Source organism: Hippocampus comes, unplaced genomic scaffold, assembly GCF_001891065.2.
Source record: "Hippocampus comes isolate QL1 unplaced genomic scaffold, H_comes_QL1_v1.1 scaffold147, whole genome shotgun sequence".
Taxonomy (NCBI): Eukaryota; Metazoa; Chordata; class Actinopteri; order Syngnathiformes; family Syngnathidae; genus Hippocampus; species Hippocampus comes.
The window spans coordinates 1,682,160-1,753,300 of NW_017805009.1; the positions used below are offsets into that span (position 1 = coordinate 1,682,160).

Sequence of the window (71,141 nt, forward strand, 5' to 3'; positions counted from 1 at the left end):
CATGGGAGATTAGTACAATGTCACAATTTTAGTAGATTAACATGCCCACGAACAGCATGCACAAGATGTTAATGACTATGAAATTTAGCACTCCCAATTTAGGAGCTCAGTAAATCGGCCCTTTATGTTCTCTATAGTCATACCGGTTCTTCATTTGGACATTTGGTCGCATGCTTCAACATGGTGGAAAACATTTTGGGGAACACTCATTTCGGTTCTAGACGGACTGCAATCCTGTGCAAAAAAGCCACTTTAGGCATAGTTTATATAGAGTGGGGCAGAAAAGAACCCAAACCTCAACTACATCAAGCGCCCTTGGGTTGAACTGAAAAAAAAGCTTGGTTAAATTATTTTCAAAAGGGTGGAAGCTGTTATACAAATGCTACCAACACTGTTGTTCATTCAATATATGAGCTTTGGAAAAGTCAATCAATTATTCTTACAGCAAACACGTTAAATGTATCATTCTGGCATCACCAAACAACTTCGATGTCAGCACCACTATCACAAACCCATGAACTCTTCAATCAGTGTTGTCCAATGATGGAATGAACAGACCTAATTAACTCCAGAAACATCAATTATGAATGTCTTCGGATCCCCAGAGGTGACCTCTGGCACAGTCAGCAACCAGTCTGCCCTGAACGTCAGACTGCCTGCAGACATGACACCTGGCACGTTATCAATTTGCACCAAAATTAAGCATCATTTGAGCAAAACAAACATTCACTGAGTGTAAACAAGTGTGCGTTTTTCTGTCGTGTTTAAAGGGTGGATGCTAAGGGTGCTTGCATGAAGAAACATGTACAATCACACTGAATGTTTAGATGATGCGTAAAAGCCTTGCTTGCATTGTCACGCATGGGAGAGTCCAACAGTCTGCCCAAGTGACAGGGCTGCTAACGATGATAATGCACTTTCACTCTGCTGTCACGGAGCCTTACAGAAGGCATCTCCAGAGCCGTTTCCCAGTGAAGATAGTGTTATGTAACATTGCGCGGCAACCCTGCTGCTCATATCACTAAAGCCTCACACTGTGGGTCACGTGCCTTACTGAGACCACATTCTGGCGCCAGCAGCAGCAGTGTTCCAGCTGTTACTATGACCAAGCTTCAGTCACTTAAGACTACGCTCAGCCACAACCCATCCACACACATGCACAGCTACAACATTCGCCATGTTCAGCCCTTTCGACAAGGGCTCTCCGATAACAGGAAGACGGTCTTATTGCACAGTTTTACATTGGCTACATATGTACTACATCACAGTAGGGCATTTGGAATGAAACAAAATGAGAATCATGCACAAATGCACAATTCATGTGCAACAACGATGATCCCATTCCATTAAATCCCTCATGAATAATATGTCCTCAACTAAATCAAATGTAACCTTCATTCACAGTAATTTCTCAAGAATAAGACACATTTTTTTTTTTGTTTTTGTTTTTTGCCAAAATAAATCATTTAAAATCAAGGGGGGTATTATTGACGATTACGCACAAGATTACAAAATTATGTTATATTGTACGGACAAAAAAGTGTACTTTTATTTCAAGTTGGTGTTTAAATATCTACGGCAATGTTACAAATGTATCTATAACATAACATAATTTTCACTGCTCACCAAGAACCTTGACCGCTGAGTGGATTTGTCCCAAAATGGGTCCGGGCACGTGACAAGGAAACAGTCATCAATAAAAATTTATAAATATGTCCTACCCGATATCGTGTTTTGTACAAAAGCAGGTTGCCTAGAGGGCAAACATCGTTTCCAAATCAAGCCTTTATTTTTTGCAACATCGCCATGTCACAACACTCTCATGTTGGACACATTCAGTAAACATCGGCGCATATTGGGGACATTGTGCGTTTTCATTTTTGTGATATCAGGTAACACACGAGAGGTCTTCATCTCACAAGAGGAAGCGTTGACAATTCTGACGAAGGCTGGAGTGTTGATAGCCAAAAATGTTAACAAGGTAAGAGAACTTCTCAATCCACAAAAAATATGTCTGAACACAAAAAAAAAATCTCAATCTATCAAATTAGTACCCATGTGTCATGTCGGTCTGAAAGACTTGAGAATTTTCAACCAATGCAATATTCCGGGGGTGGCCCAGTGGTCCAGCGGTTAGCGCGTTGACCTCACAGCGCATAGGTACCGGGTTAAATTCCAGCTCGGGCCTCACTATGTGGAGTTTGCATGTTCTATGTCTATGTGTGCCCTGCGATTGGCTGGCAACCGGTTCGGGGTGTCCCCCGCCTACTGCCCGAAGACGGCTGGGATAGGCTCCAGCACCCCACGCGACCCTTGTGAGGATAAGCGGATCGGAAAATGGATGGACGGACAATATTCCGGTATACCTCTAACGTGGCAACGCCCTGAGACGAAGATTGGTCCACACCAAAGACCGGACACCCCATACTCAGAAAAGAGATCTGGTGCATGGAGTCGAGAGCAGTGAGGAATGCACAGATATATATATTTAGCAAATCCACCAACCACTGTACAGACGCATAGCCCAACACAGATGGGACAAGACTAAGCAGTCTACCTGCACCTCAGAGAGAAGGAGCAATCTTTTGAGGACAAAAATGGACATATTATTCACAGAGAACACAGGTGGTTTGAAAAAGAAGTAAGAGGAGCCACCGACCCCCTACGGTCTGTAAACTTATGAGCACAACTGTACATAAAGGTCAAAAGACCATTTCTAAACATGGTGGGATGGACAGGTAGCCCTACATACAATGCTACCCTTTCATCTATCCTAAAGAGACTCAATTATTTACATCCAACAGACAGTGAAAATGCAGGCCGTCGTGACTCCACTACCTTTTAATAACTGAATGGGATATTATTGAGGGGGTTACCACCCAACGACTTGCTGACAGACACGAGCATCTCTGCATGGCATTTTAACGACTGTCGTTTTGCATTCCAAAAGAATCATCCCATTAGTGGTCGGGGCATGCCTTCAACTTGGAGCATAAATAGTTGGGTTTGCCACACCAACTGAGACTGTTGCGCGCTTAACCATCACCAAGTGATGAAACAAACTCGGATGAGAGGTGAGACGTCAAACAGAGCAGTCCAGCTGCAATCGATTCAATACCCTGTAATAAACACACAGAGAAAACAAACAAACAAACACACTCCAGCTTTATGGATAAAAATGCTTCAGGCAGCTTTATGCATTGCAAATAATTATGATTCCTTCAATTCACTCATTCCATTCACGACTCTTTTTCCACACCAACAGCACCCTATTCAACATGTTTCATAGTGAGAGTTAAAAATATGAACGTCTTTCCTCTTTGTGTAGGGAAGATAAAAGCCACTTGCTGGCAGCTCAGGGATAACCTGCGAGATGATGAATGAGAATGTGTGCTTGTCAAGGTGGGGAGGAGGAGCTACAGTATGAATGGGAGCTTGTTATTTGAAAATGTGATCAAATTGCAGGTGTATGTCCATACTGACACCCCTAAATTGCGTAAACTGTTCTTTATACATGACATTGGGTAGCAGAAGCGCCAAGAGGCACACAAACGATTGCCTTCTCTCATCGTAAGGCACATCTGTGTACTCCTACTACCCAGATTCTCTCGTGGCTGTCATCCACGCTTTTATATGTTGTGGCTAAATGCTGACTAGGCACAAATCTAATGATTACAAAATTCAGAAGCGCACTTCTCTCCAGCGATTCTCAGCAACCTACAGGGTGAAATTATCACACTCAATAACACATTTTTGTGACCCACAAACAACACAGGTACACCTGAGAGGTCTGGATTCAATCATGTTCTTTTGGTCAGCACCATTGATTTTGCACGTTGGAATGTATCTCCTCAATTTATTAATGCAACTTCTCTTTAGACTTAAGAGAGAATGCCTCTTGGCAGGCGAGGCGGTCTCAACTGGCGCTGACGCTAACCCCCTAAATCACGTTAGACCATCCATGGAAATACGGTAAAGACAGCCAAGTATTGTCTTATACCCACTGCATCATAATTTTAATAAGAAGGAACACAAATAGATGAACTGAATTTTTACTGCATACAAATGAAATGCAATGTCCTCTGGCTATATTTCAGCGAGCCTGGATACTCTAGAAAAGGAGGCAAATTGTACTGTTGGACAGCCAACTGACAAGGCAGACAAGTCATTTCAATGATCTTAACCTTTAAGAGTGTGAGAGATCTTTATCCGTCAGCAGCAAATCTCCGATTCTGCAGCACAGCAAGCAAAACACAACCATGGATTGTATTTAAAACACACACACACACACACACACACACACACACACACACACACACACACACACACACACACACACACACAGCTTGACAGCAGATGGTAAACGGTGCCATACCTTAGCAGCAGCACTTAAAGGACCAGTACCGCGGCAGGTGCTTCCCACAGGGCTCCAAGGACAGAGACACAAGCAACAAAATGATGTCTATGGCAGCTCTGTAGCATAAAATGGTTCAGCAGTGCACAGCAGCAAGAAGCACAGCCGGGCGGGCAGTGCACTGGGAAAGAGAGAGAGAGAGAGAGAGAGAGAGAGAGAGAGAGAGAGAGAGAGAGAGAGAGATCCAGCCATCTAGCATCACACTACCACAGCAGCAGAGCGCACACATCAACACGCCCCCTTTCCCTTTCTCCCTCTCGCTCACTTTCTCCATCTCTTACACACATTTAGTCACACAGACTCAAGCAGGGGTGCAGAGGCAGTGCAGTACCCGGCACCACCGAGCATTACTCCATAACCAAGATGCCTTTCATCTTCCTGAATCACACTTGATCCTTCTCAGTCTTAAATTCACAAATCATGCACAATTTTGTCCATTTAACCTTCCATTCAACCTCTATTCTATTTTAACAGACACTCATGGGCAGCCATGATTGGGGCTCACAAGGTCGTTTGAGGATCTTCTACTACCTCTTCAGTCTTTCATTCAGTTTTGTTCAGTTTTTCATTCAGTTTTGGACTGCGCTTGCCTTTGTCAAGGGTTATCATGCCACAGAGGGTGCACCAACGGTCTCTAGATGGTCAGCTTGATAAAATATCATTCAATGAACGGTGGGCCAACCCATTCAGATATCAAAAACAATTGCAAACAACCAATCAAAGATTTGGAAATTAAGTGCAGAAGAGAATTAAGTGGGATTATTTGGAGTATCCATTTTTTTTTCCCACTGTGGGGCAAAAGGAGTGGAGCGGTGCACCATGACTGCCCTCTGTGGCTGACGAGACAACTGCATTTGTTGTGGGAAAAGCAAGGCGGGCGGCCCAAATGAAATATGCTTTCCTTAGAGTGGATGCCTAGCAACCATGAGCTTTCCCTCCCACTCCAGCGGGACCCTCTTAGCAATTCAGTTTATATCGTATAGTGCCTGTTTATCAGTAGATGCACCACAACAGCTTGATGTCAAGTGTCTTCTGCCTTGGGAGTAAACAAAAAGGCGGAGTGGGCTGTGAGGAGCCAGTACAGTAACCTTACCTAGTGTTTCTGGTTGAACCAGGAGTATCTGGAAAAAAAGCCATGGACTCCATAGGCATTATACATTATGGCTGCCTGCCTATGGAGTCCACGAACAAAACCTTAGCTTCACTAAATCTCTGAAAACTCAGAACAATCGGCAGCGAAATTCATATGCATATACCTACTCTCTCCACTTTAACCTAGAAAAATAGAACATTGATCGGACAATATTTTCCATTTTGTGGAGGTAATGATGGCTTTTCCTCTTAGGAGCTCACATTTAATGTCAATAAAATCCAAAATATTGGGCCGATCGCTTTTATATTTTCACAGGTTGTAGTGGAGAGGTGCATCTGAATTTTGATCAATATTGGCCGCCATTTTCAGAGCCGAGGTGACAACAGAACGTAAAATGAAGGGCACTATATATTAGTGTATTTTTGTGTTGACATAATTTTTATTCAGAGACCTATTTTATAAGTGCCAATGTCCATTTAAGTAACTGCTGCATGATTGGAAATTCTTGAGGCTCTCAAAGAAGATGTACCGAAGATATGCTGGTTAAAAATAGTGCGGCACGGTCGGCAACTGGTTAGCACATCTGCCTCGTTGTAGAAGTGCAGAGGTTCGATTTCAGGCCCAGGCCTTCCTGTATGGAGTTTGCATGTTCTCCCCGTGCATGAGATACACTGCGATGAACTACTGACTGCATAACACCATTCCAAATACACATGCACATATTTTCACATAATGTAGAGCATTTCATTTTCGATCATGAAAACGAGTCAAAACACAAGTTTCCAGTGTTGTTCTTGTTGTTTATTTTTTTGGTTTGTTTGTTTTTTGGGCAGAGGGGGTCTTTTTATTTTTTTCCAGAGATGTATGCTTTGCTGCACAGCACACTTGCAGACATGCAAGGATAGATGCTGGAGGGGATGTTGATGTTTGGCTCAAGGGCACTTCAACAATGGTCAGGAAACAAACAAAAATCTCCCTAACAAGACATGCATTTCATTGTGGAAATCGTGCATATTGCTCTAAGAGATAAATAACAATCAATGTTAGCCTTTGTTTGTTCTCCATCACTGGACCTCGGTTTATTATAGTTTGTCTTACTAATCTATTTCCAGGTGAATGAGCAAACATTTTACACAATTAAACAGAACCCTAATCATAAACCAGCAATAGGGTGGAGAGAACAGGGATGAACTCCTTCCCCAGTAAATGTCAAGCAGAACAGTAAATATTGTGGGATTTTATCGACAAAAACATCAAGCATCCTTCCTAAGGGCAACCCACCCGTCTCAACTTATTCATGTCAAATTGTACAGTGTCATTCCGTTGCTAAAAATGGGCAACCTCCACCTACTTATATCCACAGTGGGGAGTCATTTCAATCAAAAGCCTCCCTGTTTTTTACTACCCATGGGAGAGGTTTCATCAGAGGTCAAAGCAAGAAGAACCACAGCAATAAACATTTTTATGCAGCAGTAGCAGCAGTAATAGCACGTACACTACAGTCACATGCAAAGACGAAACAAACACACACACACACACACACACACACACACGCCAGAATACTATGACAGACTGGCTGCACATGGACATTAACAAGGCACTGAGGCAATATACAAGCCCAGCTGCAATTTAGAAATCTTCACAATACTGCTATTTATCTATTATTAGACCTTGTCTTGTTTCGGAGTATTTGTAATCAGAGTAGTTCATTTTATATCAAGCAATTACAAAATCATGTCATTTTAGGAGAATGAATACGAAAATCCACATACAGTACAAGGTTTCAATTAGTTAGAGCTACGGAGTGCAGCATGAGATCAGATTGTGGCTGCGGGCATCAACCAGTGCAGCTTGTGTCCAGACCAGACGTGGCTGAATTAAAAGCTCGCTCACTTTACGCTTGATAGTAGACTCGGCTCACCTTGTCTGTGCCTTTCATCTGACTGCTCCTTTTTGCTGGAGGTAACCTTTGTCCCGGGCTCACAACGCACTCCTTCTGACAATGTTTCAGGAGTTTCTCCAGCCTGCAAGTCTTCTCACACCCCATTGACCCCTGGCGTGAAAGGGAAGGGGTGATGAAAAAAAATGAAGCCCGGTAGGAATCATTCTTGCGGATTGACTACAAGTAACAACCTACCATGGCAGGCCAGTTTGCATGCCACCCCAAACGCTTGTCATGGTCAGCTGCGCTGGGTGGCCGGATGATGTCATAACTTCAGATTATAAATATCTGTATCCAGCAGGGTTACATAATAAGAGGATGTTGGATTATTGTCGACATACAGAGACAGTGAAGAGTGCACAGCTGGCAAAAGAAATACATTAAAAACAATAGCAAAATTAAATGTTCGGCCTACATACACTCGTGTTATATTTGCTTTCTGACACTGGGTAGCACATTTCTGTTGAGAATATCTTGACAATCTTGAAATGTCATTGTCTACCCCGCACAGATTCAAGACACCGTGTGCCAGATGAAGCAAAGCAGCCCCAGAACAAAACAGAGCCTCATCTTTGTGTCACAGTTGGGACAGTGTTCTTATCTTATGCTTCATTTTTGCTTCTGTGTGAACATAGAGCTGAGGTGCCGAGCTAAAACGCACCAGTTTTGTCTGGTCTGTCCATAGGAAATTCTTGCAGCAGCTTATCAACATGCAGTTAGGCTATTTTAATGACTTATTTTCACCTGGGTGGCCCAGTGATCGACTGGTTAGCGTGTCGACCTTACAGGGCTGTGGTGGAGGGTTCGGTTCCGGCTCCAGCCTTCCTGTGTGGAGTTTGCTTGTTATCCCTGTGTCTGCGTGCGTTTTCTCTGGGTACTCCAGTTTCCTCCCACATTCCAAAAATATGCATGGCAGGTGAATGGAACACTCTAAATTATCCCTAGGTGTGCGTGTGAGCGTGGATGGTTGTTTGCCTACGTGTGCCCTGCGATTGGCTGGCAACCGGTTCAGGGTGTACCCCACCTACTGCCCGAAGGCGGCTGGGATGGGCTGCAGCACACCTTGCGACCCTCGTGAGAATAAGCGGATCAGAAAATGGATGGATGGATGTTTGTTAAACCAAATGTTCCCACAGTTGCAAGAGAGACAATGAAACAAATTATATTAAAAAAATCTACTGGTAATTTAAATGTAATTTTAATCTTATTTGAGATTCAATTTGTCATTGGGGGTGTAGATCAAGAGAAAAATGGCATTTTAGTTTAGTATTTTTTGAAACTATTTTCAAGTATTCTTTGCTCTCATTGTTTTTTTAGATTTGGTCTCAGGGCAAGTCAATGTACTCAGAAACTGCATGCATTCGTATTTTGTATGCGGATTATTTCTAATTTGATGGGTCGGACGTAAAATGTCCTCCAATTCTGGAATGATCCATGTAGGATAGCATGAATGCGCATGTGGTTAGCACATCAGCGTGACAGCTCTGAGGTTACGGGTTTCAGGGTTTGAATCTCGACACCAGCCTTCCTGTGTGGAGTTAATGTGTTCTCCCTGTACTTGTGTAAGCTTATGTTATATGATATACTACAACCTGTGAGGACAAGGGACATATAAAACAATGAGAAGGAAGTATGTGTAATATGTTTAAGAATGCATTTTATTTATATATTATATATTTCACACAACTTTGATATAAAATCTAATTTATCACGTTCAAATAATACAAATGATTATGTTTTACCATCATGAGGAAAATGTGGCCCTAAAACAACATCAAAAACATTTTCACAGGTATAATTTCCAACATCACAGTCACAATGTCAAAAACCTCTTTAACTGCGGATAGAGAAGGCACAATTTAGGCTTTATTGTTGAAGTCAACCATCATGAATACAAATGGTTGTTTTAGCACAGTGGGTAAAATGCTTCCATAAAATTACATCAAAAGAGATTTTCAAAGGCATATTTTCAACATTACGACCACAATGCAATTTTGTTTTATTCGGGATAAAGATGGAACAATTTAGGTTTGGTTGTTGAAGTTAAGTCTAAGTCAACTGTTAAAATACGCTACTTTAGTCAATATGAGAAATGTTCAATCAAGTGGAAAATATGACACCAAACCTACTTTACTTGTGTTCAAAATGTGTTGCAAACAACATCCTGAGATACAGCACTTACATTCCGTTTACATGACTTCAAGTAAATAATTCATATTCAGAAAGATCAAGTGAGCATATGAAACATTTAGCCTACAGAATTGGTTTCCTGTTCGTCTCACAGTGGCAAGAAGTAAGCAGGACATCACATCAGCTAAATAGCAATCTGGCACAAAAATCTCAGTGTTACAAATGTGATTTTTTGTTTTTGTCTTCATGCTACATTAGGTGGGTGTTGGGGTCGAGGCCGTGTTCCACAGATCTAAACTATAATAGCACAAAATAAGAAATGTCTAACATAAGGATTTTAAAATGACTCTCTTATATCACCGTGGTATGTATATCCTTTGTTCCACAATATCTGATAGGCTGTCGGTAGTTATTGTATCACAGAGAGCAACTGTACACTCAACAGCCACCACATTAGGTACATTTGCATGACCTGATCCATTAGAAGAGATGTACAGTATTATGTTGTCTTAAATGAAGACCTGTCGGTCAATGTCAGACAACCATTTTAACCCTTTCAGGGACAGCGGTTACTACAGTGGACAGCTTATCATGTTATCAGGTTACAGTTTGCATGAAAGGGTTCATGTTAAACGACTTTTCCAAGGAAGAATTTTAATACAGTTTTCTATTTGAAACTCACTAGATAGTGCAGTTGTACCTAATGTTGTGGACAGTGATGTGTTTTAAAGACCCATTCCCCATGTACAGTTTTGTGCGTCACGAGGTCTGTTGTCACTGGTGCAAAGAAGAACAGAAGACAACTTAGCATACTTGATTGTGTTTCTCCCTGTAATGCTGTTATGTGGTGAATGAGATGGCGCTGTTGTAAGCTCTATCACTACAGGAACAAGAGATTACTGTGAGGCTGTGACCCGTGTAATCCTTCACCCGAAGGCACCAACTAGTGCAATGAGTAAAATGAGGACACCCGCAACTCCACACACAGCAAGGCACAGCAGCTTCTGTTAAAAAAAGGAAAAGATAGAGATGTCAATGTCAGGACCTAAGGATGGAGGGATGGATGGTTGGTTGGATGGATGGATGGTTGGCAAGGTGCGCGGCAGTTATTACCCTCCTGCTGTTATCAGTCTCAGGCAGGAGGTTTGGTTAGTCCGACAGACAAGCCAACAATCAAAGCAATGACAGCAAGCAGGATCAGGAGAGCAAAGGCGAGGATTATATATTTCTGCCAAGCAAAGAATGTACTGTTAGTTGAAGTTCAAACCTACGGTAAATAGTGACAATAAGATAAGATATACGGTAATACCAATGCCTAATCATGACGCTGAGAGACAACTATAAATATTAACAAAAGGTTTCATTGTAGTTCGCTGATAGTTGTTAGTCAGTGTCACTCAAAACTGAGCAATATTGTCTATGTCAAGGCAGAGTTTCATTGAGTTCTTGTATTGATTTCATTAGAATGTGCCGGGTGTGGCTGACAAGTGTGATTATAAAGTCGCACTTACCCGCCTGGATTTTTTCTGGTATCTTACTGCTTTTTTGGTTTCTTCTTTAGCCCGACAAATGTATTCAGCTGCATTGGAAACATTGTTCTCAATGTTATTGACCATTTCACCCTGTAAGAGAGATTATGAATATTTTAATTTGGGTAAATGTAAATCTAGTGGGTTTTTTACAGCACCATAAATAACATAGTGACATAATATCCATACATTGCGTGTCCAAAAAAGGGTCGCAGAAGAGCCGGAAAACAAAGAGAGAAACTGTAAAGTATACCGCGGGAGAGCCTCAACTGAAATTTTCGACTCTGAGGGACACATGCTAATCATGAGGACAGTGTGCTAACCATGACATTATAGTTAAATTGTATACTGAACTGTATTTTAAAAACAAAAACAAGCGGCAATGTGGGTCAATTGAGAGTTCAATGGTTTAGGGGCCTGCGAAGCACAGTAGCTGCCGGTTTTCATGCCCCCTACTTTTTTGGATGGGGTCATTGTGGTGGTCATGGGGAGGGACTCAGGGGATAGTGTTGTAAACATTCATTTTCGGACATAACATTCATTGTCATTCTGATTGCATTTCTGTATCGGTGGCATACATGTGCATCTGGTGGCACTTTTACTCTTGCGGCGACCACCCAACTTGGGGATGGATGCAGAGCACTAACCGCTCAGCTATAAGTCCGGCCCGCCATTTCGCTTTATAACCGTATTAAAAGATATGTAAAGTGAGTTTTCACAAGCTGGCATCTGTTATTTATAACCAGAAATATGTTCATATTCAGTGGGGTGGACGGACATTTATCAAAGTATATAAATATATGCCCCCTTCTATCTCAGCAGGATGCCCCTTCAGCCTGCGCATCAAACTATTATTGATCCACCGACCATGCATCTAATAGGTGGATGCTCGGGGCCGCCGCCCGTTGGCCCCTCCGTCTGTACGCCCCTGCAGTGGATACCTGAGTTTCAACTAGCATTGCCATGTCCATGAACATCACATGTAGCTCTCTTATGCTGGACTCCAGTCGTATAATGTCCTGATGTCGTGATTCTATTTCATCCAAGGCCTGACGTGTGATCTTGGAGTCCGAGATGATCTAAATTAGAACAGCAAACTAGCCATAAAGATGATACAACAGTACAGTACTTGAAACAAGCAGCAATTTTCTCTGCCACGAGATGACAATTTCACATTGCGTACCAGTCATGTGATGTTAAAAGAACACTTACGTCCGATGTGAAGATGGATGGAATTCCACTCTCTAGCATGTCTTCCAGTTCTTCGTTGGTGGTCACTCTTCCAGCTAAAATGATTATTTTTAGAAATTAAAATATGTTTTGTGACCCCAAAATATGACATTAATTCTAATGTCTGCTTTACTGCTAATGAGGAGGTACTCTGGGATCTGCAGTTGCCTCCCACATTCAAAAAATACATTACTACGGGAGTTGACAGGTGGGAAGATCACTGAAAATTCAAACTGCCCATATATTTGAATGCTAGAATGAATGGTCTGTATGGGTGCAGTTAACGCATGTGTACACTCGCCCAAAAGTCAGCGAGGATAGGTTTCACGCTGTAAAAAACGCTTTGGGAGAGTGTCAAACTATTAAATCAACCGATTACGGCCGTTCAAACGTCGGCCAAAATAATCAGCCAAATGGCCGATGTTTGCCAACTGTTTCGACTGTGATGTATCAAACCATTTACAGTAGCTGGACACGAGCAACACTGTTCTCATTATTTATGACATATAAATCTATAACATAACCTTGCATCTTGAAATACACAATACAACTTGTTGAAAAAGACATTCGATGGACCCGTCATTCAAAACCATGCAAATCTTAATTTTTACAAGCAATGATGAGATGAGCATTGCAAATTGTTGACCTGGATGTCAGTATTTTATTTTATTTTATTTTACACAGCTTAAAGTCACAGTTTGTTTAAAAAAAATAAAAACAATAAAATTAAAACATACTGCAACAAAAATCAAACATAAACGTGTTCAACATGGCACACATTCAACGATTGATAACACAAACACTCATATGACAACGATTATCCCTATAACTTCATTAATTGGCATTACACCACGCAATGCATTCTGAGAACCAAAAAGTAAAGTAATTCTTTTAACAATATATTTAAAGTTGACCCCAACTATTCGCAGGGACCAGGCCGGACTGCGAATGCCAAAAGTCAATGTATAATTGATGGCCATTGAAATGCTTGGAGGGATATTTTATTCATTTCAAATGTGTTAATTATTCAGCCGATTAACCAGTAACCTGTATTTTTTTTTCCTGCCAATAATCGCAATCGGCCACAAAAAAAAAAATATATATATATATATATTTAGGATAAAGAGTACATTAATTGAAAAGCTATGAAAATGCATCCATAAAGTGGGTGAATTTTACTGAACATTTGTGGTTCTGTTCGTATATATCGTATGTATCATCAGTGGGTGAATAAGAAGCCAGTGCTAATTGAGAGCTTTGACTACCTTAAATGTTGAAAAGCCCTATGCAAATAAGATACAATTATATACAACGTACTGTACAGGTAAGTTGACATTATTAATTGATAGTAGTATTACTTCTAAAAGTTGTAATGATAGTGTATTTTATGTCATTTGAATGAGTAATTTAGTTTTGGACAAAAATGAAATTGAGGTCAACTTTCTCAATTTATGTATTAGTATTTAAAGTGCCTGCAAATTGTCACCCTACATTTAATGGGGTGTAACGATTCTATCGTTTGATTTTCATTGTGAAAACCACCTGTGAACCTGAACAGGATAAGCGGTAGAAAATGGATGGATGGACGGATGGTTGATATTGTTTCAAAAGAAGACTAATGTAATAACAAAAACTGAGGTTTAACCCAAAACACACTGCAATCTGTTTAATCCCACAACAGATTATTGTGGTATTGTTGTGAAGATGCTCTGTGTACAGCCCACTGAGTAATGAGACCAACCCACACAAAAACTGCCGAAGCCAACAATAATGCCCCCCTTTCCTCCCAGGGAAGAGTGCTATGAATGATATGAAATATGAAATGCTGCCTTTCCGACACACAGGTGCGGTTTGTACTTATTGTGATTGAATACAGCAAGGCTTTAATACTATTAGACACATCTGAGGGCAAATGTAACGACACCGGCTATATTTTCTTCCTGTTGCAGGACATTATGAGTCCAAAATGTTGAGAGACAAACAAATGAGCTACTGATACAGATGCTGCATGTTTTTAACTTGACACCAGCTCTGGGCCTAGAGTCATTCTATTTGTGGATGCAGGTTGCACAAAAATAGAAGCAATTAGAAGTGACTCAGGCACCTATAGACATCGGCACCTCTCATAGAGAAACAACTGCCGACACTATACAAACAGAAAGCTTTTTTTTTTCCTGCAAGCCATCCCTGTTGTTGCTTAACCACTCCCTCCCTGGAGAGGAAAGTGCTTACTGGATGTCGCACTCCCTTTTGAATAGACTTTTATTCAGAGAGACTCGACATCACACGGCAAAACACTCCCCATTCACATCTCATTAAAATGCAATCCATCACTAGAATGCAAAAAATGTCACTCCGTGTGATGTCAGTCATCGTTAAGACTCCTTGACAACACTGTGTGTCAGAGACAGGTGAAGTAGTGTTACACAAGCCGCCCTGCCCTCTTCCCGTTGTCTCGGCAACAATGACACAGTGAACAGCACAGTCTCCGGTATCAGGCTTACCAGCTACAGCGCAAAGCTTCTCGTTAATGTTGGCCGGAGGGCCTGAGGGAGAAGACTTATTTCTCACTATTGTCGGGTCTTAATGGGGAAAACACCAAACCCTGAATACACACTTGCTACGGTCATTTGAAAGTGGGCCAAACAGGGCTTCTTGGAAAAAAAACATGGGGGAAATGGGCTTATTTATGTTTACCTAGAAGTTAGAGAAAAACATTTGAGGCAATAGAAGCGCATGAGCATTCTCATCCAATCGAGAAGAAAACTATTTATTTCCATGAGGCAGAATTAATTAGACAGATGCAAAAAGAAGCTTTGGCAGATTGAATAAGCCTGTAAAGGTCGACACCCCCAATGTCTGTTTAACAACAAGTTAGAGAAAAGGAGGAAACCGGTGGCGTCTGTTTCCTGGATCCTGCCTCACAGGGATTTTTTTTTTTTTGCCACTCTATTATCTCTGGACTTGATTGTCTCACATTCACAAATGTTTCTCGGACAACTCTATTCCTGCGGCGGGCAACCTTGAAAAACATATGCGTTGACATGAACACTATCTCTAAGAAGTATCAATACTCTACATAGAAGCACTCTGACCTCACTGAGGATGAATATGTGTCACTTACTTATCTCCAACTGTCTTTGGATCCGTCCTTTGCTTCGCTCCCTAAAGGAAACTTGTGTCTCATTGTACTGGGTCATTACCTCCACAAACTTCCTGGACAGCACCGTGTGCTAGAGATGAATCGAAGGACAAGGACAGAGGATGAGACAGTTGTTTTTTTTTTCAAACATCCCGATTCCATGTTGATGTATAGTTTAAAAATATGGGATGAAGATAAACACCCCTCTTTCTGTAGTAAAGCATTTAGATTACTCAGCTAAATGATGTACAAGTACTAAATACTGATAACTGACTAAATAGCCACCTGTGTTTTCTGGATCCTGAAGTCAACAGATGATCTGTTAGTCGCGTCATCTTTAGGCATGCTTTGCTCCATGGCTTCAGTGGGGGAGCAGCATGGTAGAACATAACACACGGAAAATATTCAGGATGTGTACAACGTGCGTGACAAGAACATTTGTAGTTCAACTCACATTTTAGTTTTGTTCGCACCACATTGGCATTCCCTTTGATATCATTGGTCAGCGCATTAAGACGATCCTTTGTTTCTAAGCACAAGCAGGAGAAAACAGACATCTGACTTTACTTAACAAGGGATGTCAACATGAAAAATACAGTGAGTTGAAGCAAGTCTCTGCGCAGAGGCCCTGTGGTAACAGCTCGTATTTACATTGTGTCATTGTGTGAGTTTCCTCTATTCACCCTGTTAGGGGAAGAGCAGCCTTTCTTTTCCTCCACGTGTTCGTTAATTTGGGATGATGAGGATGTTGGTTATCCAAATACAGGCTGGAGTCAATGAACAGTTCCTTCAAAGGGTTTCATTTATTTTTCTGCAGTTTAAGAATTGATTCGGGCTCCTAAGGGTTTCAGATTTCAGTCAGGAACCCCAGAAGAAACACGGTCATGAGATTATATAGAGACAATATGATAATGAGAGGCGGGGAGTTGCGCCTCCATGCAAATCCCAGAAACAAAGAAAGTAACATGTCATCTGACCCGGTGTGGCTGGAAGAAGTTGGGAGTGGTGAGGTGAGTCCAGACCACCACTACCCACCATTTGGTGTGATGGGAGGAACACAGATACTTGAGATAACAGTTCCTCTTTGGATGTTAAACATGTCCTATGGAGGGGGGCCCTAAAAGTGGTGGGGGTCGAGGGGCACGAAAGGTGATTGTAAACACAGTGAGCAGGAAATACCTCCGACGACATTCTACATTCTTTGTTTCTTTCAAATCCAACTAACAGAGAGGAATAATACCTTAACAATCCCTCTCTTGATCACAATTAATATTGTGATCACAAAATCAGCTGCGTCAAAATCCCTTTTTCAAAATCTATCTTGTGCAAAGCACAAGCATTGTCAAACAAATTACAACAGGAAATAACAGTCTGAGCGAAGCCTGACGCCAATCCCCACATCAGTCGAGGAATGGGGACCAAAATGACCAGTTGAATCAGAAATATATGTGTTATTAGCTCTGGGCCGCCTGATAACTTTGTCTTGGTTTCACATCCAGTGTCTCTCCGAATGTCACTTTGAAGTTGGAGATGTTTCTCGGGTGAAAAGGTTAACTTGCAGGCATGAGGAGAAGAAGCAGGGTCTGCGCGTTCCCCTGCTGGCATGGGAAAGTTATGCAGCATCTCCAAACATGGGCAGAATACACACTTCAAACCACCCAGTCGGACTCGAAAGAGTCCGACAACCCATCTCGGAGCATTCCGACTCATTCCTCCACTCTCAGGTGTCTTACTTAATGGTGAGAAATTTAGCCACCAGAATAACTAATATTTCATAATAAGATAGCCTATCTAGTTGAGAGACCAGACCAGACCGAACTCATATACTGAACAAGGTCTGGCTTTTTGAAGAACCATCTTCCAAGTTAACAGGAACGAAACGTGTAAGTGAAAGTGTATCAGACAAACACAAAGCACACAGTGTGATGAAACGTACTGTCATCTGGGTGGGGTGCGGACAGAATCATGCTGTGTATCTTCTTCACGTCTTCCACTTGGTCGAATATCCTATCAATGAGTCCTCGAACCTCCTCCACCTGCAAAAGGCAACCTTGTGGATCCGCCCATGGACCAATTCGTGACACTTGTTAGATCACAGCGACTGACCCTCCTGAAGAAGCCCTCCATGAAACCATCTCGCTCCACTGGGACTGCAACATCTTCCTCTGCCGACGCTTTTCTCTGGAAGAGCGGCAAATGAACATCCAAAGAAGGACCGAAACGTTAAATGAAAGCAATAAAAGACACCTACAGCAGTCAGCTCAACCAGCCGATCCTTCATCACAATGGCCAGCGCGTCTGTAGAACAGTTAACTTTATTCTGTTAAAAGAGTCTCCGGATCATCCTGTGCGGCTCCATGCGTGTCAGGTTTTCGCGTTTAGACGCTCGACGAGTGTCCAACAAAATACAAAACGCACCAAAATGAAAGGGAGAAGTCTGTTTAGAATTTGATCTATATCGATGATTCTCTCACCCAGATCCTCGCCAACTCGTACCCGTAAACGCCTTTTTATATCCCTCCCCCTAGTGCTCTCCGGAGATTAAACAAGTCCAACCTCAATCAAAGAGGAAATACAGTACATCCATGATTAAAACCACCACATCATATGTGAATCACTGCATCAAAATTTATTTTCAAGTAAAGCGCAGTGGGACGCAGTGGGTCTGCCATATATAATGATGTGATACAAATACAGTACAAGAGACGCTCACTATGTCAGAATTTAATAGATGCCAGACACAAAGACAAAAGTGGCCACACGGTGTCGCTGTAAGCCAACATATGAAAAACAGTAACAACCAAGAATGTGAAATGTGGTTTTGCGATTTTCCCTCAATGGGAACTTTGTTTATAGATGCCATTGTAAACAAATTTAGAAGCATAAAACTACGCACTATATTATTAGTATTTTATTGCCAGATAACGGCAGTGCCTTGAAACCTCTGTTCTGATAATGACACTGATTGTCTGTCCGTCTAATTTAATGAAACCAAATCTTTTCAAGAAACAGTTTGCTTTTAAGTAAAAATCTGTCGATCCGATTATGCATACAGTATTTGGGTGGTAGTCCATCCTGCCATCCTGTACGCACAAATATAACGTCATCTACTCACAGCTCCAACGCCCCTCCTCACAAGATCCAAAAATTACGTTTTCCCTTCCAACGCTCAGTCCAAGAACTCAGTGAGCTTTCACTCTTCAGCACACTAGAACGACTCCTATATGTATATTGGAACACTCCTTACGGATTCTATTTTTTTATTATTGTTGTTATAATTATTTGACGTTTCTTTTTTCCCCATATAATGAAATAACTATTCCTTCAATTAAACACTATTTTAAATTGAACTCTTTGACATTCTGGACAAGTGGCCTCATCTATCGTTTCTTGGAATAATGGGTGACCTCTGGATTTCTTTCTACTTGTGGATTTAACTTCATTGGTTTTTAATCATACTCTGTGGTCCCTTAAAAACATGGAGCTTTTTTGGGGAATCCATCTATTAACAGCTTTTGTTTCATGTATTAAGGTAAGATATATTTTCAAATGTCAACAGTACTGACATGTGAGCATTCTGCCCTTGTGGTGGCACAACCAGTATAAATAAGGGTTTTATTTTATTTTATTTTTATTTTTTTACAGGTTCATGCCAAAGTGGTGCATCACCTGAAGCATCCAGGTACAGATTTTTTTTTTTTTTTTTTTTTTTTTTTAATAACTTGGCGTCTTTAGAGCATCCCAGTTGACTATGGGCAAGAGGATCATATACTGTAGAGAAACAAACATTCACATTCACATTCATACCTGTGGACAATTAAGTTTTCAGTTACTCGAATATGTATGTCTTTGGAATATGGGACAAAGCAAGAGTACCCAGTGAAAACCTACATTAGTTCAGGAATTAACATGCAAACTCCACACAGGAGGTCCTGAGCAGAGATTCAAAACCAGAAACTCTCAATAATGAAGCAGACTTGCTAAATACAAGTCCACTGTGCAGCCTAAACTAGAAAATGTTAGTCTGTATTGTATCAACAAAGGGATGATGAACATACAGCTGTTTTTAGCATTGCAGTAACTCGCCCTCACAACGCAAATGAGAAGAACCAGGAAAATGTATTTCAAGGGATGGGATGTAACTTAGTTGAGGGTTGGGGGGGACCTTTGGAAATCCTTGTTGACCCCTGAACTGTTCCTCCCAGGCCTGCAGGTGTTGTCCACAGCCTCACATTATTGGCCTCTTGATGCTGTGGATGGGATCCACGGATTATGGGACCAAATTGGAAACAGACCAGGTTATGTTAACGGAAATAATATAAGTATGTCTATCACTGAGCTACCTGTGCATCAGCGAAGTGTCCTTTTCTGTCTGAACTATGTATGATCTCATTTCACTGTTTTTCCAACATCACGCTTTATTAAAATGAGCTGATGTGATTGATCAATGCTCTTAAACTTAGGACTTAAAGAAGCTAGACTTGTGTAATACATTTAATATAATATTCACACCACTCAAAGCAGTAAAACCATGACAGCAGTTCCAAAATATTACATTTATGACTATTGGAATTTTTGTTGTTGTTTCTGAGAAATGTCAATCGCACATTTTAGCCATGTTGCTAGATTTATTCAAAAGATGAAATTGAAGAGGGATCAGGTATAGACTTGAGCACGATGTGTGAAGCCACTCCCACATTGAGAAATTCCTCATTTGAGGAGTGGATCGATCCGAGTCACTCAGCTCAATATCACGCTGTCTCATACCTGCACATCATGTCCCTCTCATTGTCTTTTGTCTTTCACTGTTTCCTCTGCTATGTGTCCATTTAGGTATGAATCACATCACTGTCTCTCCATATGTCTTTGTCCAGCTCTCAGAATCCACAAGCACACTGTGCTCCCTTCCTCCCATAACACTTCCTATGTGTATACCAATGACTCTGCCTACACTAACATTTCTGCAACAGTAGGTGAGGATCTACCCACTGAGACATCCATGTATACTGTATAACACCCATTGCCCTCTGTTTTCCTGTCTGCACACACTTCATCATTTCTCACGGTTCCCTTTGTGCACTCATGTTGCAAGAATTAAACATTGTTCTTTAATCAGACCAAAAGTTGTATTGTTATGTCAAAAAGTAGTTGGGCAGTGGCAGAGTTGAAATTATTTCTGTCTGTGTTTGTTATTTTTACAAATTATTGACCATGCCAAAGTGTTGACAATTCCTTGCTCTCTTTGTCGATGTAATGTCAATGGCTCAACAAACATGACATTTTGGTTACCTGAAACGTGATGGTTTTGAACATGTAATAATTCTGCCCCATGCCAGCGAAATGTATTATATTTTGATTACCTGTACTCGGGTCAATGAATGGGGTGGCATCCCATTCGTTTTTTAGCATTTGGATAATGATTGTCACTTCTTTCACGATATCTGTTAAACACCCCGTTCCATTAGAAGGCATACACAGCCAGACCATTACGCTGCCTCCACCATTTATGCTTTTCTTTTAGCACAAGCTGTTCCTTTTTTTCTCGATAGACCTTTCTTTAGACATCATTCTGGTACAAGTTGACCTCAGATAAATTTGTTGAAATAATGTAGAAAATGGTTACATTAGTCTAAAGTAGTGATTCTCAACTGGTGCGTCAGGACCCCAAAGTGGGTCATAACCTCATTTTGGGTGGGTGGCAGACAGCTCTATGTTATTATAAATAATTACATATTTTCGTATACGTTTTTTTTAACGGTACAGTACAGAGGCATATCAAGTTTCCATATGGCACCTACTGTATTTGTATTCGGAAAGGAGCAAGAAATGTTCCTTGTGCTCGAGGCACTAGTTTACAGTGGAGCTCAGCCTCTGGCTGTTGGACGTAATGCTTGGCAGAAGGTCAAAAACTTTTGAAATATAATTTTGAAATTATAATATGCTGTAACCGGTAAATGTGTTTTCAGAACCTATATTTAAACAAAAATATGAAATATGAATAGTTATTAACTTCGATGAAAGCGGGTTGGGATTTGGCAACAGTATAGGACAATGTGGGTCCAATGTGGGTCAGTTTCTTTGTTCAAGTACGTTTGAGCCCCTGAAAATGGAGGTAAAGAACTCTGCCTTAAATCGTCCTACGAGTATATTTCCTAAATGGTATGTGGAACAAAGTCACCCCACATATTGACACTTTATTTAAACTCCATTGTGTTGGTGAATAAAGCCAAAATTATTCATATATCATTTTCAAAATACTTCGACAGGGTGTAAGCGAGTGGAGAATTGTCATTACTAAGCCTAAATGCTTTTTAAGTCCATTCTTTATTTTTGCCACAGATATTGTTGAAGGAATGGTCAACAATGGCATTTTCCTGAATGGAGACAAGGGTGGTACTTTTCTCCACTTCGGAAGTTACCAGAACTCTTGCATCAGTGACCCGACGCTGTGTGGCCCTGACGGTAGGTACCAATTGGGAAAAAGTATATGGGAGTAAGGCCCATCAAATCAGACAGCAGATTGTCGCATGCTTTATAATTGTATATGGGTCATTTCATTTTTGCAGGAATTACCTTCTCCTTTTTTTGGAAGAACTATGAAGAAGAATCCCGTTTTGCTGTAGCATCCGGAGGTAAAGTCATCTCTAATGGTTTCTCTGTCTACACCAACCCTCTTGGAGGATATGTGGAGTTCTACACTCGAGGCAACAACCACAGATGGAAAGTCAATATCAAAGTTCCAGGTACCACAAACAGGCTGGATTTGTTCCTCCAGTGTTCCTTCATTTTCAACCATAAATATTTTATCTTACTTGTTGACACTGACAGGGACGAAAATTCATGAATACATCATAGGCTACAACTATTACCAATATAGAAACCCTTGCTCAACATGATAATATAGCGAGAAAGGTTACAGTACAGTTTTCCACGAATGTCTATGATTCAGAATTCAGATTCTGTTTTGGCAAAATGGGATAAAACGAGATGGACATTTAGTTTTGAAAAGGTTTGTTCTCACACATATCAGATGTTTTGTTGTATGCACCATTGCGTCCAGAGTTCACTGTTGAAATATGTTTTGGGTTACAGCGACTCGGTGGTCATCTGGTTGTTATCCAGTATGACGTGGACCTTTCAGGGAAGGATGTCTTGTCAAGGGAAAAGGTCTAAGAGCAGATAATAGCCTTCAGGTGTCCTGTGACAGACCTTATTTATACTCAGGTATCGCAGTGTATCAGATATCTTTTATAAGGTGGCGGTTTAAATTGAAATAATGGCTTGGCAGTGACACATGGTTTCAATTGTAACCTCAAAAGATGAGATATGGGGTTTAGTTTGATATTTTCTCAGACAGCTAATGCTCGCCACTGAGACTCTACTGTTGTCAATTCGGCTTGCAGAACCAAGTTTGGATTTACAAAGTGAATCTGTAGTTAGAGATACTGACAGAATATGTACATGAGATACAGATGCAGATGAGAGTGTTGGAGAGGGTAGAAAAATGTCTCTGGTAATTATAATCACTTATTGTCTTTCTTAATCATCCACAAAGCCTCAAGAAACTCAGAGATTTAACGGATGATGCAATAATTTAACTCTTGAGGATGATTCCTAATGACTCGTTTGCCTGGCGTATAATTGTTTCTATTATTCTTGTTGTTTTCCTTAAATTTTTTTAGTATACTGCCGGAATTTAAATGGAAGTAGCATGGTGAGCTTGTTGCTTTCACATCCACATCTCAGAATTCTGAGCCAATCACAGGGCACACATAGACGAACAACCATTCGCACTCACAATCACACCTAGGGACAATTTAGAGCGTTCCATTAACCTACCGAGCATGTTTTTGGAATGTGGGAGGAAACTGGAGTATCTGGAGAAAACACATGCAGGAATGTGGAGAACATGCAAACTCCACAAAGGAAGGCCGGAGCCGGAATGGAAACCTGCACCTCTGCACTGTGAGGTGGATGTCCCAATAATGATTTAATGTTGCCTTGTGAGCTGTCTAATGTAGCAGTCTGACAAATACACCAGCTGAAAGGATGAATATTGGAGAATTCTAGAAGAGCGATGCTTCATGCCATTATGTTTTTGTCTCTCAGGGCCTTATTGGACCCATATTCTCTTCACATGGAAAAAGACAGCAGGTCTGAAGGTGTACATAAATGGCACCTTGACTGCTGTCGACGAAACTGGCAGTGTTTCCGAAAACTATGGTGACCCTTACCCTGACCTCGTCATTGGAACTGGCAATGATAAGGCCTATGGCCACTATGTAACAGGGGCCTTTGATGAGTTTGTCATTTGGGAAAGAGCTCTTCTGCCCAGTGAGATCTCTCTCTACTACAGTGCTGCTATAGGTAAGGACAACACATGTCAATGGAAAACATAATTTTGTTTGTGTACCATCATCAAGATACAATATACAATTTTCCTTTGATTGTTGCATCCCTAAAAAGGAAGCAAGGGCCATTGAGATTCTTCAACTCAACCATGCTAAAACCAATACAGCAGGAAATTATATATATATTTTATGGATTTTTTTTTTTTTTTTTTGCAAACCCTTACTTTCATAACCATAAGACCCCCCCCCCCACACACACACACACACACACACTGAATGCTATTCGCAGCTGTGTCAATTATTATTTGTGTCGCCTTCCCTCAAATGCCCCACAGGCTACACTTAGGACACCTCAGCTCTAACATTGTAACAATCGCAACGATTGCCATCATTTTTAATTGTTGCCTTTGCCAAATCCCAGCAACAAAAGTCAACTGGAATAGGTCGGCGCTTCAGTGTCAAAATTTACAGTCATGAGAGAACTTCTGGAATGTAAATATAGAGGGTTTATGGAAACATTTGAAAACAGGAAATTCAAATTAAACTTGCGAGAAAACATCTTTACAAAAAAGCCTCTCGTGTTCAGGAATCTGATTGTTTGAAACAAACTCAAACATATTTCTGTGAAATCTCTTGAGAAGAACATCAGTCACGCATTGAATGGTTTATCTCAAATACATTGTGTAGAACAGCACAATCCAAAAAAAAACCCCTCAAAATCCCACTTCTCTGCCAGTAGCTGTTGCTGTCATTGTCAAGATAAGTGCCAGAGCGCACATAGTTCTGCCTTATAAGTGTGACTTTCATATGGTGCTTAAGTATGGTGGATTGCATGAGTGAAGGTCATTTCATTTTATTTTCATAACACAGCAGAATGGCTCTTCAACATCATTCCAATGGAATAGAGCAATTTGTAGATACACTTTTGGCATGTATCAGTTTTAAGACCTAATATGTGACTGATGTTTAAAACAATGGATGAATTTGAGGCAAGGCGCTCGACTCTCAATTGGGTCCAATGTGTGAAATGCATCCTTTGATCACAGTATGTTCTAAAAATATTTCACACATCATTACTCGAACAGCCAGAACATTACAGTTACAAAACTATATTTTACTTCCCCTGAGCACACATATAAAATGTTGCATTGAACCAATGGAGAGCATCCAGGAATGGCTCAGACTAATAAGCGCATCCATATTTAGGCATTCTCGAGGAGGTGTTTTTATTAAACAACAAAGACATAAAATGTGTCTCGGGCTTGCAGAGAAGCAGTCAGAATATTTTACTGCTGTTGTGAATATTGTAATCTTTCTTTCGTGATAGAGTGTATGCCAGTTTCTGCTGCTGCCTGCGAGACGAAATCTGTTTACCTTGCAAGTGGTTGTCTGGTCAGGTTAAATACTAACAAATATGATGGTTTTAATTGTTGTGCTGAATTCTCCAGGTCATGCTATAGTGTCTGCCACAACCCCGAGTGCCTTCAAAGAACCACCTTTCACAACGACAACAGTGGTAAGGTCATCATGTTCTACTTTATTGGGTTTGGCATCAACACCACACGCCAGTGCTATTTTGTTACGGGTTAAATTACACCAAACATACAGATTTACTGTGTGAGTCATGAGTTAATTTGTGTACTCTAAAATGTCACGTTTCCCTTAAAAATGAGACCAAGATTTGTTTAAAAAAAAAAAAAGTGGGTCTTGGAGCCATCTCACCTCACAGATTTAGGTCTGGGCTCTGGCTGTAAAATGTTCTCTTCTTTGAAGCCATTCATCTGTTGGACGATTTTGAACTGGAAATAATGCCACTGGTGTGCTGCAAATATTTTGATTGCGGTTTGTTCCAATCATCCATCCATCCATTTTTTTAGTGCTTGTCCTCATTCTGGTCAGGGTTGAGGGGGAAATTTTCCCAGCTGGCCTGAGACTGGGCAAACAACACTTCACACTCACAGTCACACCGAAGGACAATTCATACCCTTCAGTTAATGTAGCAGCATGCATGTAAAGCATGTGAAGTTGGAATACCTTCACAAGAGGCAGATTTATGGGAGAGAGCATGCAAAATCCACACGGGAAGGCAGAAAGGCCAGAGCAAAGATTCGAACCCTGAATCTCAAAACTGTCAGGTGGACATTTTGGAATTATTGCCCAAGAATATCAAACTTGGTTCAAAACCAATGGCCCTAACTACCGATCGGCCGTGGGCCATTTGGTATGGGAGCCACACAGATGGATTGGGGCCTTATGATAGTATCAGTAAATGTGGTGTTGGTTGTTTCCTCAGAGAGCCGTTGAAGTGAGTCCTCCTGTCGTCAGCAGTACGCATGAGGAGGTCCTAAGCTTCCAAGATCCGGAGTCGATGCCAGTTTTGGCCTTTCTGAAGGCTCTGCCCAATAGGACCATTCCTCATAACACAGCCAGCAACCTCACGCAGGTCTCGAAATAGTCCAACGCAACACACAGTTCGTCCGGTCATGAACCAACGATGCAAGTTACTCATTCATTTCACTGCACCCAGGCTTTTCTCAAAAATGTGGAAGAAGTGCTGTCCTCTCCTGGATTACCAGAGGTAAATGAGTTCACACTGTGCAAACATGAAATCACCAAACAAAAGAGCAATGTGATAAATACAAATTCAAGGATATTTTGAAAGATTTATGACTGGCATAATAAGGCTATAATACAGTATACAGACAGTCAAAAATAGCACTTGTTTGTATAAAACACCTCCACGTAGATGTAATGTACCGTAGATGTGTGGCTTCATGTGCTATAATTCCTGGCTCAAAGGTCATTTCACATCCAAACATAATAGTGCCCGAGGAAAGTGTGTGGTTTCAGAACATTGAGTGTTCAAAATAAACGTGCTTGTTTTGGTTTCTGCAAACTGAAACAGATGTTCACACAGGGATCGCAAAAGAGAGTCTTCAATAAATACCTTTACCTTCTCCGGTCTGTCCTATGCACTTTGAGAAACGTCACTGGTAGCTCTTAATGTAAAGATGGCATACAGGGCATTTTCACTGTCTATGTAGATGTGACAAACGAAATCGTGTTCATATTGAGGACTAACAGTACACACAAGGTAGAATTTGTTTGCAAATTTCACTCACACGCTATTATTCTTATACACATGACACATACTGGATATTGGCCACAACAAACACAACTCACCAACTTTTTCCCAGATGCATGAAGGCTGGAATTGCGCTCTCACGTGTCTTTCTCAAGATTTCATTCTGCAAGATAATTAGCATTTGTATATGGTATGTGATTAAATACAAATCGTTGAGGTTGTTAGCATGTATGTGGAAAAAAAAATCGAACAACCAAACAATTGTATTTGAAGACCTCACTTACTGGATGTAAAATGCTAGCCCCCACCAGCCCCAAAACGCACACACACACACACACACACACACACACACACACACACACACACACACACACACACACACACACACACACACACACACATATGGTCATTTGTAGGCTTTGGCCACATTATTCTCATATACCGCATAAAACCCTGAAATAGTTGCATACATTGATTGACATGATCTAATGCTGAACAGTGAGAGGTTGTAAAATGATGCAAATTTATGTGATGCAGCAATTCGGCCCTGTGGTCAGCGGTTTAATCGAAACAGTGGACCGAGTAATGGACCACATGGTGGCTAACTTGGAGCCCAGCCCGAACTCCCTCATCTCCCTGGGAGGAACATCATTCGTTGCAGGTCCGTACCATGTGAACCGTCCCAAAAGTGACTCATTGTTTGTAGTTTGTGTGGTAAGACAGTTAAGACAAAGGGACATGGAGCATCAAGATGACATCATTGGTTTGATTATTCAACAAGCAAAGGCAGGTCAAAAAAATACTGTAGCTCTCCACCTTACTTTCACCAGAGTGGGTCTTATTATCTTGTGGATATAATTTGCCACAAGCATGTTTGCCACTACTTGCTCTCACGGGCCCCTGTTTTGTCATTGCTGATTCACAGATTATTCTTTGATGAAATTTCCCCAGAACTACAATTTGCCACATTACCGCTTCCCCATACAGGGAAAGAACTACATATCTGTACCCGGGGAGGCGTTCACCATGCAGTGTAAGTGATCTTTTATGTGAAAGTCACGGCTTCTTGTGGTTGCGTCGGAATGTGTCACGCACTCAATCCTTCACCGCTGTTATTTGCCTCTAATTTACTCGGTTAAGATTTAAAACTAGTGACATGCTATGGCTTAGAGTGTCAAGGATTGCCATTGTTTGGCTTTACAGTGTACTGTAGAACTCCAGCTCTGACTTCAAGGCTAGTAATTACTCTTGCATTCAAAACGGAAAGAAAAAGAGGCAGCATATTTTCTCCACTTTCCTCTGTCGTTAAAAAGAATGAGAAATTTAGAACAGCCATTACAATGTGCTTCTAAGCATGTTGGATGTTATGCACAGGTCACTTTCCTCTGCCTCCACTTGGCGGTTGCACAAATTGTGTTGACCTGCAAGGACGTTTGGGATGGTTTATGAAATTCACAGTGAAATAAATAATCCTGCAGCAAATATGCTGGATATGGGTTCGATGTGAACCAAAGTTGGTGAGACAGGGTTAAAAGGCTTTGAAAAGAGGAAAAGGAACATTAAGGACTTCCTGCAGTGCCATTGTTTATCTTACAGCTTTAAGGTGGGACCATTGTGGACGATATGTCAGATTAGGGGAGGGTGACTCGACCCCCTGCTCTACTGCTGAAGTCATGTTCAGCTTTCACAAGATTTCCCAACAACTACATGGCTTGCAGACCTCCCCATTTCACCACTGTGCAAATTCAAATGTTCTATTTGGAGGCCAGTGTCAGTATACGGCAGCAAGGCGGTGTTAATTAACTTCTCTTCTTCGTGAGCATTTTAGCAGCACTGCTTTACATTCTCCGCCCTCATTTATTCAACTGTGTCCTATTTTCTTCCCATTAGCTCAAACCACCATCGTTGGCCTTTTTTACCATAACATACACAGCTACTACAAGGAAATCAGCCCTGTCAAGACCAGGTAACATGGCGTGCAAATTTGTTCAAACAACACGAATGTTCCTGTTGATTATTGCAGCCATTCAAGCTGTCAGCTTTGTACTTCCCCTGTGGGGGAAATCAGGTCCACTGACTCCAAGGCGCCGATGTTTCCTGAACAGCTCATGCCTGGAGTCAGTGTCTTATCTGTCCTTTTGCCTATCTTCCATCTCACCACTCAAGCTCCACTGACTGATACACCCTGCTATTACCTCTACAGCTCCATCACGCCAATCCAAACCTTGTCTCACCACATGCCAACTGGTGGTGAAGTGGATTGTTTAATTTTTACTGAATGTGGCAAACATTCACTTTCCCCCACTCCCACCCCCACGTACATATTAATACATTTATTTTGACAAATGTAAAGGAATAATATGTAGAGGGAGGATACTGTTTTGAATATGACTCCACCCCTTGAAGAGCAAAGATGTATTGCTTGAATATACATTTTTCTGTTGTTTGCTGCTGTATAACATTTGTGAGTGGATCTTTTTTACCAGGCATTCAATAGTTATAGCACTTAATGTAAAAGGAGTTCAGGCTATTGAATAAGTGTGGAAGATTGGTGGCTTCAGAATGGCCCTTGGAATGGGATCTGTTTCTTCATTTATTTTCTCCTTGTCAATCTCATCGTTTCATCTGAGCTGATTTTTTTCCAGCCCCCAAATTTTACACACACACACACACACACACACACACACACACACACACACATACATCCAATGTCATGGGCTCGAGAAATATAAGAATAATAATAATAATGACAGTAATAATAACAAAAATTACCTGGCTCCTTTAAAAGGATGATGACTTAAATGAACTGGGATATTCCATTCATTTGTATTCTGTCCTCGTAATTATATCAATTTCTTAGACCTTTTTACTGTCCACTTTCTTCACTGAAGCCATTTTTCTGTCTCTTATAGGATTCATGAAGCTGCTAATTATAAGGATCATAAAATCCAGGTAGCAAGCTGCTTAATCTCTCTGAACGTGGAGCCATCACCGGCCTTGTCAGTCAACCTCTCCGGGGCACCTCTCATCAAGATCGTTCTTACCCACATCTTGGTGAGAATCGAACACAATACAGCGACTGTCCTACTTTCCTTGTTGTTGACTCATGTCTTGACGTTCCATTAACTGGGTGAGTCAGTCATACTGGGAAACTGCCGTGTTTAGGTTTTTCCAGAATGGCAGATACAGATGTAGGGTGTGGGACACACACCTTATCAAAAGGCTATGATTTGTCTGTGGTTGCAGTAGATGGATGTCCCTATGTGAAATGTAGTAGTTCTATTTCTGGGGTTGCTCGAGGAAAAAAATGAATGTCCACCATGAACATACACTATTGCAACTTGGTATTTTGCTAGCACAAAGAACAAAACCTGTGATAATTTCCATGAGCCTTCTTTGCCTTTCCCTCAAGAAGCATATGGCTTCCAGAGGGTGAACTGATTATACCCATTTGTCCTGCAGCCTTATGGTACTCTGAGGGGACCAGTAACTTTCTGTTATGAACAACACTTTCCTCACTACTTTGAAGACTGTGCCAGTTTCCACAGAAAGAGATTGAAATTCACCACAAAAATGAATATCTTACAGTACTGTATATGGCTGCTTCCATGGATGGAAATGCCACAGCTGGGCTTCACTGACAAAAAACAATGTTTATTTTTTATCCTTTGCGGTCATTAAAATGAGCATATTGAAAACATTTTCACGTATCATTTCAACAGATAATATATTTCTGCTCAATCCATCGATACAAAAAAAAAGGATTATTTTGTTTTGAAGTGATTTATTAATTGTAGACAGCAAATTTAAACAATTCAGCTTTGCTTGGCATCATTTTCCTAGATGGGATAAATGTTTATGCTCCAATTATCTGGCATGATCCCGGTGATGATTTTCACGATATTTGTTTGAGCATACAATGTGGAAGAAGCCTTTAAATCTTCTCAGATGTTTACCAGCCCTGTTCAACGTTTGTACTTTACTGTTGACATGACCCCCCCATAGGCAGCTTACTTGTGTATGCCAACAACACAACTCTGTCATCATATAAATATGCTTTTAAATTTCAAAAGTAAGATTGGGCCAGTACTTTCAAATTTAGCTCGCATCACTTAATTTCCTTTGCAGGGATATTGAAGTATTTAATACTCTGTGATCAAATGATTTACATTTAGCTGATCTGCATTTGGCATGTATTTTGGCTGTGAAATTGTCCAGAGAGAGTTGTTATGCTCACACTGTTTTACAACTATTTCTGGAGTAACATGTATGTGGAATCTGATGGACGTGCAACCTGCCTGGAGGACAGACCTTTCAAGTGGCTTGTTCAGGTTGCTCATTATTGTCTCCACAAATTCCACCTCGGATATTCTCTCATGGCACCAGTAAAGAAGTGTAACATTTGTCATTTGCAGCTCGACCTCATTGTTTATTGTCAGGGAGTTGATAAGCACCTGGCAACTTCATGAAAAAACAAGCCGAATGAATGTGTCTACGGCAGAGATGCATCAGCTTTCTCTGAAGCCTTTCTGGTTGCTATGGTTACGGTTTGGTGGGTTGTCACTTGCAGGGTGCATAGGTTTTGGTTGCAGTGAATTTTCCTTATCAGATTGACGTCAGGACTGAATTTACTTTCTAGGCTGATGGTGTCACGAACCTTGTGTCATGGCAGGTACGACACTTAATTCAACACTGTGTAGTTGGTGACCTTGCAGTCTTGGTTGATGTCACTGTAAGAGAGCAATGAGGTCATGCCATTCCCGTAAGGGTCAGTCATGCATTGCATGGCACTGGGCTGACCAAGATTAGTTCCCAGAGAAAATGTTATCAGGGCTCCTGGAGGCACACACGCTTTCTCACGCCACTCAGCTTGAATGTTGATTAGAACCTGGCACCATCTGAGATTTATTAGCGCTGTCGGACTTGTTCAGATGGAGGTGGATTCGAGGAGGTGGAGGAAGGTGGAGGGAGAGCCTTTGGGCTCTGTAGTTAAACATTAATACTCGGGTAAAATCACTGACACCTCCTGCATGTCTTGTTCTCCTCCCTCAAAGCGGCAGTATGAAATAAATAAATAAATGGAAAAACCTACTTAAGACATACTTCATGAGCAAAGAAGATTAATGGGGTCAAAAATGAGTAGATATGAAAAACAGGTTTTGATTTTGTCGAAAAAGGCATTACTTTGGTGACCTCATAAAAAAAAAGGCCAAGACAGATGGTGACAGGTGAACAGGAGAGGTAAAGTGCAGATCAGGCTCAGTATGTAATCTACCTGCACCGATGAGCTTTCTTTTGTACTTTGATTTCCTCGTAAACCTTTTTTGAAGGGGCAGCACTGTCTCATATAAATGAGCCAACGCTAAGCCCGCACTACAAATACTGCTCGACCAATGCCTAATGCGGATTTTGTTCTCATGTCGGGACGGAGCTAGCCACATATTAAAAAAACAAAAAACAACTACACATACAGTGCAAGCGAGCCCCGACAAGCACAGCATGGATTGTATTTTATCTTATGGAGGCAGCACTTCCTCACCAAGATACCATATTACACTATCTGGCACATGCAGCAGATTGCTAAACACAAATGTTTTGATAACCTCACCAAGCAATCAAGTATGCACCACTTCTCAGAAGCTAACGCTTTATTGTGCATCAAAATTTAATGCAATTTTGCTTTCTTTTTGGCTTTCACAGTGTTTCGGTGGCTCTGGCTCAGTCCGTTACTTGAAAGCGGCGTTTCTTCGTCTGGCCTAGCTGCCAAGCCATTGGCAAAGAAAGTCATTGCGGGGGTGGTAATTATGTAAATTATGATGTTGGTCAAACTGTTTACTGCTGCTACTCCTTGTTGTGGCTGATACCTTCTTTAGGAAAAAGTTTATAAAAAAGGCATAACGAACTAGACAGAAGTGTACTGAGGTTTCTCATGAAATGTTAATGTCTTGCATTACAACATGCATCAGTACAGGTCATCTTTTAGAATTTAAAAAAAAAATGCAAAAAGTCCAAGAAGAAGCAGAACGCAAAGTTAATTCTTTTACTACTTAGTTTGCATTGAGGTCACATGACAATGGTTCTAGTTCTGAAGCTTTGGTCAAATTTAGATAATTTTGATGGAATAAATGTTAAAGTTAACATCATGTATAATTGGCATATCACCGACTCAAGAACAACAAATTTGGAAGACCGAGACTTTTATCATTCTTCTAATGAGAAAACATTTCATCTTTTTTGGTGGGCAAAAACATAAACATAAAATTTTGAGCAATCATTTCATCAAATAGTTTTTTTCTTAAATTACAACTACACATTAATCATATGAACACAATAAGTACAAAAAGATAATAGTTTGAAAAAAAATTGCGGTTCATTTTAAGAGCATGAGTTCAGTCAGTTTGAAGCCTCCCACCAGCAATGACCATTCTAACGTTGTCGAACTCAATTAAACCTTATTCATGTGTCATGTAATTCAAGATATGTACAGTATATACAAACACCACAAAATTGCTTTTAATAGTTGCATCTACTGTTGAACAAAGGGTCTTGATATACTTCATTTTAACGTGTCTTGTCTACAAAACATGCACATAGGCACTAGGCAGTGAAGCAGTGGCCGATTCAAGCATGTCTGTGAGATTAGGCTATATGATTCCATATGTTCCTTATTCTCAAATGACTCTGTCAAGGCTCAATATGGCTCTACTTACAAAAGCCAAAGAAACATTACACCACTCCCTTACGGAAGCCCATGGGAATTAAAATGAATTCATTCATGGAAACATACCAGTTTGTTCATGCAAACCTAAGCTTTGTACAAAATGACAAAACATGTTTGCCATACATATACATATTTTTCAAACCTTAGGGACATAGAGGGCATGTACTACATATATATCAAAAACAGTTCCCGCAATCGTTTCCTCACTCACCGCATGCCTATCAACACTTCTTGTTTTGAGTGTCCACCTCAGAGAGTGAGCCATAACCACAGCTGCATGTCTTATAACGTTATCCCCAGACATAATGACCTCACTCGGGACCAGTTGTGTCTCACTGCATGTAGCTGCATTGGAAGTCCACATACTGTATGAAGATTTAAAGCCAACCCTTGACTGAAAACTGAGACCCACTCTCCCTCATATTCTACAATAAGCAGAGGGTCTCACTAATATGACCTCTCACATCGGATAGAATGACCCGTGTTTCATGAGATATGTGCTTTTTACAGACAAACAGTACAAATATTTCCCAATTGCCTGCTGCTATTGCAGTAATTAGACAACCATATCTTTATACAAATTAAACAAATCCTGCCCACATTTTTGCCACAAAATTAAATTTTGTGTTCAAATTAAATTGTGTGGTTATATTTTAGTGTGAATAATGGGTATTTACAATAAGAATAACAGATACCGTAGCTCACACAAATAGTTGCCTAAAAAAACGTGGGACGGAGAGGGGGCAGCTGAGGATAGACAAATTTCATCAAAAGGCATCATTTCTTCTACAACCAGGAAAAATGTAATTACTGTAGATCTGTTGATATGACAAATGACATTTTACAGAGATAGGAGCTTAGGGACATATTAAACTGGATTTTCCTTGTTTAATCTAAATGGCTGCCGGATGTACAATCTGACAGAGATCTGGCAGGCAAATACAATTCTGATATTTGCAAGTCATCTGCAAGGCTTCTGATGTGGAATTGTGTTTTTCTGAGACTAAATTTTATGCTCTCATGTGCTGAAAGAACTGCTGATTTGTTACTTACGGCTCAATTAACTTTTGATGGTTCAGGTTTCAATGGGCCTCAAGTTGCTCAATGCCTTGTGTTCCAAAGAGGCATTTATTGTTACTTTTGGGTGTTGGGAGTGTTTACCTCGGGCTTCTCACTTTGACACAGAGGCTAGAGAAGCTTAATTTTACATTATTGCTTAGACTGCTTTTGTGTTGCACCCTTGTGTTTATTTTCATCCCGTATTATGCTCACAATCTTCCTCAGCTAATTACAATATACGCGTATACCCAATACAAATACAATACCGGTCAGCTTCCACTTTTCCTCTTTGGTACAGTGGGTTGGTTGACTGGAAAATGTTTCCGTTTACACCCACCCATCACACCCCCACCCCCTGAACATACTTGAATTTTCCAAAGTGGCCTTTAGTTCATATGGACTCAACATTACAATGCAAAGTTCAAGTTCATTTTTAGATCTAGGAAGTTTTGAGATAATGCATACCCTTTCTTAATTCAGGCGTGTCTAATGATCTAAATTTAGAGTTCTCTTGGTCAGTGTTTTCCCAACTTTTACTGAGCCATTTTCCTTACTGCGCTCAATGACTCATTCATTTGAATCATATCTTAAGAGCAGAATGACTCAAAAACAATTCTTCATAATTCAAAACGTTGATTTTTACTGAGGCTTGGTCTTGCATGCTAGTATTATGATTGTGTGTGGAAGATGACTGAGGATAGCATGATAAACAATGACTACTCTGCCAAGGTGTTTGCCTGCTACAGTGTGAAAGTAATGATTTTCATTGATGTTGATTGTAGGACCCAAACAGTCTTTTCTAAATACAGTTTCTTTTATCGTTTCCATTCAGATTAATGGTACTGTTATTTTCGGATTTTTTTAGTGCAGTTTTTTTTAATGCTTTTAAACAGTGAATTGCGTTCTGCATCCTGATTGGCTAAGGCACTGACCAACGTAAACAGTCTCCGCCCCTCATCTTTGTACATACATACCCCACAATGTCGACGAAACATTCTGCACCGGCAAAGGCACCTGAGGATGCGCTCAAGCAATATTATTTTACAGTACAGTATTTCCAAAAACTATTGTAGTTATTTGTTGAAAACGTTTGTTTTTTTTTTGTGCTTGGGCCTGAAAACAGGTTTTGGTCTTTGGTTTCATTGTATACGTTTCATTGTATACGTAGTAAAATATAAAGCTCACTACTTCACGGATTTCACCTATCACTGGTTCTTTTTGGAACGTAACCCCCGCGATAAACGAGGGATTACTGAATTTAGGTGTAGTATTTTTGTTGGAAATGAACTGTGCAAAATTTTACAATGGATTACAATATTATTCAATATACTTTGTAGGAATACAACTTTTGATCAACAATTGGGCGTATTACGCCATGGTATTTTAATGTTGGTCGTTATAATGTTAACTTGGAGAGTCAAGCATTTTTTTAGATCGTACTTGATGTAAAACGTTTGAGCACCACTGCGCTAGATTTTGCATTAAAAACAACAACAACAACAACAAATTAAAAAGACACAAATTCCTTGAGGATAGTGAAAAAGAAGAACATTGTCAGGGAAATGAAAAAGTCGCCAACCAGCACCCACAAAAAAACTCGACAAACAACAATTCACAATTGGATTCACACGGATGGTTACTTTAGATTCTTCAATTAATCTAATATGAATGTTTATTAAAAGGTGGGAGGGAGGCCGAGGAGAAAGAAAGGGAAAACATTCAAATTCCACACAGAAAAGCCTGAGTCGTGATATGAAACTGTTAAATGTGAGACAGATGAGCTAACCACATGCGCCACCATAGCACTCATACCTCTTTAGAACAAAATCCATCTGTTCTCTGCATTACTTATCCTCGTGAGAGTTGTGGGTTCATAACAATCGCTATTGTTAAATAATATTGTTGTTCTATTATTGAATTGAATAAAGTAGTGAAGACTTGCCATCGAAGTAACGGTTGTAGATCTCAACGGGGGTGACAACAAGGAAAGCAGAGAAGATTAAAAAAGCTGTTTGACTCAGATTGAGCATCTTTGCTTTCCAAATATTCTTTCCTATTATCCTGTCGCTCATTAGTGTCAAATCTCTTTTACGTTTGCTCGCTGGTTTTTCTTCTTACAAGGCTCAGAGGAATTTCCACAATGGTGTTTGCTTGCCTTCTGTTGTTAATAAAGAGTTGGAGCAACCAGCTGCACTCTTGGCTGGGAGGTACTGTGGCCTTATAGGACACCCGGGAACAAAGTGGTGTGCTTGGCCAGATCTCTAAGTGCATTTTAACACTCACCAGCGACTTTCGGGTTCTGCATCTTTACTCGGAAAACAACTCCAAACCACATTGTGGATCTACCACTAACAGAGAGTTGCTGGGGGGGTTGCTTGAGAGAAAACTAAGCCAAGCCAAGCAGCACTTTCGACATGTTGTAAAAGTGCGGATGGGTGACAAATTAAAGGGGAAATGCGAATAGTATGATATAAATGCAATGAAAGAGGACGTTTCCATACAGAACCGTGAAGGGTTCAAGTTGTCACAATGGGTGGAGTGGGAACAAAATTAAGAGCAGACTTGCAGGAACTGAGAAGCTGACCGTTGATTAAAGCAACAGAGAAATGAACAAACAAACACAAGCAATAATCACTGGGAGGAACAAAGGAGGCTGAACCAGAGCCAGTGAATTACTTGATAAAACCAAACCTTGAATATAGAATGGGCAACAAGTGTACACCACTTTCTACAATGAAAAGAGTAAACAAGCAAAATACCTGGAAAGAATAGGGAAAAAAATATGGGAATTGTAATCACCGTCCAGATAATACATACAATAAAATCCAAAAGGTCATAGTTTCAACATTATGCTGCATATGATAGTCCTTTAAATATAAGCTACTGCAAATCATAACTTTTAAAAAAATATTTGGTATCCATCCATTGTCTATACTACATTTCGCAGGGCACAACTATTTTTTTTTTTTTTTAAAGAACTAATTAAGTAGGTGGTGGCATGGTGGGCGACCGGTTAGCATGTCGGCTTCACAGTGCAGAGGTGCAGGGTTCGATTCCGGCTCCGACCTTCCTGTGTGTAGTTTCCATGTTCTCCCCGTGCCTGCGTGGGTTTTCTCCAGGTACTCCACTTTCCTCCCACGTTCCAAAAATATGCATGGCAGGTTAATGGAGCACTCTAAATTGCAACGCAGATGATTGTTCGTCTATGTGTGCCATGCGACTGGCTGGCAACCAGTTCAGGGTGTCCCCCACCTACTGCCCGAAGACAGCTGGGATAGGCTCCAGCACGCCTGCGACGTTTGTGAAGATAAACGGATTTGAAAATGGATGGATTGATAATTAATTAGGTTATCAAGATTCACAATTTATACCTACAGTTATCAAATATTTTTCTCCAACAAAAAGTGATGAACCAAACATTTTGGGAAGGTGCTTTAAAACCTCTTTTATATTTTTTCACACACAAATTCCAACAAAACAATAACTACATATAAGGAGGCAACAACGTTTTGGGGGGGAATGCAAATTAAGACAGTGGGACTGTGACATTTTTTTTTATCCTGCAGGTGAGGATCAACAGTCCCTACATGAATCAAACAGCAAAAATTGTGGACCTCAATTACTGGACTACTTTGTGGTTCATAGAGAATGATGTCAGACGTTAGGAATAGTTGGAGAGGATCAACCATTTGCATTTTGGGGTTAGGGGAAATGTTCCACTGTGACTCAAATGGAAAGAAAACACAATCTGTGTCACATTTTTACTCAGACTTGTATCACATTTGATCAGTTCTTCCTTGGCGCATGTGTCCCCTCTGCAAAGTTACTTCGAAATTGACGATGCTAGCTGCAGGCAGGGCAACTAACAATATGTGATCATCACAATACTTCTCACTTTGCTGCATCAGTGCAGGAAGTTACCATTTCGTGATGACAGTTGCAATTATTTAGGTGCCATCAAATACCACCGCCTACCTGACAGCATAAAGAAGATAAAAAGTCACAGTTTCACAACTGTTAAAACTTTCTATAGGCAATGTGCAGTGATCCCACTGCGTTCTAGGCAGGACACACCCTGCTGAAAAATGATGTCTGGATACAGCAGCCAAGCATGTCAACCAAGCATCCTGGATGCAGTAGCCAATCATGTTCCAGTGTGATGTTGGGGTCATAGGGTTGAAGCAGTTCGGCAGCTTGATAGTGGGAAGCAGTGGCGGATGCTGGTCTGTCAAGGAGGAGAAGCTCAATTTCGGCCTACGTCATAAAATGTGTTTATTTATACATGAATTCTCCTCTCTGTTCCTTTTCAAGAAAATGATCTGTGACCCTGTCATACCAACAAAGCGTCTTTTCCAGGGTCTTAACTGTGGTGATATAAATCAGTCTGCGAACACAAGCAACTACAATAAAACACACCAGAAATAAATTATTAATCTGTCGCTAGTCGTTTTCAACAAAGACTGTGTCGCTAAAATGATTAGAAGTCTCCAGTTCAACTCAGAACAGAATGAGAATTGAAAAATGCTCCCACGGATGCCGACACCAAAAGATCGGTGATTGGCTCATTTTGCTGTCAATCAAAAAGAGATATAGCCTCAGACAGATCATCCAATCATCATGAAAGCTCAGCGTCCTGGCCGGCCGATACACGCCCACTGCCCGTAGACTCCCAGAGACGCTGAGCGTCAGACGGGCGGGACAAAAACCAGCATTTATCCAATGACTGGTCTCCTTTCAATGCATTGGGACAACCTACTAGAACTCTCTCGACGCCCAGCGTCAGCGCTGTTGATGCTCAGCGTCCACACAGTTTAAAGCACAGTGAAGCTGCAGGAATGAATGAGAAGAGAGTCACATCGTAACCAGTAATAAGAAGCTGATTCGGAACAAAAGTTGAGCGCATTGTAGCGCATATTTAGTCAATGACATGTACACAAAATTGTATATACACACATATATTCGATCACTTATTTTTTGACATTTTAGGGGAAGCTGAGCTTCCCTTGAGGGTCTTAGAGCAATCGCCTCTGGTGGGAGGATAACACATTTATGAAAACTTGCCCAAAAAAGATAATGTCAATGTCGCTTGAAATAAAATGAATGTTTGCAAACATCGATACGAGAGTTAGTGTGTTTACAATCGTTGAAATCTATTGACTTGCTACCAAAACAGCTAACATGGTTAACTAAAATGACCATCAGCTCGTGTTCATTCCGACACTGTATCACAAAGTGCAGAGAAGCAGTGACTCATTTTCTGAGAAATAAGTACTTTTACTCTTGTATTAGACCTCAATTTTATTTTGAAAAATTACATTCTTTATATTCTTTTTACAATTGCTAGTGAAGCTACGAACCACATTGAATGGGGACCAAAGTTATTCTCCCAAACATCTAAAAAAAAATTGTTTTTAGAGCCGCAACTAAAATACCGCTATACCGTGAAAGTACAATATTTTCCTCACAGTTAGCATACTGGCAGAATCTGAGGCCCATGCCTATGTGATGACCCCCTGACATTTAGAAGTAAATGGGTCTCAACAGTGAGGAAATAACTGTACCAAACCACATGCCATCAGACCCACTGAAGCCATTCTGGCAACTCTTACGGACTTGACACCTCTCAAAGTCATTGAGAGTTTCCTTTATTAAGTCACTCTTCACGTTGAGTGTGGTGCAAACCAAGGTTTTGATTGTTATGGAAACTTTCCCGCAAGGAATGGTTTCTATTTGGTGCTTTGTGTGCATAATTAGTCTTCTTTCATTGCACTGCAATTGCGGAAAACAAATATAGCACAATAAAGTGACACGTACAAAGTGCCAATTACAGCCTGGCTCTCTTAAGTCTGACTTTATACACACCAAATAAGGAGGAGGAGCAGATAAAATTTTCAGTAGTGCACTCAAGTGAAGCTCCTCAAAACGTGTTCTTGTGGCCTAATTGGCCACATGAATATCTCTCCATGCGATCATCTGAAGTGTCACAATCGCTTTAGATGTGCAGAGCGGACGTAATGAGTGTGAGAGTGGTCCCACAATGAAGTCAAGGTGTTGCGCGATGCGATGTAAAAGGAATGAATCACTGGACTAACAGGCCAGAAAATGGTCTTACTGTCAGTTTCTCTCTGACTCGTACTTTTCCAGTAGAAAATGGGGCAGAAACAGATTTCATGCAATGATTTGAGTCTGAAAGTCAAGGCTGTGGGAGTAGGAAGAGGTGAGCAATCTCAGCATACATGTGCATCCTGGTGAGTAAAAGAGTCAGTTGCTGCGCCACAGTCATTAGCTCACTCTCTTTGGAGACTCCAAATCTCTTAATTAAAAGGAGTGCATTATAATCAAATAAAATTCTCAAGCACAGAGGGAGTTTAATTCAGCTTTCTCTGTTGAGTGATAATCTCAGTTGTTCCTCCAAGCCGGTTTTATTTGTTTATTTGTTTCTAGGTGATATAAGGTACTCTGGTATTTCACTTTGAGGCTCTGGGACAATATTTAATTGTGTTCTATTCTGCTTGTTGGCCCATCATATAAAGTATATGTCTGTCACAACCAGTGGCCTCCATAGCTATTGGCACCCCCGGTTAAGATGTGTTCAATTTCTTAAAATTAATTTTTATTGTAGAAGTTACTCATACTGAAAATTGTAGAAAATGGTTCACCAGACACAGAATCAAGCTTCTCCCATGACCATCTCAGTCCTCAGACCTCAACACTATTGAAAACTTATGGAGTGGGATAAAGAGGAGTGTGCAGAGGAGAAGATGCAGTCCCTCTTCAAATTCTGTTTTTTTTCTTTTTTTGCAGAGGAAATTTCCTTCCCTATCCTATCCGAGCGCAATGATCTCTTTGGAGAGTTGGACATTAGGATCGTTCAAATTCTACAAATGCTTAGGAAAGGTGGCTGGATGCAGGCTTGACGCCCACTTTAGCATTTATTACTTCTGATCAACCTTTATGAAAGGATATGACCCACAAATCTTTACGACAGCAAAATTTAAAGCAACAGGACACTGACGTAGTTGACAGACTATGGAGATGCACTAGTTACACGCTCAGGACTTTAAAAAAATGTTTCAAGAAAAAAAAAAACACTAATTTAAAAATAGCCATAAGAACGTTTCTTTTTGTCACACTAGGGTACACAATGAGGCCAAGAAATATACATTCAAAGCAAAAGGAAAGGTGTGGTTCCACACAAACGAGAATAGATTATTCTAAACACCTTTCAATAATTTAGTAGAGAATGGGAAATTCCAAATTCAGTGAAAAATACCATCAGTGATCCTTCACAAAAACAATCATTAGTATCTGTATCTTTTTCATTTTAATATTATCTGCAAACTAATATTTTGCAGGTAAAGTCCGCAAGCTGCTGTCTTGCGTCAGCAATACAGTACTCGTCATCGCACCATGAAGTTTGGAAAAGTGGGGTTATCAGGGGTGCTAATAATTGTGGAACCCATGATTTGAAGTGGGATTTTTTTTTCCCCCACTGAACAAATACACTTGAATTAAAAGTTACTTTGCTCTTTAAACAATATGTAATAAAAGAAATGGTCCTACATTATTAAAAAAAAAAAAAGAAAAAAACTGAATTGGCAGTGTACTTCATTCATCCATGGATATGAATAATATGTACATACTGTATTTTGTGTCTTTTTTGCTTTGTTTTTTGACACTAATGGGGGATATGTGTTACAAGGCAAAACAAGCACTTTTAATAAGTTGGATGTTATTTATCGTTTCAGAGTGAAGAACAGAAGGAACAAGTGTTTAATCAAAGCAATAAAGTCTTCCTCTACTGCGCCTTCCTGGACTACAGGTGATTGTGTGTTTGTGATTTGTGTGATTTACCCTACACGCACCAGTCCTTGTGACAGAAACATCGCGTGGATTTGTTCTGATTGTGGGATTTTCGTTTCATTTAATCAGAGAAATATGAAACATGTGCTTATCCCTTTTCTATTTCAAACATCTGAGTTATTTTGGAGTAATCAATCTAATGCAATAACATCCATCCGGTATGTCTAATATTCTGATAAACATCAGTAAATTCTGAAAAATGTTGATGCATTTCACATCCATTCTCACCATTACTAGTGCAAAAACATCATTCCAAAACTATTAGTGGCATAAGCATTGGGGTGGTTGGCTGCGTTGCTCAGGAATGATTCATGAATATGCCTCTGGTGAATCGAACAGTATGTCTTTTCTTTCGTCAATTTGCCACGCTTTCCACACGTTGAAACAAACCACAGAATGCATTTTTTTCCCTATGGGAGTATGCTCTAGTTTTACTCTCTGTCTTCTTTTTTGCCTGACTCGTCTTGGTTCTGACTGCAAATGGGAAAGTGTCCCAGTGAGTTCGGGGAAGATCATTCTTTCTCAAAATAGATCACTGCGTTTCATCTCTGCAAGCAGCAAAACGTCACATAAATATATTTTAAGGTAGTTTTTTTTTTCTATATTAAGTAACAACAAATGGTCTTCTTTTTCAGTTCCAAAGAGGGGGTTTGGTCCAATCAAGGTTGTGTGCGTTCAGAAGGAAACATGACATACTCTGTGTGTCTGTGCAATCACCTCACCAACTTTGCCATTCTTATGCAAGTGGTTCCCTTAAAGGTATGGCTGTGGTTTTGAACATTTAGGTAGCTTGAGGTTTGGTGTCCAACTCCACCAGTGGCAATGTCTTTTCTGAACTCTTAAGACAGTGTTGACTTGTTGGGTGTTTTATGAATGAGTAAATAAATACATTTTTATTGCTTTTTTTTGTTACTGGTACTTTATTTTTAGGATTATTCTGTTGCAGTTTATATACAAAGGTATATTGTTGATTCAGATGGGAAAAGGAACATTTAAGGAATTTATTTGTATGTCAACAACAGTAGATAAATCAACATACAAGATGATTTTTTTCATTTTCACAAATTCCTAATCAGTGGTAAAAATGATTCATTCATTTTCACAAATTCCTAATCAGTGGTAAAAATGACATAAAGTACGAATACATCATAAAAGCTGTCATTATATTTAATCATCTGATAATCATAATTATCTTTCTGCAATGATTGCTGCTGGGCAAAAAAATATTATGTTTCTATTGTCTTATTGTGAAGCATATGATGTCAGTTTCAATGTAAGTGAAAGGAACCAAATGTGGTTCTTTGGCCTGACAACAACAAAGCAACAGTTGCATGGTGTGTTTGCTTGTTGACACACAGCGAGGACATGGATGATGAGCAGACCTACATGCTTGTGCGTGGTAGATACAAACACAACTCCTATTAGAGAAAGCCGATGCAAATCACAATCTGCTGCACATTAGCAGTTTTTAACCAAATTAGGCATAGTATGTAAACATAGCGCAACGATGGCCAAAAATGAATCTGTTCCGTTTCAGCCTAACTGGAACCACAGATAGTCTGCCCTCTTAGTGTTTTGTTATCGGAGATGCAAAACGCCTCAGAATAAGGAAGGTTGTCTGACCTACATCAGACGAGAGGCAGCCGAGGTGGGAAACGAGAGACAAAGTAAGCACTGCTTTTGCTGCAAATCACGAGCAGACTGTATTGCTGTCAATATACTGTTGAAGGATAATGATACGCATGTCATCTGCACAGACTTTGCTGGCCTCTGCAGATTCTGTATGCGATGTTAAGTTACTGACAGATATAGAACATCTATGTAGAGCATGTTTTTAAACCCCTAACAAACTTTACTTTGAAGGGAGTGCACTTCTCAGTCTCCCCCCTTGTTCAGTGTAGGTCTATCAAAAGCAGACCTACACAATCCCAATGTTGGTTTCACTGCTGGTTTTCTACAGAACTACTGGAGGAAACCATGATTGAATGTGGTTCCTTGGGTCACTACAACGGTCAATGGTCCAGCCCTCAAGGACCACAGAGTGCCATCAGAGGCCCACTGACGGACGCAAAAATGTACCAATCAAAATATGTGGTACACCATCCTAATCATGTTTCGTTCTTCATAAACACACTCCTAACCAATATTATTTCTTTAACTATCTGTATCTAGAAAATGCTAGAATACCAACTCTTTGTACGGTATGAGCCAGTGGAGAACGGCCAGTAACTCCGCTTGTTCATTTTAAATAGAAAACCACTCAGTGCTCGAGTACCGTATTTAAATGCAGAAGCCTATTTGATGCTATTCTTTCCCCTTAGTCACTCTGTAATTAGTGGTCTGCCTCATCCCTCAGCTGCAAAGGGAATGTACCACGCATCCTTTTTGGGGATGCCTAAGACTGCTCTACTCTGGTAATGACAAGGCACATTTAATAGAGAATCAAACCCAACATCTTGAAATAGATCTGACTCCAAAATAACATTTCATGAAGGTCTACACCAGTGTATGAATGAAAAAGTATGCAACGTTGTCAGTCTTCACTAAAGTATTAGGGAAAACTCACTTATACTCCATAATAATAGATATTTTATTGTATTCTTACAGAGACGATACAACGTGCATAAATATGTGTATCTATGTATTTGAAATGATCGACATGTTGATTGACAACCATGTTGAAATATTTTAGAATTGTAATCATGTCATTCAAGTTTCATGACCGTTAGAGTGGCAACCATAGTTGACAAATAATTCCACTAGTTTTATTGCGGGTGTTGCGATTTACTAACTTGTGAACAAAACCCAGTACCGTTATGAATGTCTTGGGTGGCATCTTCTGAAACAAGTGCGTTTGTTTCTGTGCACAGCTCACCACGGGCCACCGGGTGGCACTGTCAACCATTGGCTATGTTGGATGCTCGATTTCCATTTTCTGTCTGGCCATCACTCTCGTCACATTTGCAGTCCTGTCGTGAGTATCACTGTCATCACTTCGACTGGTACACGTCTGTGTAAATATCCCTTATTTTTCATGCAAACCTCTGCTTTTAATCACTTGTTTTCGGTCACATTAGCCCAGGAAATAAAGTTATTTGTTCCCAGTACATACAGTAAAGGTAAATTGCGAATTGTGACTTGAAAAAAAGTGTGTGCATAAATAAATATACACACACACACACACACACACACACACACACACACACACACACACACACACGTGTGTGTGTGTGTAAAATAAAATTGTAATGCCATAAAAATATGACTATTTTAAGAATATTTTTACTCTCTGGGAGATTGGGTATGTTGTCAAATACCATATGTGACACAATAGAATCAAGAGTGAAATGTCACATTAAATGTCACGTAAAAAAAACAAAAAACAAAAAAAAAAAACCCTTGACGGAAAAAGAAAAATCTGCATTTGAATGGTGTACATCGCCTTTCGACCAAAGTCAGCTGGGTTTGACTCCAGCTCACCCATGACCTTCATACCTACTGTAAATATCGAATTACCTAAAATACCGACAGTATCTTGACATTCTGTCCGCAAACGTTTTAAGCCGAAGTGCAAAACGTGTTACTTTCATTTTCCATGACAATGTTTTGAATGAATAATCCATCCATCCATCCGTTCATTCATCCACCCATTCATCACTCCTTCCACCCATCTTGTATTGCTTAGCCCAGCTGGCTGAGCGACAGGCAGCTGTGCATCCTGTGCGTGATCACGAGTCAATCACAGGACATATATCGACAGACAACCTTTCACACACTACACACACTCACACCTTCGGACAATTTAGGGTCTTTATTAAACCTAACATGCATGTTTTTGCAATGTGACATGAAGCCAGAGTACCTGGATGCATGCACGCACAGAAACGACCCAGAACCTTTGACTGTGAGCCAGGCATGCTAGTCACATGCTCCTTCACGCTGCCCCCGAATAAACAATCACAGATAAAATATAGGTTTGATGTAGCATTCACCTCCATTTGATTACATTTCACTTTACTCTTTTGGCACTATCCTTATTATTCAGACTCATGTACTGCTTTTGGAGAGGAGTGCAGAGTTGAATTTTGAATTTGAAGCCTGCTCTAAATTAACGAAAATGCGGCCCAGGAAAACATTTACTGATGAATTCCATATTGCTCTTGAAAAGTTTGCAAATGGGATTTGAATGCAGCTAATAAAACGCCATATCATTGTGTGATGCATTTATCTGATGATTGCCCCTTGAACAAGTGGTGCTTTTGGTTGAAGATTTTGGTTGAATATTCTACTTAAGTATCAATAAGAAGAGATTCAACACATTTTAAGTTACTGAATTAATAACATGAATATTTGAGTTCTCCCTGTGCTTCTCTGCAGGTCAGTGAGTACCATTCGGAACCAGCGCTACCACATCCACGCCAACCTTTCTTTTGCCATCTTGGTGGCAGAGATCTTGCTGCTCATCAGTGCCAGCTTCGACCCTGGAACGGTAATTACATCCAATACTGGTCACTGAGGTTGGTCACTGTGACAGTTGCAACGAGAATGAGACAAGAAAAGGACAACACCAATATGGATTAATGACTGATTGATATTTCTGTCTCCTGTGCCAGCTGCCTTGCAAGATCATGGCTGTCCTGCTTCACTTCTTCTTTTTGAGCGCATTTGCTTGGATGCTCGTGGAGGGCCTCCACCTCTACAGCATGGTGGTCAAGGTGTTTGGTTCTGAAGGCAGTAAACACATATACTACTACGGCATAGGTTGGGGTAAGTCAGTCATTATGGGTGCACTAAGCTGGTGCCATTCAGTTGCAGGCTGCACTCTAAATGACCCTTCAGTTCAGGCCTTTAAACTATAAATGTGATTTTACTGTTTTACTCGTCGCACCGTACAAGTGAAAGTGCAATAACTACATTCATGTTCTATATAGTGTACATCTGTTTTGAATCGCATTCCACAGTAACAATTGCCTCTCCGGATCTTAGTCTAAAAAAAGCCTCTTGGATATTTGTATACCATGGCTGCAGAGGAATGCCCCCTTCCCCATGTTGAACCCATTAGTGGCAACATTTTTCTTTTCTCCCTTATTGCCTCCTCTACTCTACCCCAGTAGGTTTTTTTTTTTTTTTATGTGGCCAAATGCAAATGATGTTTAAAAGACTGTGGTCTGCGAGTCTACATACAGTATGTACAGTATGACTGCAGTACAAATTAAAAGTAAATTTCATTGAGGCTATCGAGTTTTTATCTACCCCTAGTGCTGATTATTGTTTGAACGTGGTGTACTGTACAAGGAGCCTTTGAGCATGTCAATGAGTAACAGTTATGTTGGACAATGTCTTCTGTGACATAACAATCAATAGGATCACACAGTGGTTGTCAACTGTCCGATAACAGTTGGAACTTATTGTGTCATCTCAGTAAATGTAACTAATTCTGTGGCACCCACATTGAAAATGAGGATTAGTCACATCTGGCAACAGTTCCCGATATATACACAACAACTCAGGTTTCAAAATGGTTGATTATATTTTGTCAGTAGGTGGCTATAGAGTATGGGACGAAAATAGTCTTGTCCGCGGAAAGGACAATTTGGACTGCATTGGACAACATTATGGCTGTTGCTTTTTGTCAAACAACTGTCAAGGCTGATAAGATTTTTTTTTTTTTAATCTAGTGTTATTGATGCCGATGAGTATATGTACCGGTGCATCAGAATTTTTAAACAGTGTAAGGTTTTTGTTTACTTTGCTTTTATTTTTTTTCAATCAGGCTCTCCACTGGTGATCTGTGTGGTGTCCATGACTTCAGCATTGAGCAGTTATGGCGAGGTTGACAAGTAAGTGTAATCTGCTTGTAAAATGGAAAAATAAACGTCATTGAAAAATGGTATTTAATTATATTCTCCATCATAGTTCAGTAACATTGCATCATCATCAGGAACACTCTAAAGTTACCAGGCAATATATCCATGCCAGTTTTCCTCTGCCCTTGCTTTCTCAGCTGCTGGCTGTCCCTGAAGAATGGAGCCATCTGGGCCTTTGTGGCACCAGCTCTGTGTGTCATTGTGGTGAGCAAGTTTCAGTAATTTACACATGCTGGGATTTTTTTTTGTTTGATTTTCCTGCATAAATCTGTATTCCTTCAAAGAGTCTTGTTTATCCCAGTAGTAGTAGAAAACGACATAGTTTTCGTTCAATGCGGTGTTTGTTCATCTCCTTTATTATTTCCTTTCTGATTACCAGGTAAACGTTGGCATTTTGATATCGGTAACCAGAATAATATCTCGTATCAGTGGAGAGAATTACAAAGTTCACGGAGATGCCAATGCAGTGAAGTGAGTGTGTCTCTTTTCTCCAGCAGGCTTTCCTTAAGTTATGATTGAAATACTGTTGAGTATACTGTACAATGTACCAACACTAAAAATGTGGTTCATACTTGAAGGCTCACTGCAAAGGCTGTGGCAGTACTTCTACCTATACTCGGGATTTCCTGGATCTTTGGAGTTTTAGCTGTCAACACACACTCCTTGCCATTCCTTTATATATTTGCAATTTTCAACTCTCTGCAGGTACGTCTCTTTACTTTTCCCAAAGTTTTGCAGTTTGAGTTCATCTTAAAGTGACAATGTTCTCCTTCCTTTCTAGGGTTTCTTTGTCTTTCTGTTTCATTGTCTTCTTAACTCTGAGGTATGTTGCCTAGCATGTGAAATGTTTTGGTCATTTTTGTGTTTTCTTTTGTTAAGCCTCGTGGGAGGCAAATCTCCACACACCCTCCAGCAATATTGAATTTGGCCAGAATGTCCGATGGCGTAATGTTGTTTCCTCTCTCTGTAGGTCAGGGCTGCTTTCAAACACAAGACCAAAGTGTGGTCTCTCACCAGCAGCTCCATGCGAAACATCAACGTGAAGCCCTTCAACTCTGACATTGTGAGTCCTTGCATAACAGATGGGCTGGACCAAAGAGCTGTGCACCTGTTAACTGCCTGAGCTAAATACTCTCCCTCTCTCCTATCTTGTAGATGAATGGAAACAAGGACGGTGTATCCCCCACTAAGATGAACACATGGGACAAGAGCACCAACTCGGCCAATCGCATTGACCTCTCGGCAGTGTAGACCACCGCAATGTCAGTGTGCGGACACCAGTGTAGAATGACACGCAATGACCTGAATATTTCCACACTATTTCATATGATTAACCGTCACCTCAGTAGAGTGAAAGGGATGCCAAATGGGGTGATCTGTTGCTCCAAATCCACTCTAATAACTGCACCTTATTAGTGTCTCATTAATGACATATTGTGTTCCCGCAGATCGGGGTCGAGATTTCGGAGGTCAGTGTGGTCACAGTGTTATAGCATTATTCAGTCTCTGACTACGATGCTCTGTGCAGCAGAGTGTCTTTTATGTAGACTTGTCTATTTGTTCACAACAGTTCATTTGGCTCAAGTTTATTTAATTTGCAGATGTCTGTTGTCTCGCAGAATACGATCTCCTGCTTTGAAAGGCATTACCTTGGTCAGACAACAACAGGGAAAGTGACCTAACTTCCTTTGAGTTTAGCTCCATGCCTTCAAAACAATAAATAGCACATAGCCTTTGGAGATGTCACAACACAGTCAACTGCATAATAACACACCATGAGGCTGCAGTAAAATGAACTCTGTGTTATTCTGATATGATGTATTTATTTTGTGATATGAGGATCTGTTTCATGTCTTTTATGATGTGTAGCAGCTGAACAGCGAGCTGTCTGTGTGTGTTTTGTTTCCTCTTTTGAAATGAGTTGACTGGTATTTAACAATACCTCACATCTTGGCAAGATGCAGTATGGTATGTTCTCTTCAGAATAACGAATACTTGTGTGTTTTGAACACTGTTCTGTGAAGTTTTACAGTGTGTTTTCAGTATTTCTCGAGCGATATTTCATACTTTTTGTACATTGAGGCTGAAATGTTATGTAAAACAGGCAGCACGGTGGTCGACTACCGGTAGTTAGCACATCCACCCAAACGTTCTGAGGTCGTGAGTTTGAATCCGGACTCCGGCCTTCCTTTGTGGAGTTTGCCTGTTCTCCCTGTTCTTGTGTGGGTTTTCTCCGGGTACTCCGGTTTCCTCCCGCATTCCAAAAACATGCATGGTAAGATGATTGAGTACTCTAAATTGTCCGTATAGGTGTGAATGTGAGTGTGAATGGTTGTTTGTCCATTGTGCCCAGCGATTGTCTGGCAACCATTTCAGGATGTACAGTCCTCCGCTTCTCGGCCACCGACAGCTTGAATAGGCTCTGGCATACACATGATGGATGGATGTCGACAACTGAATGCCATAATAGAATTGTTTTTTATTCATAACTGTGAGAATGACGGGAGATGACATCAACATGTCATTAATCTGTCTCAACACTGTACCAACAACTGCTTTCAGAACAAAAAGAAAAGGATTTACTGTCAGTGTCTCAGCAAGAACTCACGGTTAATATTGCAGACATTCAATTTTGTATCAGACCATCATTGGTTTTTATTATGGTACTATGGTTTGTGCTTTCACTTATCCTTATTAAAAACGATTGAAAAAAAAGTGCCATATTTTATAATCAACAAAGTGTTAATGTACAGTATGTGTGTCCTTTCTTGAAACAACCTGGCTGTGCACAACTGCGAACTAATTAGATTGCATTCTTTGGTGACCTCACTGTGGTAGATGTGGAAACATGTTGACAACTACAACACACAACAAAGTAGGGTTTCTATGATACTGTTTTGTTTGAGCTCGATTTTTAGTATTAATCACCGGAGCAAATTCCTGAAACTGCAGAAGCACCATGAATAGTGGTGGTGCAGTGACACATGCGTGCTCCAACAAAGTCGACGTCACCATATCCTCTTTGATGACACATTTTTTATGGACATTGTTTATAGTCGACATTTCGATTGACTGGTCGGAAATGTTGTCCATAGTTACTTGTCATCAATTAGACTCCAGCTTTTTAAAGTACTCCGGTGCTATGCGTAAATATATCTGAGAAGAAGCATGCTTTTTACATAATTGTTTTTTTTTTCAACAATGCTTACGACATTCCCCTAACCATTGAATACCTGTAGTACCAAAGTTTGCCTATGAGTCTCTAATTTACAAGGTGTCATGAACGCAACGCCATCAAACGCCGACGACTGGCTTTGCGCATGCTCATTGGTAACATGAGCGGCTACAGGGAATGGGGAGCAATAAAAGGTGAAGAGAACGCCAAACAAGTTAATATATGATCCTTGGTGGAATACAGACAGTTTACTGTACTAATGCGTTTTTAGTGGTTGTTGCGTGCTGAACAAACGGGGGAACTCGTTCAAAATATTCCAAGAAAAAAAAACATTCTCGGTCTGGTTACACATCTTTATTTATACCCTGTCGCACGTGTTTTAATTTTTTGGTTGGTTTGTTTTTGTCCAGTGACAGCAACGTTGTACGTTCGTCGGCGACATTGTCTTTAATGATAATGCTAACGCCGTGTGAGGATTCTCCCATTGGTCATTAAAATGGGAATGCACTCGTCCAGTGAAGTTTTCGAGGCGCTGTATGTGTGCTTGCGTCGGTGATCCCCCAGCCCGCTGAGCCTGCCTGGAAAGGATACACGCACAAGGCATGGAGTCTGTTGGGAAGTTTGAGTTCAACAGGAAAGACCTGATTGGTCACGGCGCCTTTGCGGTTGTGTTCAAAGGACGACACAAGGAGGTACAGTAATTGATGTCATGAGTTTCAACATTATTCTGATTTAGAATCTTACCTAATACGTCCTTTTGTTTGTCAAGAAACATGATTGGGAAGTGGCTGTCAAGTGCATCAACAAGAAAAACTTGGCCAAATCCCATTCTCTACTTGGAAAAGAAATAAAAATTTTAAAGGTAACCAAGAATTGTCTGTGAATGTCCAGCGATGCTTAGCGAGACTAAAGTGCAAAAAAAAAAAAAAAAAAAAAAGAGAAAGAACTGAATGTCAAAGTAATCCCTACATATTTTATAGCTATTGCACCTAGGTCTAAGCAGTATCAGAGCAATCTATTTGGAGACATAGTAATGTTTTGCAATGCCAAAATATGAAAGTGCATCATCATGCTTTTTGTGATCGATGACATCACCTTTGATGTTGTCCACCGAGGCTTAGCGGAACAAAAAGGCAAAAAAAAAAAAAAAAAAAAAAGAGAAAGAACTGAATGTCAAAGTAATCCCTACATATTTTATAGCTATTGCACCTAGGTCTAAGCAGTATCAGAGCAATCTATTTGGAGACATAGTAATGTTTTGCAATGCCAAAATATGAAAGTGCATCATCATGCTTTTTGTGATCGATGACATCACCTTTGATGTTCTTTAAAGAAAATATAAATGACCTACTGTTCATGCCAAGAATAATAACAACCTCTCCATTTAATTTCACATCCCTTTCGAAATCACGCTTGTAGCATTTGACTGCAACTGCTTGATTAAAACCAATACAAGAAAATAAACTGATTTTGTTTTTCATCATGCCATGTCCTCTTTGGGTGTTTTTCCTCCAGGAACTCAAGCATGAAAATATCGTCAGACTATTAGACTACCAGGTGGGTTTGATTTTCTTTTCCACTTTACCCAAACCACAGCACTTCTTACCATTTGATGCCATGAAGTTACAGTTTGCTGAAACATTAGGTGTTATAAATACAATACAGAATATATTGTTATGTATTCTAGTTTTTTTGGTGATCTTTAAGGCATCAAGAAGTGTAGAAGTGAATTTTCACTTAGAAATACAGAAACCACAGAAAAATGAAATGACATTTGAAGAAAATGACATTTGAAGCAGGCCCCAGGTAGGAAAGCATTTGGGAGTTTGTGTCAATGAATAGCCGCTCGCATTGCTATCACCTGCCAGGCAAACGGGAAGCTGTGAACTAATCTCCTATTTGTGGCAGATGGACAGTTAAGCAATGGCTTTTAAATTATTTGCCCGCACCAGATGGACACTAGCATGACTTAAGAATTTACACTCTGGGTCAGGCTGCAAGATACTTTTTAAGTCAGTGATCACCAGATGTTAACCTGCTGCTCTTCTATGAGTAAGAGATGTTAGTATCAGTCCAAAACATATTTTGTGCTGGATTTTCCCAGTAGCTTTATGTTTGTGCCAACAATGACCAAGTAAATTTAGCTTTTTCTCCTCTTCATCTGCCCCCCATGTGCTAGGAATACTGGCACCTTATACTTGTAACCCTTGTACTTTGCTCCATCTCACATCTTCACCTCACATGTGATTTTTTTCAATGTTTTTTCAATGTCTGGACAGACGTGGTAATTGGTTTGCGGGGCATTGTGGGGGCAATGGGTTCACAGGCACCTGTCGGTCCCACACTGTGTAAACGTGGTCTGTACTGATTACATTGTTAGTGAGTGTGGGGTATATATTGTTGGTGTCAGTGTCACATGAACGCTGAGGTACTAATGGTTCATGAATAAATTACTTGTAAAAAAATTAATTTAAGATGTATTTGTTTTCATTCACAGGAAATAGATGGATCTGTGTATCTCATCATGGAGGTATGCATGAATGTGGTAAAAAGAAAAGTTCCTCCCTGACATGGCTGCATCCTCAGTTTTTGTGCAATTTCTCTTATCTTTACAGTATTGCAATGGAGGTGACCTGGCTGAATACCTTCAATGTAAGTGTCTTTTACGCAGCACATGTCACACTATTTTTCTAGCCGCGTATTCTCAATACATGTCGCCATTGCAAGAAAAGGTCAAGCTTTGATTATTTGAAACATGTTACGTGCGGGTCTGTTTCTGGCCTTGAAGAGGTTTTGCTGTTTTCTGTGGTCTTCAGGTTGAGGTTTAAATTCTTCAAGTTCACTAGAAAATGATCACTCGCATCCCTAAACAAGATGTGTTAAAAAGCTTCAGAATTGCCTTGTGATGAGGTAATTTGTCGAGTAACCATAAATGCCCATTAATTATTATTAACATTTTTTTCCTTTCCCCGCACCCCAGCCACCATGTGATTTCCAACAGATGTAAATTCTTCAAATGACCAATGAACATGACTTACTTAAATCCCTTCATCAGGTTTCAAACAAAAGTGATGACACTGCTCAGAATATAGTTGATTTTTTTTCATTCGCTAAATTTAGCCAGTCAGTGTTGTTGTTTCAATGCTGATTTAAGTGCTCGTGTAATTCATTCGTCGTCTCCTATTTTGTAGACTTGACTGTTTTGTGTCCTTGCCAGGGGCCATTGCCAGCTATTTGCAGCACGCTACAGAGGCACTGTGGCTCACAGAGTGCCCATGTGACCTCTCCCATCTGTCACACACTTGTCCTTGTCCTCTAGTGGAAAAACACTGTAGCCTTTAAAATTAAGCACCTTTGCAAACAAAGTGTGATGTTAATGTGACCCGAGTTCTGTCTCAGTGTTGCAATCATGCTGGTGCCTGTCGTGTGGAAACAAACTTAGGAAATCAAAGACTGTCAGGAGTGAGATACTATATATTCTGAACTAAGAGTCTGAGTGACTTTAACACATCTCGCAATGATCTGGCTCGTCAATCTGACTCTTACTGAATAGCCAGCCAAATTCTGATCATTCGTGTCTTGTGCATTGGTGACCAAAGCAATTCGGGCTGCCAGAACTCTGCCAGAAATGTGAAATGCACCACACATGACCATCGACACTTCATACGTGCGGCGCGGTAATCTGCATACATTGTGAAGAGACTGACCAAGCATTGATGCTCCTTCCGCCGATCGGTTATGAGCGGATTGCTGAGGTGACGAGCGGACAGCACGAACGCTGGACAACACCGCATCTGCTCATAGTCATGGCTTCAGCGGTGAGCATGTATAGGTGCGGAAGTTGGCCAGTTTTTTCTTGTAATCCGCCAGATGTTGCTGCGCCGCGGTCGTCCTTGCCCAGATGGATAGATGGCGCCGTTTCATAAAACAAAAGCCCCAAGCACCATGAATTACCTAATCTAGAATTCTCTTGTAGTTTCTCAATTCCCATGGTTGTCCGCGTAACTGATAGCTTGCACTTTAAACTGCTTCACAAGCGTGTCTCTTTGTAGGTGCCATTTTCAAGATGTTGTTTTGCACGATGCACGTACCGGCACCTACTGGGGCATCCCTTTATCGTCCTCTTTCACACCCACCCTTTCCACTTTACTGTGTTACGTCCGCCTTTCTTCTATATAAGCAACATGTCGGCGCAGCATCAGTCGGTCAAGCGGACTCGTCATCGAAGTCACGCAACAGCATTCACAGATTTTGGAACTCGGCGCATACACAATGCGACCCGCAAAATTAAGCGGAGGAAATTTGAGACTTTTATGTGTGGCTTTTGTTCGTGAAAATACAGTGTATGCCAGTAACGGGAATTTTATAAATACTCCAAGATGCTGGAAACGCTTTGACTTTGATCTTGAAAAGCTTCAATTTAACTTTGGACATTTATGAATGCTTCAACTATATTTCCAGACATTCCGTACACTTGATAGAATGGTGTTTAATTGGAATGACTTCTGCTGTCTTTATGAATTACCAAGATGTAAACATACATTTTTCTCTCTCTGATCCACAGCTAAGGGAACATTAAGCGAGGACACAATCAGAGTTTTCTTCCAGCAGATTGCTCAGGCCATGAAGATTCTACAGAGCAAAGGCATCCTTCACAGAGACCTGAAACCTCAGAACATCTTGCTCTGCCATCCAAAGGGCAGGAGGTGCAGTTCTATCAACACCCATGTTAAGATAGGTAAAGCCACACCAGAGATTTGTAAGAGTAGAAGAAAATGTTTCAAAGTGTCTGACTGCAGTTGTTAAGGAATGGTTTTCTCATGTTAATGGGATATAACCCAACCGTACCAATACAAACATGCAACACACTATTTTTTCTATGCTTTTAATCTCACCACTTCTCTCAACCTCAACAGCTGACTTTGGCTTTGCGCGTCATCTTCAGACAAACACCATGGCAGCAACTCTATGTGGCTCTCCCATGTACATGGTGAGTTTCTAAGGTCTTTGCATTGTGTCCTCTGCTCAAGCATTGTGATGGTACTGAGCTATTCAAGTGTTTCTGGACACAGGCCCCCGAGGTTATCATGTCCCACAGTTATGATGCCAAAGCTGATTTGTGGAGCATAGGCACCATTATCTACCAGTGTCTGACTGGAAAGGCACCATTTCATGTGAGTAAAACCAAAAAGCATGCTCATGAGCTTGGACAAAGATGTCAGTCTCCTGTGTACGTTTCGAAGCAACATTTGCTGGAGTCCGTTACATAATATCCGATGACTCTGCTTTGAGATATGCACAGTTCCTAGAAAGGATAGTCTCATGACTGCCAATGCAAAACTGAGCATGATGCATGCTTTTTCTAAACACGAACATGATACATCACACGCCAGCTGCCTCACACACTCCCTGGTCTATGGTGTAGTGTGGAAAAAACGGAATGTTCATTCGGAAAGACTGTTGTTTACTGGGTGGGGGACATGCACAAGTGGTTGTGAGCCTCGAGTAAATATTGCTCCACAACACTGCTTTTACTTTTGTGTCGCTCACGTGGCTACTCAAATGAAGCTGCTGTTTGTGAATCGCATACACATTTATTTATGGGTAGAAGGAAGCCCGTGGCACTTAGCTTGATTTTGAAACATCTTTCACACAGTTAAGAAACTAACCTTCCCCCATCTATAAAGGTTATTTTTCCAGATATTTAGAAGGAAGTCCAGATAGCCATGAATCGAATCTAATGACAGTGATGATTGATATCAAACATGACACTTTTGCCTTCTGAACTATCAAATACTTCATGTGTGGACTATGTGTTGCGCATGTTTAAGTCAAACGTTGTTTTTATTTTGTTTTTACCATTCACACAAGACAAACGTGATGGTAAAAATGATAGGCACTGAGGAAAAAAAACAAGGGTAGTTTTACATGTGACCGTGACCATGATGCTGAGTGTTTGTGTGTGTATCTATGAGTTATCTCTTTTTAATACAGTTGAATATTATTGTATAGGCGAACTCACCACAGGAGCTCCGCCTCTTCTATGAATTCAACAGGACCCTTGTACCAAGGTTGGTGCACCTCTTAGACTGTACACAACTACTCTGCTGTCTTGTTCAGCACAATTTGTGCATTTTTGTTGGCATAACGTCCTTGACTTTGCTAGTTTGTGTGGCGTTTGGCCATGCTTATCTTATACTGTAATAAAGCCAGTGATAAGCTGGCCAAAATGTGTGACGAGGCAAGGTTTGTTATTTTCATGGAGCTTTCTATATATAACCTATCTGGAGCTGCCAGCTAGTGGCCTGCACTGCTATCATTTTCCATTTGACCCAGAAAGCGATACCTACAAACACACTCTGCAATGACTATATCCATTAGTGGCTGACTGCCCAAATGTTTTACCCTGAAACTATAAATTAGCAAGAAAATGACATATACGGCTCACATATTAAACAACAAAACAAAAAAAAACAAACAGATGGGCGCTTTATAACCACACAAACACAGTAGTGCAGGTACTGTGAACATACTATCGCCTTCATCCATCCATCCATCCATTATCATAGCCGCTTATCCTCACGCGAGTTGAGGCCGTGCTGGAACCTCTCCCATCAGTCTTCGAGCAGTAGGCGGTGTACACCCTGAATTGGTTGCCAGCCAATCGCAGGGCACACATTGCAAACAACCATTCACACTCACCATCACATCTAGGGAAAAATTAGTGTACCATTAATTTACCATGCATTTTTGGGGGGAATGTGGGAGGATACTGGTATCCACGCAGGCACTTGGGAGAACATGCAAACCCCACACAGGATGGCCGTCACCCAGAATCAAACCTGTGACCTCTGTACTGTGAGGTGGACGTGCGAACCAGTCGAACACTGTGCCACCTCATACTATAGCTTAAAATACCAAACTCCGTAAACAAATTCTAAACAATGTGTTGTCAACCCAAGCTCAATTTTGTTCTGTGTAGGATTTATATCATCTAGACATCTCTGTTTGTACAAAAAGGACATGTTTGTCTTTACCTCAGCATCCCCAAGGAGACATCAAGTAACCTCAGACAGCTACTGTTGGGACTTCTTCAAAGAAACCACAAGGATAGGATCAGCTTTGGTAAACATCTCCCTCATTAAAATTGAGTGTTTTTTTTTTTTATACTTTAATATTTTGGGGGGACAAGACTCATTCCTGCTAATTCTTTTCTTCTCATTCATTTTAAATTCACAACCCTTTTGTCACGCTAATAATATAACTGCCTAGGTGTTTTTTTTTTTTCCCCAAAAGTCAGATTTTTGCAGGAAATTACTCTCCATAGTCCATTGCAGTCACTGCAAAAATGCCCATCTGAAAGAGCTCATCTGAATGTGATTGGCTCTTTGAAATTGACCCTTTTGGCAACATCTCCATTGGATTATGGAGAGTCATTTCTTGCAGAAATCTAATTTGGACCCAAAAATTACCGGAACTGAGGCAGTTACGTTATTAGTGTGACGATTTATTACAAAAATAAATGTCTTTATTTGCTTCCCAAAGCCTTGTTCATGTGCTGTATTGTAGATTCACTTGCCCCTACCTCTTTGCTTTTGCAGATGAGTTTTTCTATCATCCTTTCTTGGAGACTAGCTCAGCCTCTCGGCAATGTATGTACTTGATCTTGCTTGGTTTATTACATGAAATCAACTATTGCACTCCCCACCTTAAGACGAGCACATTGTTTTTGAACAGGCTCTCCAACTCCGATCTGCTTCTATCCCAGTTCTCCCTCGGGGAGCTCTTCTAGCAGCTCCTCCACGTCCCATCCAGCCTCTCCTCTAGTGGGTACTCTTTAGACAAAAATGTCCTTTTAATTAAAAAAAAAATTGAACTGACTTTTTTTTCCTCAATTAAATCACTTTGTATATAATTTTTCAGCTTTCCAATGGAGAGAAGCATCGCTGTCAGACCAAATTGAAAAGCTCTCTTGTGTCAGACACTGTTGTCTTCCAGTTGAAAGAAATAACCAGTCATGAAAGCAGGAACAGTTCATCTTTTCCAGAAGATTATGTTATGGTACATCACGAGTCTCCCAGTAAGAATTGCAGTCACACAGTACCTCACACATCTCACAACAATCCATTTAAAAAAGACTACTTACCCTGTTTATGTATTATTTCACTGCATTACAGGTGAGTACACATGGGAGGAAGACAGTGGATCACCCGTTGAAAGTTGTCTGATATACACTGGGTGAGGCTGGAATGTTCTATTCAGTGGACTTGCTGTAGCGTGTATGTGTGTGCGCGTGTGTGTGTGCGTGAAGATTTAGTAGGTCACGGCGAAACATGAATTAATTCATTTCTTTTATTTTCATTTTGGAGATAACTCAAGTGATGAAACATGGCTAACATAAATAATTGTCAGCATTGAGGATGGTGCAAATATGCATGATATTTTCTCAACAGAAGCCCACTGATGACAGACGGAGTTCTTGAAACAATTTGCAGGACACCTCCATCTTCTCCCTTGCTGCATTGTCACTCCAAGCCTCCATGGTAAGATAGACTGGGATGGGTTTTGTCAGCCTAAATCAGAAAAAAGTCTTCTGAGATGTTTGAATGAGTTATTCATTAGCCACTCCACTTCTTATTTCATTGTTCTGCATGTGTATTTTTGGTACATTTTCATCCGCACATGAAGCCTGTGCTATGTGTCCGCAGCCATTCAGAGCCTATTCCTGTCCCAACTCAGATCCACAACTACCAGCGAATGGAGCAGAATCTGCAACCTTCCGGCTCACAAGGTTCTACCAGGTATAGAGGCACTCCTGTTTCTGATCTCTCTACATATCACTTACAGGATCTTCTGCATGACTGTTTTACACATACTCCAGGGTCCGCCTCTGTTATGCTGGCTCTACTAAAAGTTCCTCACCGTGCGGAGGATCTGGACCACATGATTCCTGCCCTGCCACCTACTCCCCAAGTCTGACTAGAAGACTCAGACCCCAGTCCTCACCACGTGGTATGAACCAATCCACTGAATCACATCTAAACTCAACAGATGAGGTGCATGATGCCTTCGATGTTCTGTAATCTAGTGGGAATTACCCCAAGGACGTCAGAGCATACTCTACCTCTTAGTACAAGAACTGAATGTCCCATGGAGTCTCCTAATAAGAGAGACAGCCCCAGCCACAAGGTCAGATTATAATGTGCATGTGCGCGTGTGTGTGTGTGTGTGTGTGTGTGTGTGTGTGTGTGCGCGCGTGTGCGTGTGAATACACAATTACATGTAAATTATAAATTTTCATTTGATCACTGTACACACTTAAGCCACATTGTGCCATGGTGCGCATTTTTCATTTGACAGTCAACTAATCAACTCTAAAAGGAGCAAAATATTTTGTGTATCACGCAAACTGAGCTGAAACACATTGAATTTAAAAAGAAAGAAAGAAAACAGAATCCCAGCATAAACATTTGGTTTACGCTGGGTTTTTCTGTGTTGCTTATTTCTATTCATTTATTCCTTTTTTTTTTTTTTTTTTAAACCTTTCTTAGCAGGACACTTGCGGGATAGACGTGTGTAGCCCCAGCCTTGCGCCTGCTTTCCACACCAACTATGGCAGTAGACCCCTCAACAAAAAGGGCCGATTTAAAAGGTCAGAACAAGTTATTGTTATTGTCTGTAGTCCCAGTACAAAGAATAGCGAAGCGATTTAATAAATGATTAAATGTTCACTTCACTCGCTTTCTTTGTGTATTGAATGGCCAGATCACGGAACATTGGCAGACTGTCTGACATTTTGCTTAAAGCTGCATTTGGTGCTCAAATTCTTGAACCGAGAAGTAATGAAAGCCTCTGCTATGAAAAGACCATGGATACCACAGGTACTGGCCTTAATCTTAATTCAACCACAAAATGGTTTGCTGCACAGACCACGATAGTACTGTATGTCCAAAAATTCCTTGTTAGATATTGCTGTGGCCGTTTTCTCTGTCCTTGAAACTTGACTGATTCAAACTTATAGCTCCACCTACTGGCTATCATAGAGCGCTTGCTTCATCGGGTAGCCCACCAACTGCAGTATTCTCCTTTGGTTCTCCAGCTATTGGAAACACTCCTCCTGATACTATGTTCCAAAGGACGCAGCAGACAGGTATTGTTGAGTGAATGCAATTTGTCTTTTTGGCCTGGATAGGCAGGTTAATGGATTACTTTAAATTATCCCTAGGTGTGAGTGTGAGCGCGGATGGTTGTTCGTCTATGTGTGCCCTGCGATTGGTTGTCAACCAGTTCAGGGTGTCCCCCGCCTACTGCCCGAAGACAGCTGGGATAGGCTCAAGCACACCTGCGACGCTTGTGAGGATAAGCAGATTAGAAGATGGATGGATGGATGATAGAGAGAAAGATATAAATTTGTATCTAAAGAGATATACTGTATATCTAGAGAGAGAGAGAGCGAGAGAGAGAGAGAGATTAATCTAGAGAGAGATCTATGTATAAATCTCTTTCTCTCTCTCCCTCTCTCTGGAGAGAGCTATCTATCTATCTAAGATAAGTATAATTTCATTTTGGGGCTCGAACAGATTAATTCCATTTACATTCATTTCAGTGGGAATCATGACCTCAATTTATGAATATTACAATTAAGCTTGTAACTTGAGGTTCAACTATTAACATATTATATTTGGAATTATTTGTTTTGCCCTGAAATGACAGAGTCATGATTAAAGCTAAAAATATTTGCTCCTTATTATGATACATTTGTTTTAGTACTGCGAAATGACCCAGTAACAAAAGTTTATTTCAACAACAAGCTGTTTATTTCTGGATGTTTCAGCTGTGTATTTTTTAACATAGGCTCACCCAACTGCATTGGCACAGCCTGGTTACTCAACAGTCACCTTCGTTATCAAAGAAACTGTACAAGCAGTGTGTCTGAAGCCATGGATGTTACTCCACACTGCAGTTTGGTTTTTCATCCTCCTGAGCTACCCGAAGATACACTAATGGAGGTGCACATTACTTTTGCTAATATTTGGTGAAAGGAAATGCTGCGAGTTATGTTACCGAGGTTGCTGAACATGTAACTGAGCTTCCTGTAGTCACAGTGTTTTATCCATTTGATACTTCCACAGCAGGTCCATACAGATGCGTTGAGTGACCTCCAGTTCGTATTGGCTTTTGTGCACTGTATCATGGAATTGGCTTCTTCAAAGGACCCGGTGTTGGATCCCATCAGCAGCCCTGAGACTTCCTTTATAGAACACAGTCTGTTGACAGACCAAATCAGCCTCTTGAGTCGAGACTGGAGGTCAGAATATTCATTGTAAAATTTTGTTAAATACAAAGTCCAACTCCTCTCCTGACAGATGACCAAGATTGCTTTGTGGTGTTACGTTCTCCTTACAGCTATGCAGAACAGTTATTGTTGTATATGAAAGCAGCAGAGTCTCTGTCCACAGCTCTGCGTGATGCCAAAGAAAATATCCAGCAAGGTCGACTGCTTCCTTCATCTACAGTCAAGCAAGGTGAAACCACTTTTGGTGTTGTGACCTTCATTAATCTGTGTCAATTAGTTCATTTATACGTTCCACATATAGCGATGTGAGAATTAAAGTCATTGGCTCTTCCTCTACAGTAATAATCATGACAAGTTGTAATAACTACTGTCTCCTTTATGAAGTGATCAAGAAGCTGAATGAATTGTACAAGAGCTGTGTTACATGCTGTCGCTCCTTGAGCAATCGCCTGCAAAAATTTTTGATGGACAAGCAGAAGCTTATGGATCACTTTACTGGACTCACAGCAGAGAAGCTCATCTATTGTCGAACTGTGCACATGGTGAGTTCCCGCCCTCACTCCCAAATGATGTGCTGCTCATATTGCATCACCGTCTTGTTTTGTTTTCAAATTGCTTTCAGGTACAATCTGCAGCTTTAGATGAGGTGTTCCACTGTGGTACCGAAATAGTCCAGCGCTACCATAAAGCTCTTCTGCTTCTGGAGGGTTTGTCCCGATTCGTCACAGAGGAAAAGGACATTGACAGTATTGAAAGATGTAAGTGCGAACAAGATTATATTTTGTCTTCAATGCAATATTAGTTTTCCAGCAAGCCATTAATGCTGGGCTCATATGAATTGTTGTTATAATTGTGCTATCTCTATTTTCCCAGGCAAGCAGTGTATTGAACGACACCTCTCTGCTCTGAAAACTTAGCACTGTCGAAGTGTTGTAGTACTGCCTTCACAGAAACTTTGTTGTCATTCCCCATTCACCTCATTGCATTGAAGAGGATGGAGCCTTCTGTTGAGTTACATAAGCACTTTTATCTTTCTCAAGGGAACGACCACTGACTGGAGTGACAAGCACACGGTCCAGCATCTGAAATCTTGACAAATGCACAGAAGACTGGACTTCCTTAGGTCTGATCTTGAAGTGAGATTTGTAACGATGTTTTGTTTGTTTGTTGCTTGATGAGACCGATATTTTTGCTCAATATTTTTTGCGTACCTTTTGTTTTTGTGTGTTTTGCACTTAGAAATGTCCAATTACAGGCCATACTTGAAACAAAGGCTATAATTTAGTGGTGTTTGACAAACAGGAATCAAAAAATGCTGAACGAAATGACCAACTACTGTAATTACGTAGCTTATAATAGTGCCTTTTTCAAGGTGCATTGACACCTGATATCAGATATTTAGAACAGTTTTAATTGAATATGTGGATACTCATTGTTACTTTTGTGACGCAAGTGATGTTATTTATTATGTTTCGGTTTGCTGCATGGCATATTTTTGTATGTGTACTTTTTACATGAATTTCAAAAGCACTTTGCTAATATGTTAATGAACTAATGTATGATTCTTGTGAAGAATAAAATGTATGTGAGCTCTTTGTGTTTTCTACTGCTTTTTTTAACGGTGTGTCAGTTTTGCGAAAGCGAACTGTTAAGGCTAGTAAGTACTGTACTGTACTCCAAATTTATAATGATTAATTGAGGGGGCGCGAGGGAACATAATTTTGATTCACTCACGACTACTTATCAGCCATCATTTCAATATATGGAGTCACAATTTACCTGTCTGGTGTTTTATTTTTCATAAGGATTAATAACATAGAATACCGAATCCCATGCGAATATGATGTCAAACACAATTTATTTTTACGGAACAGCAACAATCGCAATTGTTGTGCACGCCTTCAACTTCCTGTAAAACAGGACCACAACCGGGTTAAACCATAGGTCGCTGTGGTCGCCATGTTGCTCAATGAAATTAGCTTCAAACATTGACTATTCGTTAGCAATATTGAAACGTTATAGTTCGTCACATAACATTTGTTACTGCTTTTATGTTGTTCTAAAATGACGTAGGTAACATTAAACGACGAAAGAAGAGTCGTACCATGTAAGTAATACAGTATACACGGTTTAATTTATTATTCGTAATTGTTGGCCTTCTAGCAATAACAAGCTAGCACTCCGAGCGTTTGCTAGCACGCGTACCGTAGCGATGGGAATTGTATGTGTTGAAATAGCTTATATAGCCCCGTAGCAGGTCTGGCGATATATTATACGCAATGTACGTGTGCTATCATTCAACCTTTACTATCAGAGATGGCAATATGTGGGTCTATTTACAGAGGACCCTTGCATGTGATGCAAACCGGCTAAGCTAACGTTACGCCCCTGAGCGATATCGTTATTTTGACAGAAGAGATCCCGAAACACCCCGACTGTGAAATTGTTCTTATCCTAAAGTCATTCTTGTGTCCACCAATTGAAGCTGATAATACACATTTAATGCGTTGCTGGCTGTTGCAATTCAAAACAAACAAACAAAAAAAGCTATTAATAACAATTACGGAACCTACAGTGGATTTTTATAAGGCCATCAATTGTTTTTTTTTTTTTTTACCTCTTCGTAAAACTACATTTCACGTTATATTTACTTTCAATGAGACCCAAATCAACTGTGGTTATTGAGTATTATACTGTATGTTAGATTAATGCTGTTGATGACACATAAGGCACAGTATTCTGGTTACAATCTTTTAAGCACAAATTGAGCACATAATTCATTTATTAAGAGCGAAAGTGATGTAAATACGATCTGACAGTTAGACAACAGGAACATTTAAAAGCCTCACTATGTGCATTTATGAGTAAACCTTGGATTTTTCCCCCTCTCCACAGATTATTGAGCGAGCTACTGCAAGTGTGTCACGCGATGCACCATGGAAGTGGGTCGCAGAACATTCAACGACAACTCCAGAGATCCAAGTCTGTTAGTGGCTCAGAAGTTGAGGATCAGCAGCAGCAGCAGCAGCAGCAGCAGCAAGCGACCATGGCAGCTTCACAGCAACAAACTACAGTTACTCACCCTCAGTCACCTGTGACCACATTTTCTTCTGCCAGCCCATCAGCTCCTCAATCTCCCAACTATCAGATAATCATGAGTCGCAGCCCAGTCACTGGTCAGAACATGAACATCACTTTACAAAATGTGGGACAAATGGTGACTGGCAACCAGCAGATCACCCTAACCCCGCTTCCCCTGCAAAACCCAGCATCCCCTGGCTTCCAACACACAACACCACAATGGAGGTTTGAGCATGCTCCATCTTCCTACATCCAGGTCACATCTCCTTTACCCCAACCCATGCAGCCGCAAAGCCCCACCCAGCATAGCCCAGTCTCACTGCAAGGCATCACAAGGCCTGGAGCCCCCACAGCTACTCTTGGTGTGTGCGGACAGAGTCCGACACGATTTGTTGAGGCGGGTATGTTAGTGCGGCAAATCAGTTTAGGCAGCCCTTCGGGAAGTGGTCATTTTGTATATCAGGATGGTACAGGGCTGGCCCAGATTGCACCTGGAACTCCTGGTCAAATTCAACTGTCTTCTCCAGGAGCACCAGGTTCCGTTAGGGAACGCCGTCTTTCTCAGCCTCACTCACAGACTGGAGGCACCATTCACCATCTTGGACCTCAAAGTCCCGTGGCTACCAGTACTGCTCTCTCCACTTTGGGCAGCCCTGGACACATTACCACTTCTAACCTACCTCCACAGATCAGCAGCATCATACAAGAGCAGCTCGGACGGCCTGTGATATTTGATAAGACTCAACAGAGTGTAGTTGGTGCTGTTGGATCCACAACCACGGCGTCTTTTAGTATACCTTCCACCATCCCACCCTCCAGCCCCTCCCTTACCAGCCCATCCCAAGTAAATACCAACAATCCCCTTGCAACCACCAACACTGCACTAGGCACTGTTAAAAAACAGGTTCCCAAGAAGTTAGAGGAGATTGCTCCTTCAACCCCAGAAATTGCCCAGCTACGCAAACAGTGCTTAGAGCACCATGCCAAGAAGATGGACAATTTAAAGGAGGTGTTCAATGAATACCTTATAGAACTCTTCTTTCTTCAGCATCTTCAAGGAAATATGATGGACTACTTGGCTTTCAAAAAGAAGCCTTGCGTTCCTTTGTATACTTACTTAAGACAGAACGATTTGGACCTGGAAGAGGAGGAGGAAGAGGAGGAACAGTCAAAGGTTATCAACGATGAGGTATTGGTTGAGCCAGAATTCAGTGCTTTTTCAACTCAACATTAATCTTTTCCTTCTTTGAATGGTGCTCCTTTAAAACTTTTGCTTCTCTCAGGTAAAAGTTGTCACAGGGAAAGATGGTCAAGCAGTGACGCCTGTTGCCATAGCAACACAGCTTCCTCCCAATGTATCTGCAGCTTTCTCTGCCCAGCAGCAATTTCAGGTAATAGATGCAATCCTTGTGTGAAACACTATCTGCAGTGGATTATCTATAGGTAACGAGATGATCTTCCTTGAATTTCTTGTGGCATAGGTACTCCAAGGGCCAGCTGGCACGCTTGCCAACCCCGCAGACATGGATGCCTTCAAGAGGCAACAGGCTATGGTGCAAGCAGGTAGGGCGAGGATCGAAAACTCCTGTCTGTTGCTTTTTTTCCCCCTCCGTTTGCTTTGTTTTCTGTTCTTTTTCTTTTCTCCCTTTAATTGCTTCTGCTTTTAGATATTTGGCATCCTCTACTAGCGCTCTATGTTGAAGTGTTTTCTTCGAGGAAGGAGAAGTGGCCTGTGAGGTCTTCGGAAGGTCATTGCCCTGTGCAGAGTACTTTTTTTCCGTTTTGAGGGTATTGTGTGTTTTAAATCCCAGATCAGGCTAAACGATCCCGGATTGACGTTGGTCGCCATGGGCTGATTTTCCAGCATCCTGGTGTATCTCCTTTAGGATCGCCTGGCGTGCCACTCCAACAGCTTATGCCAACTGTGCAAGGTAGGAGTGCTACAACGAGGCCCTCCATTCTTCGTATGCTGCTGGATGCTTCCCTTTCTTCACATGAAGAAGATTTAAGTATCTGAGCCAAAACATTCCCCTTTGACAAATAAGCTCCAAGCAGCATCAATCAGGTGATCTTCCGATGCTGGATTTCTCAGCAGTCCTTCCTCAGGAAATTCAGGCTTAGTTCAACCAACACCGCCTCTCTGTCAGGATGAAATGGGAAGAAGATTTTCCAACTGTGAAGAATAGTCATCACACACTGGGAAGATGCCTTGTCTTAACATTTTCCTTTTGTCGTGTCTTTGGCCATCCTTTGTCATCCATTTGTTTTTGTTTCTTTTTAAGCAGTTGTCTTTTCGACTGACTGCCATGTGATGATGGCTTTTATTTTCATTTGATTGGTTTATTCATTTATTTTTGTTAAACTACACTTGGATTAAAGAAAGTGGGAACCCAGTGGGAATGAGCGCACTTTCTTGTGGGTTTTCCCATTAAATGACTCCATTTGTTGTCACGGTGTCTTTTGGTTGCCCATTGTCATTTCTTGTGCAAGTCTTTCATTCTCCGGTTGTCCATGCATCATCAACAAGGTTTCTGAGTCATTATTCCGATACCTCTTTAAGTGTCTTTCTGTATCTCATGGTCACATTGAGTTGATTTCGCTTCATGTTATCTCATGGCATTTTGTTCTGACTTGGCTTCTTTCCCTCAGTCTAAGTAGGAGGGGAATCATGTGGAGGACTTGCGTTCACCGCACAGGTTTTTGCGATTGTGATGGTGTGGGTGTGTCAGGGCCAGGTGTTGGTGGTGTGACGTGCAGGGAGGTAAGGCAGGCGCTGCTTTAGATTGCACAGCTCCGCTGAGGCCTGCTGTCTGCAAAACCCGATGTTTGTCCTTGCGCTCACCTCTGTGCTTTGCTGCTGTGAGGCATTCTGATGCCTTGAATACTGCTAGAATGACATAGCTTTCATGCATGCATGTGAAACATGCCGTTTTTGTGTGTCTGCTTTGTAGTTTTATTTTCCCTTTTCTTTTCGCTGTCTTTTTGTTGTTGTTTTTTCTTCCCCATTTTTAAACATCTTTACTCTTTCCAAACCTCTCAGTGCATCTATAGTTTTGGACATATTTTAACCACATTCAACATGAAATGCAATGCTTTGATTTTGCATTAAACTATCTAATGTTTTGTTTGAGAGACATGTAGATGACCACATTAATTTCATTTCTTCTGTAACCATTCTGCTGTATTAGTTTATGCTATGATCATCAGGAAGTAGTATACTTCTGTTCAATCAATTTCATCTATTTCATTTGGCGCTGTTCTCAGGAGCTCCAATTAAAAACATTCAAGTGCTATTTAATTTATGATTAGCTTCTATTATTCAGGGAAAGCTACCAAACACCTGTATTCAATTAAAATAGCATCTATAGTTTTGGACATATTTTAACCACATTCAACATGAAATGCAATGCTTTGATTTTGCATTAAACTATCTAATGTTTTGTTTGAGAGACATGTAGATGACCACATTAATTTCATTTCTTCTGTAACCATTCTGCTGTATTAGTTTATGCTATGATCATCAGGAAGTAGTATACTTCTGTTCAATCAATTTCATCTATTTCATTTGGCGCTGTTCTCAGGAGCTCCAATTAAAAACATTCAAGTGCTATTTAATTTATGATTAGCTTCTATTATTCAGGGAAAGCTACCAAACACCTGTATTCAATTAAAATAAAAATATATTCTAGCAAGACCACAAGACATTTACAGGGCTTCATATGTAAATACACACGTTTATTTCTTTGTACATCTGCCCTTTGTTTGTCCTATAATTTGTTTTTTATGTGTCTAGGCGGGATGCCGCCGACACCTCAAGTGGTCCAAATTGCAGGACAGAAGCAGAACCAACAACAGTATGACCCATCCAAAGGACCTCCAGTGCAGAATGCAGCTAGCCTACATACTCCACCTCCTCAGCTGCCAGGCAGGTTGCCACAAGGGGCTCTCCCAATGACTGGCCTGCCAGTGACACTGTCCCAGCAGGCTCAGATTGTGGAGAGTACAGTCCAACCTGGTGGTCAGCTCCAAGCGCAGGTGAAAGTGCAGGCAGGTGGCCCAATCATGGCATCAGCAAATCCCCACACACAACTCCAGACCCAGCTCCAACAGCAGATGCAATCAGGTCTTCATATCCAGTTGCCTCCCCAGCAGCAGCAAAACCAGGCAATGCTACAGACAGGGCAAGCGGTCAGTCTCCTTGAAGACATATGCATACAGTTTGCATTAATGTTTACACTTAAATTGCGATACAATCTTAAGATTTGTTCCCTTCCACATAGACGGTGACTCTTGGTCGTCCCGGTGCAGAGTCAGCTCAACCCATTCAAAGGATTATGACCAACTCAATATCGCTCACCTCAATGTCGTCTACTCCTACCCCTACTTCAAACTGCGTTCCGACCCCTCAACCAACAAGTCCTCTGCGCCCACTTGCTGCCAATACAAACCCAAGCACCCAGTCCAAACTGACAGGAACAAATGGTAGCTCTGGAATCAAAATGAGTGGCTTTGGTCAAAGTGCGACCATGCAGTCGTCGTCGTCGCAGGAGGCTGCCCAAGATAAGCAAGTTGAGCAAGCTAAACTGGTAAGTTTCAGAATAACCAATCTGGATGCACATTTTTTTGTTTCTTGGTTACAAGTGATTTAGTCCTTTTTTTAAAAAAATATAATAACCTTTATTATTTCCCCAATGGGGAAATGTTTGCAGCATTTCAGCTGCAGTAATGGTTGCAGGGAACAAAAAATAATTAGCAAGCAAGGAGGAGACAGATGTGTCGGCTACCCATTTAGATGTGCTCAAGGATCAAAAACAACATACATGAACCTGGACACAGTACAGAGTAAAGAGAAGTTCACGCAAAACGAGTGAGCCCATTGTCCGTGATGCCAGCCAGGACTCCATAAACGACAGCAGCCTCACATCCCTGAAGTCCCCCTTATGTCAATGCCACAAGCTTGTCCATCTTATTAGGGATAGAGCTAACATTAGCTATGATAAGAGACATCCAGACAGATTTGGAGACTTTCATTGCTCACTGCTCTGCACCGGCACTACATCCCCATTTCCTCCTTGCTGTCAGGTCAAGTGCTGATAGCCATTGTTGCTCACAGCTGATCCTGACTATAAACATTGCAGTGGCTCCAGGCTAGTACAGATAGGC

At 40.8% G+C, this 71,141-nt stretch overlaps 5 protein-coding genes across 24 annotated transcripts in view; 3 read left to right on the forward strand and 2 right to left on the reverse strand.

Annotated features, from left to right (window-relative positions):
* rimbp2b (RIMS binding protein 2b) overlaps positions 1-4,454 on the reverse strand; it is a 91,071-nt gene extending 86,617 nt beyond the window's left edge. For all 4 annotated transcript variants that reach the window (XM_019862793.1, XM_019862798.1, XM_019862790.1 and 1 more), the window contains exon 1: positions 4,376-4,454. The gene's annotated coding sequence lies outside the window, so the exon portion shown is untranslated. The remainder of the gene's footprint in view (positions 1-4,375) is intronic.
* A 5,806-nt stretch (positions 4,455-10,260) lies between these two features.
* On the reverse strand, positions 10,261-18,097 carry stx2b (syntaxin 2b). Of its 2 annotated transcripts, XM_019862846.1 has the most exons (11): positions 17,732-18,097; positions 17,587-17,661; positions 17,417-17,516; positions 15,935-16,009; positions 15,766-15,839; positions 15,463-15,571; positions 12,321-12,394; positions 12,050-12,187; positions 11,091-11,201; positions 10,693-10,807; positions 10,493-10,583 (listed from the first exon to the last, which is right to left on the reverse strand). In XM_019862846.1, exons 1-10 carry the CDS (start codon positions 17,759-17,761, stop codon positions 10,712-10,714), a joined length of 882 nt encoding a protein of 293 aa, XP_019718405.1. In that variant the 5' UTR covers positions 17,762-18,097; the 3' UTR covers positions 10,493-10,583; positions 10,693-10,711. The 2 variants fall into 2 exon arrangements, with proteins under 2 accessions (XP_019718406.1, XP_019718405.1); XM_019862847.1 differs by lacking the exon at positions 10,693-10,807 and having other exon boundaries at positions 10,261-10,583; positions 17,732-18,093.
* A 540-nt stretch (positions 18,098-18,637) lies between these two features.
* On the forward strand, positions 18,638-50,671 carry adgrd1 (adhesion G protein-coupled receptor D1). 3 transcript variants are annotated; one of them, XM_019862803.1, is made up of 26 exons: positions 18,638-19,012; positions 19,126-19,162; positions 19,686-19,802; positions 20,355-20,453; positions 21,820-21,942; positions 22,047-22,223; positions 23,590-23,847; positions 25,280-25,347; positions 26,125-26,274; positions 26,359-26,409; positions 27,454-27,577; positions 27,842-27,949; positions 28,807-28,882; positions 29,829-29,970; positions 42,445-42,518; positions 43,195-43,318; positions 45,430-45,533; positions 46,937-47,048; positions 47,173-47,326; positions 48,333-48,399; positions 48,564-48,630; positions 48,806-48,897; positions 49,005-49,131; positions 49,208-49,249; positions 49,397-49,489; positions 49,582-50,671. In XM_019862803.1, the coding sequence occupies exons 1-26, from the start codon at positions 18,959-18,961 to the stop codon at positions 49,675-49,677; spliced, it is 2,736 nt and encodes a 911-aa protein (XP_019718362.1). In that variant the 5' UTR covers positions 18,638-18,958; the 3' UTR covers positions 49,678-50,671. The 3 variants fall into 3 exon arrangements, with proteins under 3 accessions (XP_019718362.1, XP_019718363.1, XP_019718364.1); XM_019862804.1 differs by lacking the exon at positions 20,355-20,453 and having other exon boundaries at positions 18,640-19,012; XM_019862805.1 differs by lacking the exons at positions 19,686-19,802; positions 20,355-20,453 and having other exon boundaries at positions 18,640-19,012.
* Positions 50,672-51,711: 1,040 nt separating this feature from the next.
* ulk1a (unc-51 like autophagy activating kinase 1a) lies at positions 51,712-64,592 on the forward strand. 6 transcript variants are annotated; one of them, XM_019862807.1, is made up of 28 exons: positions 51,712-51,795; positions 52,012-52,293; positions 52,371-52,463; positions 53,117-53,158; positions 54,099-54,131; positions 54,217-54,253; positions 56,166-56,339; positions 56,518-56,591; positions 56,674-56,775; positions 57,614-57,672; positions 58,644-58,726; positions 59,203-59,253; positions 59,339-59,427; positions 59,525-59,681; positions 59,779-59,839; positions 60,055-60,144; positions 60,310-60,402; positions 60,483-60,613; positions 60,690-60,790; positions 61,153-61,253; positions 61,367-61,482; positions 61,623-61,751; positions 62,456-62,610; positions 62,734-62,909; positions 63,008-63,126; positions 63,282-63,439; positions 63,520-63,655; positions 63,771-64,592. In XM_019862807.1, the coding sequence occupies exons 2-28, from the start codon at positions 52,204-52,206 to the stop codon at positions 63,812-63,814; spliced, it is 2,694 nt and encodes an 897-aa protein (XP_019718366.1). In that variant the 5' UTR covers positions 51,712-51,795; positions 52,012-52,203; the 3' UTR covers positions 63,815-64,592. The 6 variants fall into 6 exon arrangements, with proteins under 6 accessions (XP_019718366.1, XP_019718368.1, XP_019718371.1 ...); XM_019862809.1 differs by having other exon boundaries at positions 51,749-52,293; positions 62,737-62,909; XM_019862812.1 differs by having other exon boundaries at positions 51,749-52,293; positions 62,815-62,909.
* Positions 64,593-64,825: 233 nt separating this feature from the next.
* ep400 (E1A binding protein p400) overlaps positions 64,826-71,141 on the forward strand; it is a 29,507-nt gene continuing 23,191 nt past the window's right edge. For 8 of the 9 annotated variants that reach the window (XM_019862765.1, XM_019862767.1, XM_019862770.1 and 5 more), the window contains exons 1-7: positions 64,826-65,004; positions 65,793-67,167; positions 67,262-67,369; positions 67,460-67,541; positions 67,790-67,909; positions 69,772-70,166; positions 70,259-70,564. In XM_019862765.1, the coding sequence (XP_019718324.1) occupies positions 65,827-67,167; positions 67,262-67,369; positions 67,460-67,541; positions 67,790-67,909; positions 69,772-70,166; positions 70,259-70,564 (2,352 nt within the window). In that variant the 5' untranslated portion in view covers positions 64,826-65,004; positions 65,793-65,826. The remainder of the gene's footprint in view (positions 65,005-65,792; positions 67,168-67,261; positions 67,370-67,459; positions 67,542-67,789; positions 67,910-69,771; positions 70,167-70,258; positions 70,565-71,141) is intronic. The other variant, XM_019862772.1, reaches the window with a different exon arrangement.

Bases quoted from the DNA above. Each gene is read 5' to 3' on its own strand.
- adgrd1 (XM_019862803.1), top strand. From the start codon at position 18,959: ATGGAGCTTTTTTGGGGAATCCATCTATTAACAGCTTTTGTTTCATGT. The intron at 27,950-28,806 runs GTAAGTGATCTT...TCTTCCCATTAG, and splicing joins GGAGGCGTTCACCATGCAGT to CTCAAACCACCATCGTTGGC. The intron at 49,490-49,581 runs GTGAGTCCTTGC...CCTATCTTGTAG, and splicing joins AGCCCTTCAACTCTGACATT to ATGAATGGAAACAAGGACGG.
- ulk1a (XM_019862807.1), top strand. From the start codon at position 52,204: ATGGAGTCTGTTGGGAAGTTTGAGTTCAACAGGAAAGACCTGATTGGT. The intron at 56,592-56,673 runs GTGAGTTTCTAA...TTCTGGACACAG, and splicing joins GTGGCTCTCCCATGTACATG to GCCCCCGAGGTTATCATGTC. The intron at 59,682-59,778 runs GTAAGAATTGCA...ACTGCATTACAG, and splicing joins GGTACATCACGAGTCTCCCA to GTGAGTACACATGGGAGGAA.
- stx2b (XM_019862846.1), bottom strand. From the start codon at position 17,761: ATGAAGGATCGGCTGGTTGAGCTGACTGCT. The intron at 12,188-12,320 runs GTAAGTGTTCTT...GTTCTAATTTAG, and splicing joins CATCCATCTTCACATCGGAC to ATCATCTCGGACTCCAAGAT. The intron at 11,202-12,049 runs GTATCCACTGCA...TCTCTCTTACAG, and splicing joins CAATGCTAGTTGAAACTCAG to GGTGAAATGGTCAATAACAT.